This window comes from Ochotona princeps, chromosome 26, assembly GCF_030435755.1.
Source record: "Ochotona princeps isolate mOchPri1 chromosome 26, mOchPri1.hap1, whole genome shotgun sequence".
NCBI classification, from domain to species: domain Eukaryota; kingdom Metazoa; phylum Chordata; class Mammalia; order Lagomorpha; family Ochotonidae; genus Ochotona; species Ochotona princeps.
In genome coordinates, this window is record NC_080857.1 from 17,405,749 (window position 1) to 17,477,536 (window position 71,788).

Genomic DNA, 71,788 nt, shown 5'->3' on the forward strand with positions numbered 1-71,788 from the left:
GAGTAACAAGCTTGCATATACAAACCTTAAAATGGCAAGTAAGCAATTTACAAAACTGATTCAGAAAGTGCTTAATATGCTATTTTACTCTGGCAACTGATTTCCTTCCCACGTATTACAGGTAGATAGTAAGTATTCAAACTGTAGAGAAATAGCATGCCCGGGAATTTGAAGGTAAACGTCACAGAGAAGGGTTTCAATGACAGACTTAGGTCTATGAGTGAAAACCAAGAGAGGAAAACCAGAACAGAGAAGTTTGAGGCTTAGAGGCTTAGAAAAAGTCCTGACTTAGTTACATGATTTTAAACAAATTACTCACCCCCATGATGGTTTTCATCTCTATATAGAATGGCACGACTAACTGGAGCTGTTTAAAATGCAAGTAAGGGTGTATTCATAAATGTGTTTTAATCATAGGTAGAAAGGACACTATTATGAAGAAAAGATGTTGGCACACCTTTGCCACCTGAACTGCAGAGGCCTCCGTGGGATCCATCTACATGAGCCATGGTGCTTGGCACAAAGGAAAAAAAAAAACTATACCCATAGACCTCACCCACAAACTCATTCGAGTATGTTTTATCATGGAGATGAGGTAAGAAAAAGCATGAAAACAATACAGTAGAGCTGGAGGATGTTCAGCAGACTGAATGTTCCTGTATGTCCCCGGGTGCAGGCCGGGGCGGCGCACTCCTGACAGCCAGGCGAGTTCCGAGGGATGACGGGCCAGCTTTGGCAGGCACTCCATCATCGCAGTCTCCTCTTGTCCCTTCCTCCACAGTATTTATAGACCATGGCCACACCCTCTGTCTTATATAAAGTGCTTTACAAACTTGGTACCAAATGTCCCTTCCCAGCTGGACCCATGCCCACCCCACCTCCCTCCCTACTTTTCTGGTACAGACTGGAGTCTCCACGGACAAGGTGCAGAACTTTTCTAGAAGGAACACTGAAGAGCAGCCAGCCCATCACAACACTGAGTGTGGACAGGAACACCTGCACCAAGAGGACAGGAGGCCCTGTCCCCTCAGCACCTAGGAGAGAGGGTTCCTCTACAGAGTGACCAGAGCAGAGAAAAAACAGCTATGACACATTTCAGAGCCAAACAGTCATTTTGTACAAAAAGTGAGTCCTCTGTCAACCAGGCCCTTGCACGACGGCCACTCTGAGTGATGCTTTTCAGAAAGTGTGGCTTTTCTCCATCGGCCCCAGGCAGTCACTTATTCCTCATTTTGACAAGGCAGCATCCAGCTTCAGGCCTGACTGTGTATATAACTCCGCACGCAGCTAAGCAGTCATAAACACGCCAAGTGTAACGGTATGTTACCAAGACATGTTTCCTCTCCAAAGCATGGCCTCAAGAAACCGTTACGATAATAGAGGATGAATTTCGGCTGTGGGCTGTCGACCTGTAACACTAACAATGAGGTTCCGCTCAGGACAAGAAAGGCTGACACTGGGGCATGAAGTAGTTTAAGACACACTCCACTGGCTGCTTTAAGTCGGCCATACACCCAAGCCATCACCTTCACTGCGCTCCTCTATGCGGACGGGGACAGCAAGGCCGTCTGGGTACAGCAGGAACTTTGGAGATGAGGGAGAGCACAGCGCCACTGCTGGCGACCCCACCAGACCACGCGCGGTCAGATGGAACAGGTTCCCAAGACACAAGCTGCTTGTGTGTCTGCTGAGGTTCCAGACTGAGAACTCAACAGGTTTATCTTACTGGCACTCAGTGAACCAGGGCCAGGCTCAATGGAGAGCCTCCTCCTGCAAACACAATTCCACACAGACCTCAGTTCAATATGTAAATCTGTTTGGAAATGGCTACATATTTGGGACTTGCTTAATGATATTTAAAAAAAAAAACTAAATAAAACATATGCAAAAGCAGTTACTAGACACAACTACAAAAAAAGCAACAGTTCCTATATGCAGCTGCAGGTAAACACTGGAATTGCAATAATAACAACAGCTTAGGATGACTTTTTTTTAAAAGAACTGCTGCCTTAACACTCTGCTCATTAAAAAAAAAAACAAGGATTCCCATAACATGATTTCTAAGAGAAGAGTCCACGGCTGGGGTGTCAGTCCTAGTGGTGAAAGGAAGGACAGGAACTGCTGGGTAAGACGTGCACACAAAGCAAAGACCAGCACTGGCTTCCACACGCCCGGTCAGCACCCCGCGGGCGGACAGCGCTCTCCAGCCGCATCAGGGCTGTTGTCCTGTGGGGTTTTAAAAGACGGAGCTGGAGGGGAGTCGGCGGCCTTCTCTGCTGCGGGGGTCCTGCCCAGCCACTCCGAAGCGACCAATTTCTGGGCTTGCGGTACTGGTGTGCTTGACTCCATGGCATCTACCTGAACTGGTAATCAAAGGAGGCGAAGACCAAGTTAGAGTGGCAGTTGAGAATGACAGATACTTGTAAACATTTTCTTAGTCCTGTGTTTCATGTTCTATTAACCCAAGTGGCTACAGAGGGTTTCTACATATAGTAAGATTTAAGTAAAATAACTATTTCTCAATTTGAGAGAATGGGCTGAAAATGGGTTTCAGAGAACAGATAAATACATTTGGTAAGACAGATTTGCAATGCTATCAAAAGCACTCACTAAGCACCAAGTGCTGGGCACCATACTGCTCCAACACTACAAACACAGAGTCTTATTTCTTTTCTTAAGAATTATTTATTTTCATCTGAAAGGCAGATTTTAAAGATAGAGAGGTCTTCATCCGCTGGTTCACCAGAGAGCTGGATTAGAACCAGTGCCAGAACACAAGCCAGTGTTCATATGGGATACCAGTACTACAAGATGGAAGATGAGCCAGTTGCGCCACCACGCTGACCTCCAGTCTCATTTCTTAACATAAAGCCTAAGAAGCAGACACTGTCACCTTTGTATTTTATCAGGAAACTGAAAGATGAGGAGGTAAGATAAATTGTTCAGGGACACAACAAAATTAATCGCGTAATAAGATCCAAATGCAGACACCGGACCCCATGCCCTATGTTCTTTCCACCACAGTACTACCCCTCTAATATGACAGTGTCAACAATAAATATCATACAAAGAAAATGACCCAACAATATCATCTTCAGGCTTGGTGTTTTCTAGCCAGGTCACCACTAACCACATTCTTCCTGGACAGGACAGCCGGCCTGCACAGGGCCATCCTATTTACTTTACAACAGTTTCTAGTCCAGATGCTGTCCACTGAATGCTAATAACAACTCCCCCGTTGCTGTGAAAACTACACATGTTCTCCACAGTCCAAACTCCCATCACCACCAACCACCTTCTTTCCCTTAGCAAGAGACAACCACAAGAGCATGCCCAGGAGTCACTTCAGATGTGTGTGTGTGCCTGCACACCTAGAGCCACACCCCAACTCTGACCTCTCACTGTGGCGTAATAGAAAAGCATCTATAGCACATGCAAGGAGTCTTCCAACAGTCTGTGGGGAAAGAGGACAAGGAGACCTGCTGGCACGTTTCTGCTCAGCTGCATCAGCCTTAGCAGCAGGTTTGCCCAGTGACCCGGTGACGGCCTAGGATGCAGGGAGCGGCTCTGGGTGCTCCACACCTGTCTGCTCCAACACCACAAGGGAGTGGAAGACTGAGAGAAAAAGATGAAAAATGCCCCACCATCAGGAGGATCTGTGAAAGGGCCCTTTTGGGGGGGGGAGCTCTTATTACAAAAAGACATGGAAGACTGTTCTTTGCTCCTCTTCCCCTCTCCAGCCTCATCCATACCTTTAAATTTAGTCAATTTCAACTCACAACTTCCTGCCAGCGGGGGAGGGGGAAAGGCACAAGATTTGTGGCCGCATGTTTAAGGAAGTAGCTGAATTCATCACAGTGACAGGGGAGAGTGTTGGCAGAGATCTGAGCTATTTATTCTTTTAGGAAAATCCTATAAAGAATGACACAAGGAAGCCTCTATCTGCAGTTGTGTTCATCACACTGCTGAAGAGGCCGATAACAGATGTACGCAGCACCGTGATTTAGTGCCGAGAGCTGGCCCCTGATGTGGATTAATCCAGCGGCAAAGTGGGACGCACCTCTCCTCATCACTCATTTCTATAAAAGAGGTGGAATCCGAGATGGCCCGATGGTAGGCAGAGCAAGCCCATTTGTTCTGCTGACTGATGGCGCGGGCTCCGGCTATGTCCTTCACCTCCACGGGGCACTCGGGGTGTGGGCAGAAAAAAAGGGAAATTCTCAGTGAGGCAGGGCTTCATCAACAAGTGAGAAGGCAGGCCATGGGCTTGAGAGGGGCCCCGTCTGGCGCTCGGGGCATGCTGAACGCCTTAAGGCTCATTGCCTCGCGTGAACACTCTTCCTAGTGGGTCTTCTCCTACAAAGGATTAAAAGCTAAACATGGAGATTGATACTAAGGAGACACAACAAAAAGTATAAGAGAGGAGATGCTGTTTTCCTGCTTCAATTACCATAGACAGGATGAGGATGGGTGCTCTGATGCAAGGCTACAATTTGGAATCTCTCCTGTTGTGTACACAGAGAGGGTACCAGGACCGGTACTGTGGTTTAATCAGCAAAGCTGCTGCCTGTGGTGCTAGTAACCCATCCAGGCGCGAATCCCGGCTGCTCTACTTCTAATCCAGCTCTCTGCTAATGTGCCTGAGAAAGCAGCAGAGGATGGCCCAAGTCCACACATGCAGGAGACTTGGAAGAAGCTCCTGGCTCCTGGCTTCAGACTGACACTACTCTAGTCACTGCGGTCTTTTGGAAAGTTGACCAGTGCATGGAAGATGTCTCTCTCCCTCTCTCTGAACTTTGCCTTCCGAATAAATAAGAAATCTTTTTTAAACGTAAAGAGAAAGAAGGCTGGCGCAGTTGCATTTGACTTTTAGTCCTTTGACTACAGTATCAGCATCCCACATGGGCACTAGTTCGAGTCCTGCTGCCTGCTCTATTTCTGACCTGGCTCTCGTCTTCAGACTAGTGCAGCTCCAGTTGTCCCTTGGAGAATGAACCAGGGATAGAAGATCTCTGTCTCTCCTTCTCCTTCTGCAACTCTGCCTTTCCAATAAAAATAGAATCTTAAAAGACAGAGGCATGGAGAGAGAACCTGTTGTAATCAAGAAAACAGATCTAGATTCACAGGGAAACTTGGTTGATCCTGACTTTGCAGTTGATCATTCTGTGACACTGGAAAAGTGACGTTAAGACTGGGTTTCCTCGGGTATAAACTAAGAACAGAAACAGCATCTGCCTTATAAGGCAGCAACTTCAAAGATTAAATGACATAACACATGCGTGTACCACTGAGAACCGGGCCACATGGATATCACTAAAATCAAAAATAACCAACACATAGACTTTAATCGTCAGTGCTAGGGTTAAGACTGTCCGTGGTGACCCATGAAGCACCGCCCTGAAGGGAAGCCCAGTGAGATCAGCTTTGGAGCACGTGTCCATGCGCTGGGGAGAGGCAGGGCTGGGCTCCTCCACCTGTCTGAGCTTTACTCTGTATTCATCAGTTGCCCAGCTCTAAGCAGTATACAGTACTTTTCTAAGGAAAAGAAAATAAACTAGCACATATCCTGTCCCCAATATTGTCACTGATTTAAATGTAACCATTCCTTTTGTTATTCCAAGAATGCTCACATGCACTCAAGCAAATAAACCTTGAGTGTGAACCTCTAGGATATTGCATGAGTAAACAGCCAGGTCACCCCACCTTGTTCATATGCAGCCCTTCCAGCGCCCCAGCTGTCCTTGTTATCTTCCTTGGTCACCACTCCCATCAAAGATTAACTACTATTTTAAAAAAAATTTTTTATTTGAAAAGCGGAGATAGAAACTGATCTGTCATCTATTGGTTCACTCCACAAGCATCTACAAGAGCTGGGGCTGGGCCAGGTCAAAACCAGGAGCCTGGAATTCCAGGTGCCTCACATGGGTGCCTAGGACCCAGGTACATGAGCCGTGATCTGCTGCCTCCTAAGGAGTGCATTAGAAAGGAGCTGGATAGGGCGTGGACGAGCCGGGACTTGAACTCAGACACTCTGATCGGGTACACAGGTGTCCCAAGTAGCAACTTAACCGCTGTGCCAGATTCCTGTCCCTCACGAGGACTATTCTGGCTTCTACCAAGCAGAACTGCTATTACCCCAAAAACTAAAGTTTAAAGCTGAAAAATTGTTTTCAATGAGAAATTCCACAACTAGCAAAACACCAGCACTCTACATAAGGCCAGGAATGCACTGTGTGTTCCAAGGAAAAAGCAAATGAACCTAGACAATTCCTTAACGACTGACTCCAGAGCCAGCCCAGGTGGACCTGGATCACCATGGACCCGACTTCCTGCCAGCAATGGACCACCACTGCTCAGATGAGATGGAGAGTTTCGAATTCTAGAAAGTCATGTGATGAGGTGAAAGAGCAGCCAGGAAATGGTGTGAATTACTTCTCATTGCCTCAGCCTTCCCATGTGACATGGGGACTATCCTATCACAAAGGTTAGATGAAAAGGGACATAGTCTCAGCACACAGTAGGTACCCAGTGGATGTTAACTGCACATCATCTCACCTGCAGTGGGGCTGGACAGAGATGCTGTGGCCACAGGCTTCCGCTTCCTCTTGATGTCGCGTGAACATGGCGGTGCCCAGTGAACACTGGCCTGTCTACAGAGAAAGAGAACAAAAGTGGTTTTAACTTTGTGATTCTTCATGTAAGACATCATGGCCAGCCCAGATCACATCACTGGCCCATTACAGGTGTATACCAACAAAACAGGCACCATTTTGCCATTAAGCACTAGCACAGCGTTACACAGAATTAATCAGAACTCATTGTTTATCCACCACATAACTTCTTATCTTATTCCAGAGTAGTAGGCATTCAGGATTAATTTCCATTAAACTGCATCTCATTACATGCTGATTTTTATACTTTTTTTCCATAAAAACTGTAATTGCTCTAAATTTACTAATGAAATACCTACACCCAAGTGGTAATATATTGAAAAGTTCAATACTGCATGAACACAGAGATTTGCATAGAATTTTAATAGGAACCCTTAATAGGAACCCTTCCACCCACATAAAACTGGACTGCTATCCCTCTTTTGTGTATGAGCTTGGCTTTTGTGACTTTTAAAAGTATTAATAATGTGCTAACAATTTTGTTCTCTTCCCTGAATATTCAGTTTATTCTGCAAACGAACTACTGAGTGCTTCAAAGCCAGAAATGCAGAGGACGCCACGGAAGATGGCAGAGGCAGCACTGACCGCGCCGGAGTGCTGCTTCTGCTCCCCATTTCTCCCTCACCGACAAGCGGCTGAGCTGCGGCTGCACTTTGCTGAGAGCTTTCCCTCGGCTTCCGAGGCTGCATCTGCCCTCACTGTGTAGCTGGTGCAGAGGCTTGCGCTCCTGGGCACAGCCTCAATGTATACTCTTTCTTTCCCAACTTTCCAGTGCCCTGTCACCCTCAGCAGAAGGCACACCGCTGGTCCTCACTAAATACCTGTGAACTAGAACACACGGTAGGAATTAAACACTTATAAGTAGGATTTTAGAATTTTATCTATTTATCCGAAAGGCAGAGAGAGACTGACATCACCCATCCACTGGTCACTCTCCAATACCCCTAACCGCTGGGGCGAAGCCAGGCTCAAGCCAGGAGCCAAGAACCCAATGCAAGTGTCCTGCACGGTGGCCCAAGCACAGGAGCCATCACCTGCTGCCTTCCCAGGGTGCGCATTAGCAGGCAGCTAGAATCTGCACCGGGACTCCACCCTACGCACTCTGATTGCACTACATCATGGCACTCTGATGCAAGCATGCCAGGTAGTATCTTAACTGCTCTGCCAATGCAGATCCCTTCAAAACAGATAAGGTGCTATGTCTATTTTATCACAATTTTAAGAAAGCAGCCAAGGTACATAATAGATAAGAAGGAATCTAGTAAAACTATGCCAAATAAATTCTTAATTGAAAGTCTTAGTTGCAGATCAAGTCTGATGGCTTAATAGCCTTAAACCTGGAACTTGAGACAAATCAAAGAGTTCTAGTGTGCAAGGCAACAAGACAACTGCGAAGTGGACCAAGCTCCTCAGGCAGATGGCTCCCTAATCTCACAGTTCCACAGTCTCACAGCTCTCATGCTCACTCTCTCATTCCTCTAAATGGCAAATACTTAAGAATTAGAAACAGAAAAATATAAAAATGTAACCCAAATCCTCAGACATTTGCTTAGAATTTAGAGAAAGCTGCAGGCTGAGATTTATGGTACAAAGCCACTGGCTGGGGCCCACCCAGATCTCCTTACTGATGATCACTCTTCTGCATGGACAAAGGGGGAACTTGGAATTACAGCCCCATGGGACTAGTCGATTTCTGAACACTTCAACAGTTTATCCACACAAATATGTCAGTAGGGAAAACAAAACAATTTCCACACCTCATGGCAGCCCAGGGACTGGATCTGACCAAGTCTGCTGCTGTCCCAAGAGATGCACAGAGACTCCGAATGCTGGCGTGATTGGAGCAGCAACCCGTGGACACTGGGGCACGGGGAGGAAGCTGCCATGAGCCCAGGTTCCTTGGTGCCAGGGGCAATGAGGGACTACGGACGGAGCCACCATGCTCTACAAAAACAAGGCTGGCCAGCACACACAGGACTCAAACTGCTCCAGTCTGCATGACACAGCTGACCCCAGGCGCTTCCAGAAGAGAAGCAAGGTCAACAGAGGCCAGTGGTTTTAATGCTGCTCTCTCCTCTGCCCCAAGCTCAATCAAAGAGGCTCCCAACCCCGTAGGAACACAGGCTAAAGCCCTGCTCCAGACTGAAGAGTGCTTCTGGCTGTCAGGAGGTGGCACTCTCAGCAGCCCTGGTCAAGGCCATGGAGGGACAGTGACCAGAAGAGGCACAGGGGCTCAGGCTGCCTCCTGGTAACAGGTATGCCCTTGATCCTGACACTGCTGACTTGGTGGTGACTTTGTGACAATGCCTAGCATGTCTGTTTCTTTGTACATCTCTGTGCATTATCCTCCCAGAAAAGGTTCAATTAAGAAACACTGCTTCTTCAAGATCAATGTTTACAATATGCTGTTTTATGACACAGCTGCAAAATGGGATGCACATGGAAAGTACTCAAAAGGGTATTAAGATGTTAATTCTCAGTATCAACTTGGGCTAAATTAAATAATTACTGCCTTTCAATCACAACTCATCCATCATTTTCACAGCTTCGCATATCTGATATATGCCAGCAACATGGCCAAGAGCCCATGTAATCAACTCCTTTATTATGGAGAAAGTCACTAACTCTTTTTCTCTAATTTACTTACTTGAGAGACAGAGACAAAGAGGGAGGAAGAACACAGCGGAAGCCAAACAATGGGCTCTCAACACAGGAACTGCCAGAACCAGCCCCTGACCTGCCCTCACTGCCTCCCAAGGTCTGTGTTAGCAGGCTCCTGTCGGCAGCCAGGGCTGGGAAGCAAATGCCAGTGTGGCAGCTCACTGGCATCTTAACCACTGCGCCGAATATCCATCCAGAGTCAGCAATTCTTATCTCACACTTTCAAAGAATGACATGGTGTAGTAAAACCTGAAACCATTCACGTACCAATGTGTTAACATTTTTAACCATTTTACTGGAAATACAGTGGTTGTAAATGTTTATCTTACAAAATGAGAGAGTGTTCTGCATTTACTATTCTGCATCCAGGTTATTATGTGGACTGTATTCTGCAGCATCCTTAGGGGGCTAGGTGGCCTCACTGGCTCAGGTGTCCCTCCAGGCAATGGCTCACCCCTCCTCTCTCTGTTGAGGATTGTTACGCACTTCAGGGTTAACTGTCCTGTAAAATGGTCCAATAGTCAACCTTCCAGCCATTCCTTCCCCTACTGCATGCAGTTAATGATCTACTGCCCCACTTCCCCTTAAGATTGCTGCCTCAAACATTCTAAAATCTGACAAATAATGTAAATCGCTCTGGTTATGATGCTGAAAAGAACTCTAAGTTTTCTAAGGAAACCAAGCTGAGAAGACCAGAACTCCATCCAGGTCTCCCAGGAGGGTGGCAGGGGCCCCAGGACTTGAGCTGACATCTATGACTTTTCTAGGCACATGAGCAGGGAGCTGGATTGGAAGCAGAGCGGCTGAGACTCAAAACAGAACTCGAATGTGGAATGCCACATCACAGGCAACAGCTCTATGTGTGTGTGTGTGTGTGCACTGTCTCCACTCAGCAGCCTCTGAGCTTCTTCCTTGATTCACTAAGTACACTGAGCACCTGTTCCATGTCAGACTTGCATCAGGACCCTGAGGACACAGCGAAAACAAGACAATCTCTGCCTTGGAGGCTCTTGTAACATTTACAATAGCCCAGTGTTTCTGTTTACAGAGTATAAATAACAGAGAAACTGAGGTAGCAAGAAAAGCAAGGCACATCTGTTCCTACAAGTCGGTTTAAATATGCCTTCCCTCTGACAACACTTCTGCTATGGTCCACTCCCAGGGTAGAAAGGTATTTCACAAGCAACAGAGTAACACTGTATCTTAGGCACTGAGGACATAAGGGATAAAATTCTCTCTGACCCTTCCTAGTTCAAATAGAAGACAAACAACCAAACTGTTGCAAAAGGGCATTAGGACACTTTTCCTCTTTTTAAAGTTAGGTGAGCATTAGTACTGCAGTAGAATTTAAAGTGGGAAAAAGCAATTTTTCCAGGGAATAGGAGAAGGCTCCATCTGCTTGGGAAGAAGCAGATGGGAAACAGAAGTCACCATGCTCGACAACATATCCTACCAGTGAAGAAAGAACATGTCGGTGGCTACATGCAGCCTTGTGGTATTTGGAGTGACAGGGACTCAGGGACAGGTGAACGTAGCAGCCTCTGCTTCCTATTCAAGGGGCAATTCCTGGTTTTTGTTTATAAAATAATTCCACATCATCTGCACAGATCTAAAAATGAGGAAGGGAAGGAAAAAGCTGGCTGCCCCTCCATCCTGTTCCATGGGGGTGGTGACTGCTGGCTCCTTTTCTTTAGAAAGTGATCTTAATCTCTCCCACGTCATTTTACCTTGACACTGTCAACTCTCACCAAATGCAAAGTGCAAAGGACAGGACACAAACGTGTGACAGACAGGACAAGGACAAGACTCCAGCCCTCAGTACACACAGCAAGAGGACTGACCCAGATTGTAAAGACTTCTCTGAAAGAGATATATACAGTCATTATACTCCAAGCTACGCACCACACGCTGTGGGGATTCATTTATTCTGTGTGCCAAGGAGCCTAAGAAGTGAAGCTGAAGTCTTGACCGAGTTAAAACTTCATTTTCAGCTGAAGTAGCAAATGGCTATCAGAATCTCATGAAGAACTATCACAGATACTCGTTCAGTAGGCAAGGCTGTGGTGGAAGCAGAACCATAATGTGTTTATTTTGAAATCTGTCTCAAGGTAATTCTGGTCACTACCTACATAGCATGAAAAGCAAAAGGTTACAAAAATCGACCAATGGGGTGGGTATCTGGCACCGAGGTTAAGAAACCACTTGGGATGCCCACATCCCATATAAAATCCCTGATGCAAGTCCCAGATCGACTTCTGGTGTCAGCTTATGTGTATCTGGGAGGCAGTGGGTGATGGATCAAGTACTTGGGTCCTGCCACGCTCATGACAAAGCCCTGGACTGAACTTCCAGCTCCTAGCTTAGGTCTGGCCCAGCAGCTGGCATTTGAGAGTGAACCAGCAGATGGGAAGTCTTCCTCTCCATGTGTATCTCTTTCTTTCTACATTGCAGATACATTAAAAAAAAATGATGTTTTTTAAAAATCTACCAAAGTCTCAGGGTTATCTGATTAAAAAAAGAGAGAGAGAGAGAGAGAGAGAGAGAGAGAGAGAGAGATGCAAATATTTAACTTAAAGAACAGAATGACAAAGTTGAATGTAAATTTTTATAAAAATGCCATTCTTTGCTTGACAGGCAATCAACTTGGGGAACAGACAGGCCATACATGCTGCGTCCGGCTGGAACCCCAGAAGTGGACTTCGCTGGGGCAGTGGGCACTTGGGACACGGGCTTCTCTGGCAGCCCATGTGTTGTGTCAGTCCTTCCCCTTGCAGGGTCACACTTTCCCCTTGTAGGAGGGCATTTGTCAACAAAGAATGTGCTGGGGGTAGAGGGGCGGAAGTGGGCATGGGCATTAAAAGCAAATCATGCTTCTGCAACGATTCTTACTTGAGAAAAAGTCACCACATTCCTATCATAGGCGTGAAGGTGAATGCTGAAGATTAGCAATTAATTGAAAGCGCATTCTGTATATCCAGGCACAAACACGCCGTGTCTACTTTATGTTTTACTGCAGGAAACTGAGAGATCAGGTGAGCTGTTGCAGCTGCGGTGTTACTTAGGAAACTGGGCAGATCACCATGTCCCTGGGGCAGGAATGTACTTTTAGGGGAAAAAAATTACTTTGAGAAATACATGCATGTTTAATAGAATGAATGTTGGCATAGAAAAAAAAATAGCTCAAGCGAGTGCTTTGGATTTAGAACAAAGATGTTTACAGTCAGTGGTAAGAAGGGAAGAGAGCCTCCCTCTGCCGGTGGCAAGCTCATTTAAGGAAGAGTTCACCTTCAAAACTCTTATTTTTGAAAGCCATTGAGAAGTTCATCTTTTTTTTTTCTTTGGATGAAATAAAATTTAAGGTGAAAAACAGATCTGCTGTACTTTTTCTTAAGCACATACAAAGAAGTAACATCACGAGGGGGAATGGATGTTTCTAAGGACCAAAGGTCATGTCTGTCATATATCCCAATTATTCTCCTTAACTACTAATCTAGTCACCTGAATGATTCTTAATGGAAACTGATGGAGGCCTCTGCTGTGTAAAGCACTGTGCTGGATGTGGCTGAAGGTAGACACCAGGTGACAGCCGAGGCCCTGTCCCCAGGAGCTCACGCACAGTGGGAAGGTGGCTTTGTAAATAAAGAACCAATAACCTGAGACGCTGAGCTGTAATCAAAGAAGCCGAGCGCTGGGCTACAATGGGAGCAAGGAAGACATCCAGGGAGGCAGAGACCTCTCGCTCGCTCGCTCGCATGAGACTCTGTCTTCAGGGCTAACTGACATTTATTAAACTGCCAGTAGGGGAAACATTCTCATACACTTGCACACGGGCACAGATCCAGGCCTGTGACACTAGCAGCAGGGAGGGAGAGCAAACCACCTCACAATTATCACAGGACACAGAGGAGGCTGTCTACCAGGAAGAGATCCTGGTGGTTAGACTTGCGGCCTTCAGATCCAACCTGCAGCAGTCTGTGATGGACCGCTCACTGTCCCCCGGAAACTCCTTAATCTACTGCCCCAGGCCAGGCCAATGCAGCCTATCACGAAGCTGCCCTGGCCAGCCACAGGGGCAGGATCGTTTCACATCTGTTGGAAAGATGGGCATATTACAATGGAAAACCAGAGAGAGAAAGAGAATGCTTTCATCATGCCACGTAGGCCAAAGATGCCTACAGCTGAGGGCTGCTGTCAACAAGACCCTCCAACAGAGCACAAAAGATTCAAGTACTGTGTACTGTACAGTGGGCAGCTCCACCAGGCCCGGGCAGCCCCAGGGGGCACGGGCAGCCCTGTGGACAGGGCCAATTCCCTACACACGGCAGCAACCAAGACACTGAAGGGCTGAGCAGGAGCTCCTGCACTTCACAGCACTCCCAACAGACAGAGCACTAACAAAGGTTCTCTCCCCCAAGCCCTGGGGTAAAACCTGAGGCTGTTTATTATGGCTCCAAAGGTCAAAATTAATAGCATGAATTGAGTCTTCTTCTTGCTCTTTGAAACTCCTTGTCAAGTGGCACAGCCAGCTGGGCACATAACTCTGATATGCAGATCACCATGCTTGTGAACAGATAAAATGAATTACAATGAGCCCGGCCCACCACTTCTCAACTCTCTAACGGGCAGAAAGGTCTCTCTCTCTCTCACCCACATGCTGTCCAAATGCCTCCTTACAATCCATTTAAGGCCCTCAAGAATCTGTATGACATCTCTTTCGACGACTCAGAGAACCAACACCAAGTTTGTAAACCTGAAACTATCCTAACGACAAGTATGCTAGCTACTGTATGAAACATTTACATATCCTGTTTCGTTGTGGTCCCCATTAGTCCAGTAAGGAAAGTACAGACGGTTACATGCTAAGCACAAGCAAAGCAGAGCGCAGCAGTGAAGCTGCTGCCTGGAGGCACATATCCCACATCAGAGTGCTGGTTCAAATCCGAGTTCCACCTCCGACTCCAGCTTCCTGCTCAAGCCCATTCTGGAAGGCTGCCCATTCTGGAAGGCTGCCCGGGGCACTTCCAGACACAGGGGTGGCCCCATTCTGTTCTCAGCTCCTGGCTTCAGCAGGGTGCAGCTCTAACTGGGGAGATCTACGCGAGAACTCAAAACTTCCAGGAGATACCAAAAACTAAAACTGGTGCAGCTAGTGCATCACAGAAGATGCAGCACCCGGTAAGCTACACTGCTACAGGGAACAAACTTCCCTTTGCAATCAATGGCTCTCACTTTGGGAAAAACTACCTATAGCACTTCCTCCTTACAAACCTGTGGCTGTCACCACAACACCACCACTGCTGCTGACTAAGCACCAATCACACCATCTGCTGTTTGAACAGCAGCAATTTTTAAAACCAGCACCAAGTAGTACTCTGTTAGCAGCAAATCTCAGAATCAGCTATCGAAACAACCAGTACCCACTGACTCGACCTTCATTTGCACCACATTACACACTAACACTCTTCTTCACTTGTGGAAGGCTCTCCAACACTAAGTCCAGAGTTCTAGCATCTGAAAAGCATCACACACACAATACCAGGACACAGAGCTCATGTCAGTTATTGGGTGGGAGTCCCTGTTAAGCAAATTACAAAGTACCAGTCATAAAACCATAGAGTTGGGACAATAGTTCTTAACCCTGGCTGCATATTAGCCACGTAGGTAGCTCTAAAATCATGCCAATGCCTAGGTCTCATCCCAGTCCAATTAAGCCAGCATCTCTGGAGGTGAGTCCCGCATGGATATATTTTTTAAAGCCTCTTAAGTGATTCCAAAGTATAGTCAAGGTTGAAAATCCCAACACTTATATCTAGGAGTGATATTTCTAAATTCCTCCTTCCGTTCCCATTGTACCTGCCATCTGGGCTGTATTACAATAATACTTCAATACAGCATTACCTTAAAATGACGATTTATTTATAGCAATGAAAATAGTAAACAGCATCCTAACGTCTTGAGGTCATCATTACCCCCAGGGGTCCCAGGGCCTGTCCTGGAAGCCCAGAGGTTGTCCAAGGGCTGTTGGGAGGCAGTTGGGTGCTTGGGAGGCAGTAATTGGCAGTGTCCAGGCAAGCAGCGGCTCAGCCCTGGAAGCTAAGAGGAGGGAACCTTCAGAGTGCAGCATGATTATCAAACTCTTTGTGCTCTTAAAGGAGAGTAATTATAGGCATGTGAAAAAAGGGAAGCACTCCCCAAGGACCTCTTCCTCACATGCTTCCCAAGAGGCACCAGGGCCATTAAAAATTCCATGATGAAGAGGAAAAACAGCCTGGGAACAGCCAGGAGGCAATACAGCAAATTAATACACCAGCCCTCCTCGGGGAAAGCTGTGATAAAACAGGAAACACTTCTCTCTTCGCAAAATAAAATTATACCACTAATGATAACATTGTCACCACACACACACACACACACATACACACAAATCGTTCTAATGATGGGTGTGAAATTCCCAATGCTATCCGGATGCTTTGAAAGAAATCTTTTCCTACTACAAATAAAATGGGACAAGAAAAAGATAAAATTTCCATTCGAAACAGTTTTAATGCAGCCAGGCACCTGTCTCTGCCCTTCTACCACTGCCACCTTATCCGCTCTTCTGCAGACCGGGCTTTGATTAAATGGTCCACTTGTGGCCATGCCCAATGCCAGGTCTGGGAACCACCTGGTCTGTCTGCTGCAAGGGAGCAGGACGGTGCCCTCTCCACAGCTTCGGCTGGGCAGGGATTGCACAATTTCCAAGGAGTGCGAGGTGGCCCTGGGACCGTGTTTCACTATTTGCATTTTCTAAAACCCTCACTGATATTCTCCCAAGGAACAGTGGCGGCCAAACTATGGAATGTGCACCCTCCCAAGCAGCAACAGGTGAGGACACACCCTTGATCTACGTAACACATATAAAAGATAGAAATTTATACTTCAAGGTTAATATGTATAAAACTGAAAACAATTTTAAAATTCAATGGTTAAGAAAATCAATCAATGTTAGTCTAAATGTGCTTCCCCTGCCGCACGGACCAAGCTCACACACACACACTCTGTTGTCCACCACTCTGGGAATGCCATCTAGCAAGGACAAAGGTGACATCTAATGGTCCATGTTCCCTTTTCTCTGCTGTCCCAGCAAGGGCCTCAACAACAAGCGAGGCCTGCATACAGCCGAGAGCACCAGAGCACGGCTGAGACTTCCCTACATTTCTGAGTCCAGCACTGGCACCACCAGGTCAGATTGGAGACATGATGTGGAAAACGAGACACACAAAGAGACAAGGAGCTGCCAGTCAGGCCTGCCACAGGATGAAGCTTTACAAAGAAATGGAAAACCCGATGAAAGCCTGGGCACTGATCTCCCCACAGCACAGCTCTAGGTGGCAAAGGGAAAGGGCAGAGGGCAAGGAAATCCACTTTGAGCACCTCTCACGGTACTGTGCTACCCGTGGGCTCTCCAGGGAGTATCCACAGTCATTTTCGTATGTAGAAAGACAAAAAGCCAGAGAACAGCTTTCCTGTAGACCGAAAGCTTGTGTCTGCCAAAAAAGCCTGCGACTGTCTCGCTGAGCCTCTGCCAGGCACTCCTGCTTCCTAACACTGAATCCAACTGGCAGTTTGTGCCGATTACCCCGGCAGAACGGAAGCTTGTTTAGGGTCTAAACAGAGCATGATTCAGGGCAGGAGTCGTGTGCACATAGCACGCTATGAGGAAAAGAGTAGTTAGTCTGTTTTTCCAGTTCCTGCATAATACTATTTATGGTGGTCTCTCTTTTCACAACATGTTCCCATTGAAATATACCTCTCCAGTAGGAAGAGCAGGGCTCTGTGGAAGTTCTAACTGTATCCATAAAGGAAAAACTTCTGTTTGAAGCCTGTATGCCAAATCTATAAACACAGTCGTTTTATTAGAAAAAAAAAAAAAAAAAAAAAGATTATCACTGGCATCCTGGAAATAAATTCCTTGGGCTACCAGAATCAGATGACCTGGACTGAATCCCAAGCTCCTGGCTTTGCCCTGACCCAGCCCTGGCCACTACAGCATCTGCGGAGTGAAGCAGCAAATAGAAGACACGTCTTTCTTTTCTCTCTCTTCCCCTTTCAATTAAGTAAAATTAATTAATTACTTCATTTTTAAAAGCTCTATGGTCCAGTCTATTGGCTGCTGGAAAAAAATTTTCAAATAAACCACAAGTAAATCCATTACAGCCTGCGATGCGATGCATGCTGTAAAGGAGGCAAATGGCTAATGAGCATGGCGTGCGGAAGTGGCGCCTTCCAGCAGGATGGCTCCAGAGTCCTCCCTGAGGGGCTGCCCCCCCCAGCTGAGCCAAGCAGGAGCTCAAAGATGGCTTTCCAGGCAAAGGGAAGGAGAGCAAAGGTCCAGAGGCAGGGAAGGGCTGCCGTTTTTGAAGAAGAAAATGGGGCTCCCTGGTGCAGCTGGACCTCTCCCCCAGAGAGGGAGAAGCATCGTATAAAAGGAGGCTGGGCATGTAGGCAGAAGTCAGATTATGCAGGGTTCTGCAGGTCATGGAGAGGAACATTAATAATGTTCTTTGAAGCTGGAGCTTTGAGCCGCAGAAATAATATGAAATATGAGCCAGAAGAGTTAGGTCAGTCATATTAGCCATGGGAAAGACACTTTACTACTTGGCCTCGGTTTCTGCATCTACAAAACACCTTAAAAAGCTGCTGTAAGGAGCTTTATAACTTGAGGTATTATTCAAAAGGAACATAGTATTATTGTTCAAGAAAATAGCAGCTACTTGGGGAAGGCATCTGATATGGGGATTAAGACACCTGGTATACCCACATCCCATATCAAAGTTCTAGAGACATTCCAGATTCTGGATTCCTGCTAATGGGCACCGCATGAAGAGCAGTGGGTGCTAACTCCAGCAGAGGAGTCTGCTCTCTCGCTTAGTCTCTCTCTTTGGAATAAAAAAAAAAAATTTTTTTTAGGAAAGAAAGTAACAATCTCCAGAAGACAGTTACCTGGCCGAGCAGTGTGCTGGTGAGCATCTTCGGTGAGAAGCATCAGCAAGAACATCCAGGGAGTAGAGGGGAGAGAGAGGGTTGCACTGTAGGAGTAAACAGGACAACGGTAGTGAGGTGCTTCTGCAACCTGCTCTCCTACCTGACTACATCCGACGGCCAGACTCCTGCCACACCAGACACCACTGGACCAAGGCGCCCCGGAATGTACCATATCAGATCTAGCACACCTTGGGGGAAAAAAGAAAGACTGCCCCTTGTCAAAGAATAATTTTCAAAAACTTCTGATATAGAGCAATCCCTTAACCCTAAGCGACCGAGTAGGAACTTAAGTCTGCTAGTTACCAAGTTAGCCCCTGTACCCCTAAGCACAGTGAAAGATAACTAAGAAGCAGAATAACTAACTCAGAGTTGCAGTCTATCACTGAGTTGCCACCTGTATTAAAAATTAGATAAACTCATTGAGCTTTACTGGAAAGTCTAAGTATTGCTGTTGAACTTGCTTTACAGGCTGCTGTAAAGGCTAACTGAAATCACTGCTTTAAAGCAACTTCAGTATCTCATTTGTAAAACATCTACTGACCTCAAAAGGTGGCTGTGAGGATCAAATGCGAGCCTGCAGATGAAAGCCTCTCACTTCATGTTTGTGAGCTGTCTTTGGACTTTAAGTCCGTAAGTTAATACGGACTTAAAGAGTTCTGAATGGTAGCTTCAAAAGCACTTTAAAAGAATACAAACTAAGTAACTCTTTTATCTGCCACAAGAGGTTCCAGACCCAGGTCTACCAGCTGCATGGCTCTGGGCAAGCAGTTTCAGTCTTGTGGCTCCCCAGTTCCTCGTTTCTAAGGAGCAGTTCTGGACCAAGCAGTCCACAGGTGCCAACACGGGCAGTGCTCTGGCTTTCGAGATCAGACGAGATCGGGCGCGTTCAGGGTGGTATGGCCGTAGATGCTCTGGCTTTCAGTTCCCCAAACTGCAGACGCTCACACACCACCTTCAGGGTGTTTTCCTACCTATCACTTCCTGGTTACTTAGTATTTTCCTTGAGATCAATTATTTTTATTCAGCTTTATCTTTACCATGCTTCCATAAAATGTGTTTTATATATTTAAAAAAAAAATCTATGTCATTGTATAAAGCTTAAAATCCAAGTTGTAAACATTCAGACCACTCAGAATCATCCCATCAATCCACCCCATTGTATCTTCCATGGCTCTCATTGATTTTGAATCAGTAACTTCGCAATGAAAGCGCCAAGCCCAAATGAGTTACCAACTCGGTAAGAAAAGTTTCAAAATAAAATTGCTAAGTAAAAGGAAGGCTCAGAATTTTCACCTACCAGTCTTCCTCAACATGACAAAGACAAAGAACCCTCAGGTCAAATATGAAAAAGTTCAACTACAATCCCTCCACGTAGGCCTAAGTATGCTGAGGGCTCCGCTCAGGGAAGTCAGGGAGAAGGCGGGGCTCTAGGGCTCACTCAAACCCACCTCACCACCCCAACGGGCAGACCTCCCCAGCACTCTCATCAGCTCAGGTCTCTGGAGCTGAACTGATTTCCAAAGCAGACGAGAGCCATCCTGCTTTCTAATGGCAAGACGCAAGGCTTAAACAAGGGTTCTGTGTTCATTTAGAAACTGACCACAGCTGAACCACAAAAGAGGGCATGAAATACCATTCTGATTTATCAGTGACACCTCCAAGACGTGAGAACAGGGGAGGGAACAGAGAACCTTACCTCTTGGGCACAAGCAGAAATGTGAGGGAAATCAGAAGCCAAGGCTTTGTTCTTTCTGAAGAAAAGGAAACCAAGTGATAAAAATAAAGATAACAAAGAAAGGCCAGCTTACCTGGTTGCGTTCTCTTTTCCCAGCTGATGGCAGCCAGAAACTAAAGAGAGGGGAAGAATAACAGTAAAGGAAACAGTGAAAGAAGTGGCAGGAAAACTAGACAGGGGCCAAAGAAATAAAATCTAAGTGAGGACAAAAAAAAAAAAAAAGGAAAAAAGATTCAACTGGGAAAGAAAAGAATAATCAGGTGAGTGTTTTTGCGAAAAATAACTTTTCAAAGGAAAAGCTTTGCACAGAATACGAGAGCCCAAGCACAGGGTCAGCACTGTAGACACCAGCATCAAGTCTCAGCTGCTCCGCTTCCAATCAGCCCCCTGCTAACGGCCTGGGAAAGCAGCAGAGGATGGCCCAAGTCCTTGGGCCCCTGCACAATGTGGGAGACCTGGAAGAAGCTCTTGGCTCCCAATTTTGGACCAGCCCAATTCTACCCAGATAGAGCACAAACTACTAGATGGAAGATCTCTCTCCCTCCATCTTCCTCGCTCCCTGTAGCCCTTTCAACTAAAAACCAATAAATCTTCAAAAGATTTTTTAAAAAACAAAAACGCACTCACTTGCTTATTAAAAAAGAGAGAAAAGAGAGTTTAAAATACAACAACCATGTTGGAAACTGAACAAATCCAAAATTAATGAATCAACTAACCGATGAATAAGGTAGAGCTAGTCTAGAAAGGAAAGCCTAATCCCTGACTGACTCACTGTCCCGTCTGAGTGTGTTAACCACGTGAACTGTTAGATACTACAGCACTGAAGCCTGATTTCTAAGCTGTTTCCTGACCCTCCATCTCTTCTCTACCCCAGAACGGCACAGGCTGGGAGAGCTCCCACCCACACCCACCACACACACTTACTCTTTCTGCCGGGGGTCTCTAATAATACGGCTTATCCTCTCCGTACCCAAAGGGCTCATGCTGGTCTCCTACAAAGACAAGCAGAGGCTGAGCCAGCCACAGACACACACACACACACTACATCATCAAGCTCACACTTGCCCTCACCTGTACCTGCCACAACACCCTAAGGGCACAGGTCAAACACCAATCTTCAAGTCCAGCAGAAGCTACATTTTTTAAAATGAGAATCTATATTTAGAATGCTACATGTTATTTTGTCTTTGGGGATCCAAAAACATCATTATAAACCCTGTTACTATATATGACATTTTAATTTAGTAGTACCTCCTGGAGTACTGAAGTATATAGGAGAAAAACTTTTTTCAGAAAACCCCACAGCAGCCTACTTTTCACAGGCCTGCATACCGAGCTCCCCATTGCCAAAGACCATAGCTATGGAGTCTTCATTACTGGGACATCCAGACATTCTCACTGGTAAAGCCAAATCACCTGCTAAATAAACTAAGACAAATCAAAAGATGTTTATGATTTACAGAAATTGTTACTTTGCATTCTGTTCCTTCAACACCATCTCTCAACGTGAAAATTAATTTGTATTAATTGACTGTTAAATTTGGGATTTTAATGTGAAAATTAATTCATAAGAATAACAGCAAGAATTCAGACACTGTTTCTCGTCCCCTCTCAAAATTGGAAAATGACAGAATGCACTCATCCTTCATCTAACTTGAGAGTATTTATCTACGAATCTGTCACAGACCTTGGAACGCACAGCACGACACACATAGGGGAGAGTTACTCTCACACAAGTCAGTGTGCAGATGAAGGAATCTAAGTCACAGGTACCAATGTCAAGAACATCAGGGCTGTAATTCAGGAGTGGACAGATGCTATTATCTGCATTCATCTACACATACTGACTAAACATCAGGACACATGCTTTAGCAGGACAATTAGCTGCAGACAAAATTAATCTGAGGTCAGATTTTGGGTAGGAGTGGAGCTAGATGAGAAGGTGGCACAGACTGTGTTCTTCATCCCTTATGGCTGTGCCTCCTGGTCACAGATGCAGGCTGGCGAAGGGGGCCAAGGGAAAAGATGGGTGAAAAATGAGCTATTTGTTACAGCTGGAAAATTATTAACTTAAAGTGCCGTAATGTGTAAATTTACAGTTTATTACTGTGTAAATTACAAGCAGTACTTTGTGTAATTAGCAGTTCGCTGGCAGGGAGCTGTGAATGAAACTCATTATTTATGATTACAATTTAGAGAAAGGGACGAGAGATTGGGGGGGATTTAGAGGGGGAATCAACAGTGACCTCTGCTAGAAATGACAAATATCCCTTTAAGGTGATGAAGATGAATTAAACAAGTAAATATTATCCTATTCATTTGAAATCATTAGAGGCGCGTCCAGTGGGTCTTAGCTCCCTTCCAGGCTAGCTAAGATGAAATCACTCACTTCCATGGAAATGGGAGGCTCTTGTTGCTGGAAGGGAATGGGGCATGTGGAAGGAAAGCCTTTTTTTCCTGCCTAACCAGGAAGAGAAAAAGTGAAACTATCTCTGATTCCTCTTCCAACCTCCTTCCTCCCTCCGCCTCAGGGACGCCAAGCCTGCTGGCTGGCCCATGAAGAGCAGGCCCCCGAGAACGGTCAAAGCCGCATTTTACTGGCTAGGAAGAAAAAAATAAGTAAAAGACTGATTCAAGGAATCATTCTTCTGATAACCAAATGTTTTTCCAACTAAAAATTGCATTTGAATTTAATGACAAAAAGAAGAATCTAAGTTCAACCGGAAATAAATATCCTCGTTTCTTTCACACCTAAAACTTCAGAAAATGATGTCCGGCACAGACACTAAACAGCAGCACCTTGCGCAAAGCCAGGTCCAAGATGAGCCAGAATGTTAGACACCTGGCTTAGCATGGAGCAGGCACCCTAAGGACTCGCGAGCAAACACAGCCGTGCCTGTCAATGCCTCCCCCTTCCTTCCTCTTTGCCCACCACCTTCTCAGTGTGCATACATCCCTGGCCTACTCCATTTCTCAATCACAAAGCTATAGTCAAAAGTTAAAAAAAAAAAAAAAACTAACAGAAAAACGTTGATGGGTTCAAATCTCTGCCACTTCTACCCGGTAACAGTGGACAGAACTTCTTTGAACTTAGTTTTTCTTATCTGTCAAAGGGGAACCGGCCCTTTGCTTTAGAGGTGTCAGAGGATTAACCAAGTTGAGCCACCCGCTCAGTTCCAGCCAAAGGCAGAACTGAATCAACAGCAGACAATCCTCCTTCAGAGTCACAGAGCAGTGAGAAGTATTTCAAGTATATAGTAAGACTGACCCAAAAGGAAGAGTCAGAGATCAGACCCACAGACACACAGACAGCAGACACAGTGATGCGCCTGTTCTCTCGGAGCCTCTGAGGAAGGCTCATCTCTTAGAGCTGTTTTCACTCACAGCCTCCACAACGTCCCAACTGGCCTCATTCACTGCGGGGAGCCCCACGGCACCTCTGACTGTCCTCGGAGGGGCATGCTTCCTCCCTACACAGCCTGGTAAATCATGAACACCATCACCTTGCCCAGCCGTCTTCGCCCCTTTCTGAGGCAGCGTGCTGCAGCTCCAGGCAGACGATTCAAGCGAGCATGGTACCCTAAAAGACAAGAGAGGTTCAGCTCGCAGCTGCAGGAAATCCGTAAGTAACCATGTCGCCTTTGGTCCCCCTAAACTGATTTCTAAACCAGCACCATGAGGCTGGCTGCCGCAGATGTAACATCTCCTGTCTGTCACCAGCAGTGCAGTCTCAGGCATGCCACTCACCTTGACCTCAGCCTCCCTGCCTAGGAAAGACGGATAACCACTTTGTCAGTGCTATCTTACAGAGCTGTTTTGAAGGCCTAATAATGTAGGCACTAGTTAAGTGAAAACAACTGCGCAATGTGAACAACTACTAAGTTTTAAATTAAATACTAGTTACTATGTCAAAACTATTCCAATTCATAAAGCCATGGTGAAAATAGCCAGTTAAGAGGGTATCAGACGAGACCGGTGTGGAGGCACAGTAGGTTAAGCATCCACCTGTGGTGCTGGCATCGCATATGGCCACCAGTTCAAGTCCTGGCTGCTCCACCTCCCATTTAGCTCCCTGCCTGTGGCCTGGGAAGGCAGAGGAGGATGGATGGCCCAAGTGCTTGGGCCCCTGCACCCATGTGGGAGACTCAAAAGTTTCTGGACCCTGGCTTTGGACTGGCTCAGCTCCAGCCTTTGCGGCTACTTGAGGAGTGAACCAGCAGACCAAAGAACCTTCTGCTTGTCTCTCCTTCTCTTTGTGTCTCTGCTTTTCCAATAAAAAATAAATAAATAAATATTTAACAGAAAACAGAGTTACAGGGAGGAGACAGAGAGATCTGACTTTCCAATAAAAAATAAATGATCTTTAAAAAAAAATAAAGATGGTAACTGAAAAAGTCAGTGGAAAGATGAAATGAAAATATCAGCTGCTTTCTGCTTACAAAAAATTTAAATAATGCAGCGTCTTCACAGTACAAATTCTCCATTCACTTTTTTTTTTAAAGATTTATTTATTTTTATTGCAAAGTCAGATATTTAGAGAGACGAGGAGAGACAGAGAGGAAGATCTTCCGTCCGATGATTCACTCCCCAAGTGAGCCGCAATGAGCCGGTGCGCGCCGATCCGAAGCCAGGAACCAGGAACCTCTTCCAGGTCTCCCACACGGGTGCCGGGTCCCAAAGCTTTGGGCCGTCCTCGACTGCTTTCCCAGGCCACAAGCAGGGAGCTGGATGGGAAGTGGAGCTGCCGGGATTAGAACCGGCGCCCATATGGGATCCCAGGGCGTTCAAGGCGAGGACTTAAGCCGCTAGGCCATGCCACCGGGCCCTCCATTAACTTTTTTAAACTTAATTAATTTGTTTTTATTGGAAAGGCAGCTTTACAGGGAGGAGAGACAAAGAGAAGATCTGTCCTCTGATTCACATCCCAAGTGGCTGCAATGGCTAGAGCTAGACCGATCTGAAACCAGGAGCCAGGAGCTTCTGAGACTTCCACACAGGTTCAGGGTCCCAAGGCTTTGGGCCGTTCTCAACTGTTTTCCCAGGCCACAGGCAGGGAGCTGGATGAGAAGCAGCGCCACCGGGATTAGAACCAAGGCCATATGGGATCCCAGTGCATGCAAGATGAGGACTTCAGACACTAGGCTATTGCACTGGGCCCCTCCATTAACTTTTGTGAGATCCCTTACAACCTCTTTTCCAGCAGCTACATGTGCTCAACATGTGGGAAGAACAATGGGAAGAATCCACACAAAATCCTGTCAGTGATGTCGTCTCCAGAGTCTGAACTGCAGACTCTTCTGTTTCTTGCTGTTCTTGCTCACTTGTGTATACTATCAGTGGTCCATACAGAACTTTCAGAAATGTTCACTGCAATGTTCAAACAAAGTTACTAAGTAAGCAATATGCTTCGGTCAAGCAATAGCTTTACCTAAAAAACAACTGCTTTGAGAAGGCCTAGCAACACCTCCAACCCTGAGAACTCAAACACCACTCTACAGGGCAGGAGTTCACAGCTCCTAAGGTAATTGCGATCACCGAATGCTCAACAGATACCTGCCAACGACTAACTCGCTGGCCCACAGCCACTGGGAATCCTAGAATCTGAAGTGTACAGCATGAAAAGAAGCCTCGCAGACAATCCTGATGAATGCCACAGGGCTTCGGTGATGGTTCTGACAGCCAGGAAAGCGTGGACAGTACCAGAGAGCATCCCCCCCTCCGTGCCCCTGGCCCAGGCTCCCTCCATCTCGCTTTGCTGCATCACAGTGGGAGCGAAAGGATCTGTACCTGTGCTAAAGTCTGCAGTAACAGAATCATGTACACAGAATGGGTTAAAGAAGTAGTTTGAGATCATCCATTTAAAACATGCCGCTGTATCTTATATGTGAATGTTTTTGCTGAAATCTGTTCTTTTCCAAAACCTAGGGCTTCAGGCTGCCAGTGAGTGTAGAATAGCCAGCCCAGGGGCCTCGGAGCAGAATGACCTGCCAGGACGTGACAGCAGGCCTCCAATCTCCTACGGATGGCAGCTGCGAGCTGAGGGAATGCCCTGCCAACTTTCATCCCAAGAGTCTCCATGGCTTGATCCAGGTAGGAATGTCTGATCCTCAAGCTGTGAGACACTCCTCTGAATTTCCTCAACAAACTTCCCAGACCAGCTCCCCAGTTCTGAGTTAGTGTGTGTGTAGACACATCAAGGCACCTGCTACAGGCGGATTCTGCTTCCCCCAGGGAGCGGGGGAAGCCTGAAGCACGTCTCGTCCCAGCACTCACCTCTCTGAGTTGGCCGGAAGGGCAAGAGGAATGTGGAATCTGAAAGCTTATCCAATCCAGAATCCATTCTTTCCACTTCAGAACAATGATCAGGAGTCCACTTCGGCAGCAGGTTGGGGACAGTGAATCCTGGGACACATTCTCCTTCATAGAACCAGTCGCTCTGCTCATCGTCCCCTACGGCAGCAAAGAAATGACATTATATGTTGAGATTTTCACATCTCCACAAAAACCAGACAAAAGCAGAACTCCTTGGCACTTTAAAATCCATCAAAGTACAAAAAATACTGTTTCGGCACTTTTTCTTGATCGACATGATGATAAAAATCAGGACATCAAACTAGCTTCACAGGAAAATCATACTGTGTTAGACGGGACTGCTTTAATGTAAAAACTAATAAAGCTGTCATTTACTAAGCCCTTCCAACTTAACAGGATTCATGTAAAAACCGGCTATCTTTTACTATAATAATTCTTACTTATTTTTTTAAAGATGTATTTATTTGAAAGAGTTACAGAGAGACAAAGAGAGAGAATTTCCCTTCCATGAAAACACACCCTGGGTGGCTGATAGCCAGCAGCGAGCCACACGCCAGCCGGGATCTAGGAGCCGGAAGTGGAGCAGGCAGAACTTGAACTGGCACCTGTAGAACATGCCAGTGCACAGACAGCAGCTGTATCTGCTGTACCGCACGCCAGTTGCAAACTCCTACTTAGAAGGAGGCAGCTGAAGCCTTGGGAAGTCAAGATCAAGCTGGTAAATGACGAAGCCAGGATGTGAGCCCAAGCTCTGACCAACTCCAAAGCGGGGGTCTTTACACAAAAACAGAGTGCCCCCCGTGACTTTCTGTGGTCTCAATAAACTCTTGGGTTCAAAGCGTCTGTCAATTCAGAATTAGCTCTTCCCGCAAAATGTCTTGCTATATTCACATTTCTCCTAATAGCTGAACAAAGACATACACTCATATTTCATTTCTACCTTGGTATCTTATTAATGAAGTAAAAAAAATCATCTTAACATCAGGAACTCAAGCAACCATGAAAAACCTAATCACAGAAATAAAATATAATTCTCCAAGGGTTTCCAAAAGGTATACAATTTGCCCAAGGTCAAATTGTTCATTAATACAAAAGTCACAACTAATCCAATATATCCAGACCCTTGGTTCAAGTTTTTTCTATCCACTACAAATGATGACATTCTAGTTTCTACCAGAGTTTATTTCTGCCAACAAGGAATGAGAAACACAGCTTCCAGTCTGCCGCCCTCCTTTCAGAATGGCAAAGTAACAGAAATTGCTCCCATGACACCCACAGAGTTTGTATGAGTTCTTTCTCTAAACTTTAGGACTCCAAGAAGCTGCTCAAGACCTGCCTCAACCACAGGCTTCAGCAACGGTCAGTCAGAACCCCCAGGAATATAACGAAAGGGCTCACTGGACCAGAGGAGACCTTGGGAGATCACTCACACAGAGCACGGGCTCTTAAGAATGTTGCCAGGAGGTTGGCATTGTGGCACAAGGGGTAAGCCACTTGTTACAACACTGGCATCTTTATCAGAGAGCTGGTTTGGGCCCTGGCTGTCCCACTTCTGATCCAGCTTCCTGCCAATGCCTTGGGAAGGCAGCAGCAGGTGGTTAAATTACATAGGCAAGCGCCACCCAAATGGAAGACCCAGAAGCAACTTCTGGCTCCTGGCTTCAGTTTGGCTCCAGCTTTTAGCCATTTGGGGAATAAATCAATATCTCAATCTTTCTCTAATATCCTGCCTTTCAAATATAAAATCTTTAAGAAAAAAATAAAAGAAGAAGACTGCTGCCAGGGAAGAGGAAGATGCATGCATCAGGCTCCTGACATCGGGTCCCCCAAGCATATGGCGTTAACCAAAATATGTTCCATTGTTTTATAATTTGAGATACTGTACATAAATCTAGGAAGAAAAGCAAGTGTTTTCTCCTTATCTGAGTTCCTCATTTAGTATTTATGAAGAAACCACTGTATGCCAAGAGATGTCTTAAGTGGTTACAAATAAAGTAGTAATTTCTACATTTGGAAAGCACTACTGGAAAAGACAGGTGCCTACACACAATAACACAGGATGAACACAGTACAGGGAGGCCCGAGACATGAGAGCAAGCGATCTCTTGGACTTCCTTTAGGAAAGACAACGTTCAATGTGATACTTGAGGACATCTTAATGAAGTGGCTATTCACAAAAGCATACAACAATCTCCTTGGGGAAATGTCTGACACAATGGTTGAGACATGGCCTGGGACACCCAGGCCCCCATCAGTGTCCAAGTTCAAGTCCTTCTCACCACCCTGACAAGCAGCAGACAATACCTCAGGTACTTCTCTGTCACCCTGGTGGGAGACCCAGATCAAACTCCTCGAACCCGACTCAGCCTGGCCCCGCCCCAGCTATCACAACACTAAAGGAGTGAACCGAGAGACAGAAGACCCTTCTCTATCTCTCTGCCTTCTAAAAATATGAAAATAGCTAATAAACCATTAAAAAAAAGTTTTGAGTTTTGTTCCCCAGGAAAAGATTTAGGAAAAAAAAGGTCCATGAAATTGGGAAGCTCAACAACTCTTTGGGGGTAAAAGGTTCTCCATGCCAACAACATGAACTTAAAAGGGCAGGGGGTTAGCCTGGGCGTCCAGGCCCTGGGTCAGATGCCTCGCTCCCGCACTGGAGCACACGGCATGATACCCAGCTCAGGCTCCTGCCTCTAGCCTTCTGCTGACGCACATCCTAAGAGGCAGTGGTGACATTCAAGTAATTGGCTTTCTGCCACTCACGTGGTAACTTCGGATGGTAGTTTCAGCTTCAGCCCCAGCTGAAGGCCACATAGGCATTTGGGGAGTGAACACATCAGGTTTAGGGTGCTTCCAGAATCAACCTAGACAGCCAGCCACTGCGCTTCTTTCTGTCTGCTCAACACTGAACACTAGAGACCAGTTACTGGATTTCAGAGTTAGAATGAACTTCGGAGATCCACAAATCTAGATTAAGAAAACTACATTCCAAAGAGACTACCTGAAATTTACTGGCACACAAGTAACATGTTTTCAATTAAGCAAGAATAGAGGCCAGGAATCTTGCTCTTAAACCGAGTCCAAGGCTCTAAATATTGCTGAGGGAGACAACTGAAGATTTAGCAACCAGCAGTTGCTAGACTTATTCCCAGTGCTCTATACTCGACTTCAGACCTCTAACTTGAAACAAAAGATTTCTCTGGAACATTATAATCATTTGAAAATAAGGCTGTAAAAATAATTGTTTACCTTATATTAAAAGCAAGAATGTCTTAACATCCCAAAGAGAACAAAATATAAAGTTACTTCTTGGTTGTGATAAATAGGAATCTCCCAGGTACCGGCCTCAAATACCCTAACCTCTGAGACCAGTGGTTCTCAAAGTCTGATGTTCACAGAGCGGCTTCTTGTGCGAGCTAATCCTCTGCCTGCAGCACCAGCATCCCATATAGGCACTGCTTCTAGTCCCAGCTGCTCTACTTTGGATCCTGTTCCCTGCTAACTGCCTGGCAAAGCAGTAGAAGATGACCTAACGTCTTGGGCTCCCATGCAAAAACTTGGAAAAAGTTCCTGGCTTCAAGACAAATCTATTTGATTTCTAGGAGTTCAAGAATGTGCAGTTTTCCTTTTCCAGGTGGACCTTGCATATCCTCAGGTTTGGGAACCGCTGCTACGGACAACCGCCAGGTTCGTGGTGTCGCTGCAACCTCCCCCAGACCTGCAGCCGTGACCGACGCTGGGCCAGCATTACCTTGTCGTCCTTCATCGTTGGTAAACAGCCCGGTGTCGCTGCTGCTACACACACTGCTGGTTTCACTGCAAAAAGAGGACAACACAGGAGAGCTCATCAGCTCCAGACAGACACAGAGCACTGCACATGTATTTGGCTTCCTAATGGGAAAATCACAAGCTTCTTTAATCTCACTTCTTCCCATTAGCCAATCAGAGTGAAACCACTCTCAACACCAAACAAAACAAAATACAGAAGTTAGGAGAATTCTAAAACTTTTACTTACACTTCAAAGTATTTTATTTTTATTTATATGTATTTTGTATGTGAGAAGCAAAATACAAAGAGGCAGTAAATTCCCACTCCTCAGATGCCTGCCCTGACACAGTGCCAGGCTGGAGCTAGGAGACAGGAACTCAGTCGAGGTCTCCTACGCAAGTGGCAGGGAGTAATACTTGAGCCAGTACCTGCTATCCTCGAGGGTGCACATTAGCAGGAAGCAGGAGTGGAGAGTGGAGGAGCCAGGACTCGAACCCAGACATTCAGGTGTCTTACCTGCAAGGTTGAAAGCCCACTCCCAAAGTACTTTTAAAATATTTCTGTGCTAGTTCAGCATTAGAACATAATTTATGAAACATAACCTCAATCTGGTTTAGTATATTAAAGAACACAAATTTACAAGATTACCAATCAACTTAATTTCTATACGCTGCTATCAGTTTCAGATGAAACTTTCCAGCTTTAAAACATCCAACATCCTCAAGATTTTCCTCTTGCAAAACAAAAAATCCATAATCTAGGGTCCTTGTTTGTATGGGACACCCACGTGCCATAGTCCGGGGCCTGGCTGGAGTCGCCACTCTCCACTGCCATCCAACTTCCTTCTGATGCCCTCTCTAGGAGACAGCATATGGACGCTCAAGCACTTGTGTCCCTGTCCCCCACACAGGAGATATGTGAGATCCGGACGAAGTTCCAGGCTCCTGGTTTCAACCTGGCTTGGATACGGTCACTACTGGAACCATTAGTTCACGTTCTGGCTGCTCCACTTTTGATCCAATTCCCTGCTAATTCATTGCAAATGAAAGTGACAAAGCAGAGCCCAGCCAGACAGCAGAGAGGGACACCTTGCCAGAAGGCACCAAGGCCTCCCACCTGTGCCTCCAGAGGCGCCCTGGACCACCTGCCCCTGTACACTCTGCCAATGTTTAGTCCAGAAAGAGCCTGTACATACACATCATCTGGGAATACTCCTACAGATGTTTCGGAGGAGAAAAAATATAGTAATCTTACAAATAATTATGCATGATTCTCCCCCAAAACCAATCTCAACATTGTGAAAATCATCCCATTTTAGAAGCGAGAAAATATTCCTATGAGAGTAATAATATTTTCAATACATCATACTTCTCTCTCACCATCTTTCACTAAAAAATAATTCACACTTAATTCAGCAGCATAACCACCATTTTAAACAAGGCACAAACAAAATGAAATCCTGGATTTGGGATCACCAATTGAATTATCTAATTATCCTAATAATGTGAGAAAAGCCAGTGAGTACATTCCACTGAAATCACTGTGTGAAGTCAGCTGAAATGGTGGTTCTAAATGCTGACCCTCAAATACTTTATCTTGAAAATTTTCAAATGCACAAAAAGCGGAAATTTGACATTACAGTTAACACACTACGTCACTTGGATTCTACAACTTATATTTTTGCTTTCTTTATTTTCTTGTGCAGCCATCCATTCTACCTTCCCACCACAGCTTTCAGGTGAACCTGAGACTGCTGGATGCTATCACTGGGCGTGGCACCTGCTTTCACAGATGGACATCACCAAGGGAACCAAGCTCAGCAAGGCACAATAGAGCTCTCTTCTCTACTGACACAGTTCCAAGACACCCACTGGCAGCTGCATCTGGTAAACCTTAGTCCTGACTTGAAAGTGCTTTCATCTGAAATCTCTGTGCAGGTTCTAGGAATGCACCGTTTGCCCTTGTGAGGAGTCATCACAGGTTATCATTTTGATTTTAACAAAAACGGCGCTTTAACACTACAGTACTTTCATTCTATTGAAAAGACTGTTTTGGTCACATTAAGTTCTCTAAATTTGAATCCCATCCTTTTTGGAAAAGGCAAATGAAGTTAAAACCCAGTTTCACTACCAGACATATCAACAGCAGTATTTTCAACTGGGGCAATTCTGAATCCCCCATCCTGAGTCATTTGGAAGTATTTGGAGACTTTTTTTTTTTTTTTAAAGATTTATGTTTGGGCCCAGCACAGTAGCCTAGCAGCTAAAGTTCTCGCCTTGCATGCGTTGGGATCCCATATGGTCACCGGTTCTAATCCCAGCAGCCCTGCTTCCCATCCAGCTCCCTGCTTTTGGCCTGGGAAAGCAGGCAAGGACAGCCCAAAGCCGCGTCGGAGACCCTGAAGAGACTCCTGGTTCCTGGCTTCAGATCAGCATAGCTGTGGCTGTTGTGGCTGCTTGGGAAGTGAATCAGCGGATGGAAGATCTTATTCTCTGTCTCTTCTCTCTGTATATCTGACTTTGCAATAAATAAATAAATCTTAAAAAAAATTAACTTATTTTTATTGGAAAAGCAGATGTGCAGAGAGGAGGCAAGACAGAAAGATCTTCCATTAACTGGCTCACTCCCCATATGGCCACAATAGCCAGAGCTGAGCTGATCTAAAGCCAGAAGTCAAGCGGAAATAAGGAGCTCCCTCCAGGTCTCCCACGTGCGTGCAGAGTCCCAAGGTTTTAGGCTGTCCTCCACTGCCATCCCAGGCCTTAAGTAGGAAATTGGATGGGAAGTAGAGCAGCTGGGACATGAACCAGCACCAATAGGGGATTCCGGTGCTAGCAGTGGGGAGGATTAACCAACTAAGTCATGGCGTCCATCCCTAGGGACACTTTGGCAGTGAAACTTACAGAACGAAGACCAAGGAGGCTGGTGAAGCACTGGCGTCTAGTGTGTACAGGCTAGGGATGTCTCCATGCCCTGCAATACACAGGACGGGTCCAAAATGCCAGCAGGGCACAAGGTAAGAACCACAATCTACAGAGATGAACAAACCCAAAAGCTAGAGAGCACAGGGCATGTACTTTACCTGATTGAGCCAATCTTTGAGATCAGAGGTCAACATCTCATAGAACCAATAATAGTACGACTAGCTTACCAGTACTGGGCCAGGGTCCCCATCCCAGGAACCACCAGAGGTAACTTGTGCTTCAAAACTGGCAAAAGTGTAACTATGCAAGAGTATTAGAACTCACCTTTCCCTGCCTATTCCAAGTGAAACAGAACACCCGGGGGTCTGGTGAAGTGACTCAACAGGCTAATCCTCTACCTATAAGCACCAACATCCCATAGGAGTGCTGGCTCATGTCCTAGCCACTCCATTTCCCATCCAACTCTCCGCTTATAACCTGGGAAGGCAGCGGAGAACGTCTCAAATCCTTGGGCTTCTGCACCCATGTGGGAGACCCCAAGGGGGCTCCTGGCTCCTGGTTTCACTCAGCTCCAGGTACTGCAGCCATTTACATGGAAGATACTTGTCTCTCCTTCTCTCTGTAATTCTGCCTTTCCAATAAAAATAAATTAGTCAAAAAAAGAAAAAAGAACACCCTGTAGTTATGCAAAACAGCAAGTCATGCTGGGAAAAGAAATATCATGTTCATCAACATTCTCAATGCCAAACATAACACATGGCACGCAACAGATGCTCATTAAATGTTACGTAAAAGGAACGAGCTCACTACAAACTCCTTTCCGCTGTTGGTACTTGTGTGGCCTCTCCGCCATGTCACCTCAGCTCTGTAGTTGGATCTCTATAGGTACTGGCTGGAGTATCATGAGGCTGCGATGGTTATGAGGCCTGTGAGCTCACTGTGCACACTCTGATGCTACAGAGATCCAGAAAGATGCTCTCCCGTGCCAGGTACTGCTCTAGAGGTTAACAGCAGTGGTCGCTTACTGACTTCCTCCTGTCATTAAAAAAAAAGTCATCTATATTCTATATTCTATACCACAAAAACCTCTTTGCTTTTTAAGTAGAATACCAAAATGTGGCCCATGAAATCTAGTAACTGTTTTCTTTCCAAAGCGAATGGGAAGGCACTGTTCTCTCCCAAGAATCCCAGCAAAGGGGCTGGCACTCGGACTGAGCTTATTAGGAAAACTATTCATATATACAGCTACTATTCATGAATGGTATCCTGTATTCTCCCCTATGGCCAGCCAGGAAGTGTATTAAGTACTTCATACCCATTACCACCTTTCATCTACTCCAAAACTCTATGAGGTAAATACATAAACCTCACGTTAGAGATGAGAGAGCACGGCTTGGGGAGGTTATACAACTTGCCCAGCAAGTGAGAATTAGAGTCAGAGTATGGTTATGTCCAAATGACCACTCAAACTGGGATGGTATGCATGGATCTGCCTTGTTAACTGCAAGTCAATTGCACGTTTCTGTTCATCAAATACCTTTGGATTTCAGATCCTCTCATTCCCACTCTCTGAGGACACAAGCAGATCAACAGAGCCAGGGAAGGGAGCTCCTCTGCTCTCCTACTAAAAGCTTTCAAACAGAACTCAAATCTTAGCTGTGCTCTGACTACTGTCACTTAGTAGCCATTTATACACTATACACATCAAATCCAGAGAAAATTAACTGCAAACTCACTTTAGAAAGAAGTTTCCACCTTTAATGTCACATCATGAATTTTAAAAGTAAACATCTGGGGCAGGTGTATGGCCTAGTGGTCATCACTGGGGATACTCACAGCCCATACTGGAGTGTTTAGTTAAAGTCCAGTCCCATTCCCAATAACAGCTTCCTGCTGAAGCACATTCTAGAAAGTGACAGTGATGGATGGCTCAAGTGTCGGGTTCCTGCCACAACAACACATGACCCACGTGACCCACGTGACCCACGCAGCATCTCTGGCTCCAGATTCGACGCTGGGAGCCAGGAGACTAAAACCACTGCTGCTCGGTACTGCTAAACCTGGGGGCAATTTTTTCTTAGCTATAAGAAATGCAGAATCCTTATGATGTCTTCATTGGGAATTATTCCCTTCTTTCTATTCCTAAATAGTAGATTCTAGTTTCTATAAATTCCTCCAAATTCTCACGAGGGGTCAGGGAAGAAAGAAGAGATACAGTTCAGCTTCTGACCTAAGAGTCTGCTACTTCAGATTGCTAACCCAGACGGCTAGACACTTAAAATACAAAAAGGAGTCGTTTACACCTGTCCTGATGACAACAGGAGACACAGAATGGATCGAGCACCTGTAGTCCACAGTTGGTGTTAACAGTTACCTCTAAGGCTTGCTTTTCCCCATGTAAGTGTCTTTTATAGCCACACTTGATCTTAGCCAAACAGCCAGAAAACAGTCAGATGGTGTCTTTCATGTCTAACTTTTATACACTCAGAAATAAATGACACTTTGTAGCTTACATCATCCTCCCAAATGCAACTGTAATTTCTTCATTAATAATACATTTAACAAAACTGCTTCAAAAACCACAGGCCCATTACCCCCCGACTCACGACCTAAAGACACCTTCACCCTTACTATTTTTGCTGCATCTTTCCTAGCAGAGGTGGTACTTCTGTAACCGGCTTTTCCTATTTCTGAGGGACAGGTTTTTTCAGGGACTACTTCCCATCAATTCCAGAATTATAACCACAACTTATGGGAATGTACAATGAGAGAGTCCATGTTTCAGGACCATTCAGAGGGTGCAATGGGGGAGGACCACGCCCTCTCCAGCTCTACAGGGCTTCAGACAGCACAGGGGCAACGCGGTGCAGCAGACACAGGGACTGACTCCACCTGCCAGGGAAGGAAGTCTGCAGACAGCTGAGAAGTCTTTGCAGAGTGCTTGCCTCAAACAGCACGTATACCGAGGCCTGTATATCTTTCTACTGCTTTCCTCTAGGAAATACATCTTCACTACAAACAACGATGGTTCAACAAGTTGTATAAAATGGAATCAAAAGTTTTGGGGTTAAAATATTTTGAATTCTGGGCCCAGTGACATAGCCTAGCAGCTAAAGTCCTCATCTTGAATGCGCCGGGATTCCATAAAGGTGCCAGTTCTAATCTCGCCAGTCCCATTTCCCATCCAGCTCCCTTCCTGTGGCCTGGGAACACAGTCGAGAATGGCCCAAAGCCTTGGGACCCTGCACCCGTGTGGGAGACCCGGAAGAGCTCCTGGCTCCTGGCTCCAGATGGGCTCAGCTCCAGCTGTTGCAGTCACTTGGGCAGTGAAGATCTTCTGTCTCTCCTCCTCTGTATATCTGACTTTGCAATAAAAATAAATAAATTTTTAATAAATAAATAAATAAATAAATAAACCTTTTTAAAAAATCAGAATGGGGGGGAGAGGACTATATGAAAAGAGAGATCTTTCATCCATTGATTCACTGCCCAATGGGCTATGATGGTCTCATCTACACCAGGTCAGGAACTCCATCTGGCCTTCCCAGTGGGTGGCAGGGATCCAAGCACTTGGGCCATGTTCCACTGCTTTTCCAGGTGCACTAGCTGGGAGCTGGATCTGGTGCCCATTTGGGATGCCAGTGTCACAGCTGGAAGATTTCCTGACTGAGTCAAAACATCGGCTCCTAACTCCCTGCATTCTCCATACTCCTTCCTCTGGAGCCACAGAGAACAGTCCCGACAGTTCTTTCAAGGAACACGAAAGTATCCAGCCACTTCTCAAACGGTCTTATCTGGCCATTTCTCCTAAGAGCACACTAGCAGAACTTTGAATAAACCTGGGTACAGCAAGCAAGCTGGTCAATACGGTCCAGGGCAAGCCCACCAACTGCAACACTGGCAGACACTTGCTGGGTCAGGATCCCCACCACATATATTTTCTCCATAGCTCCAGTTACCCCTGATTAATGACCTCCACTTGCAAAGGAGGCTACTTACCTTAACCATGAAATAATGAAGGCTATTGATCCAACAAGCTACTGCTAGGAAGGGTTATTGATCACCCAATCTTTGGTTAAAATGGTCCTCATTTAGCAATTTCATTGTCGCAAATACCTGGAGCAAAGCACACTCATAGTGAAGGAGTCTGGGGGAGTTCAAGCGAGAGGTGATGGACAGAGATCTCAGCTTGCCACCACTTATTCTTGCTCCTGAGCTATTGTCTGTGTCAGAAGGGATATTGATTTTCTATAAAAATAAGAAAACAAGAGCACCACAGGGCCGCAGAAGGTCAGCATGGGCAGGGGGGTGGGGGTGGGCCTTAGCACTCTATCTCTGTCACTTGCTTTCCAAGAGAAGGGAATGTGTTCTTTCCTGTGAGATCAGCTGCTAATACATCACTTGAGGAAGGCTCCTGAATGTGACTTCAGGCCCTCATCCAACCAATTCACTTAGGAAAGAAAAAAAGCCAAAACCACACATTCAAGGGGACAAATGATATGCTAGCAAAATTAGGCTTATGGTCAGCTCATTCACAGCTGCCATACAATCTGAATAAAAATCAACAGAAAGCCATTTTACCGAGAGCTGTTCCATTTTAGGATATCCACAAGCACACACACACGGGGAACAAAATAACAACTTGATTTTTATACAGACATTTAAAAACTCTTGTATCATAGCCACTTTCAGTCCCTCATAATTCAGGGAGAATTGCTGGTGTAGAGCTGAAGGAAGAATAGAAAAAGAAATTCCGGTGAACTTTAAGCAACTGCATGCTTTCTCAAGCAAGAGATAAATTTAAGAAAATTAGTAATAAAGCTGACATGCATATTTTTCAACCTAGAACACCTAATATTGCTTTAGAAAAAATAAAAATGTATCCACTGACTAGGCTGAGTTCAGCTTTATGATTAATTTCATCTTAATAATTTTACAGGATGGATCCCTGCTCCAACACCTCTTGCTAACACTGTATTTCACTTAAGGCAGAAAAAAGAACCAACTGAGCAATCCAGTACAACACCCAAATCACAAACCAAGATCAACTTACATTCTGATGTCAGTCCTGTTTATAAGGAATGTTTAACAAGCCGACATCAACTTACAAACTAACAGACTAGGGTTTGGCCTTTGGTACAGCAGTTAAAATGCCTCTTGGGGGCCTGCCACTGTGGCCTAGCAGCTAAAGTCCTCGCCTTGAATGTGGCAGGATCTCATATGGGCACTGGTTCTAATCCCGGCAGCTCCACTTCCCATCCAGTTCACTGCTTGTGGCCTGGGAAGGCACTGGAGGACAGCCCAAAGCCTTGGGGCCCTGTACCCAAGTGGGAGACCTGAGGAACTTCCTGGCTCCTGGCTGCAGATAGGTGCAGTACCAGCCATTGTGGTCACTCGGGGACTGAATCAGATCTTCCTCCTGCCTCTCCTCCTCTCTGTACATCTGACTTTTTCAAATAAAATAAATATTAAAAAAAAAAAAGGATGCCTCTTGGGATGCCCCTATCCCATGTCAGAGCGCCTCAGTTCAAGTGCTTGCTCCTCTTCCTATGTGCCTTCCTGTTAAGGTGCACTCTGCCAGGTGGCACTTGACGGCTCAGGTGGGGCCACCGGATTGAGTCCCTCCTCCTCGGCATCTGGGGAACAAACAGCCAATGGGAGCGCTCTCTTGCTCTCTCTCTTCCCCTTCTCCCTCCTCCTCTGCCCCTCAAATAATATGCAAACAGCAAGTAAGAATCATCCTGTGCACCCCCATAACAGAATTGACTTAAGAAGGAAAAACAAAGCACTTGTTCCTAAGTAGTGAAGAATGAAGGCAAGGCAAGAACTTAGGACTCCCCAAAATTAGAAGATTTTAGAGGTGTCTCCTACTCCACCCACCACTCCCTCATGGCTACAAGAACTTTGAAACCATGAACTAAGGAGATAGTCTACACAGAGAATAAGACCTCTTTAAAGACAAAAAGACTAGGAACTTCCAGAGGATTCCTGCCTACTCTGAGTCATCCAGGTTCTCGGATAACTAGGATGTCTGTTACCAGAGTCTGTGATGGATCTAAGCCACAGGGAACAGGAGAGAGCTTCCTGCTGGCCTGCAGGTCCTGCATGTGGGGCTCCAGTCAGCTACTACCTGGCTACACAGACCATCTTTCACACACAGTAACGTCACAGTTCAACAAGAAATCCTGGGAAAGAAACATAAACAAACTACCATCCCAAACAAAAGGTTATTTTTAAAGGTACCATTCTCAACAGTAAGAAGATTGTTATGTGGTGTGTGTGTGTATATAAACTTGAATGTGTCAAGAAAGGGTTTCAGTATTGGGGAAAAGGGAAGGACTGATATTTTGGTACAATCATTAAGACAGCCACTTGGGACACCCATGGCCCACCTCAGAGTGTCTGGGTGCCAACCCCAGCTCCACTTATAACCCAGCTTCCAATTAACATGCACCCCAAGAGGTAGCAGTGATGGTTCAAGTACCTGAGTCCCTGCCCCCAACACAGGAGACCAGACTGAATTCCAGGGCTCCTGGCTTTGGCCTAGCCAAGCTCCGGCTGATGTGGGCATTTGGGAGATTCCCATTTGCCTTTCAAAGAAATAAAAAATACTTTTTAAAAAGACTTATTTATTTATTTGAAAAAGCTACAGAGAAGGAGAGACAGCAACAGAATGATCTTCCACCCGCTGGTTCATTCCCGAGATGGCAACAAACGCCAGGGCTGGCCTAGGCCACAACCAGGAGCTTCCTGGTTGTGTTCCTCTCCCACATGGGTGGCTGGTGCGGAAATACTTGGACCATCTCCTGTTGCCTCCCCAGGTCACTGAGCAAGTTGGAAAGGAACTAGACAGAGAAGCACAGACAGGAACTGGCCCCATAAGGGTTGCCAGCATGACTTTACCTTCTATGCCACAACACCAGCCCCCAAAGCAAGCAATTTAAACAATTTTTCAAACATCCTGTGAATGCCTACATACTGATTACACATTTCTTTCATGATGACTGAAAAACAGCTTTAAACCCAAAAAGATAAGTGCATATATGCGGGGAGGGGTTACACGATGGCTCAGTGGCTAATTCTCCACACACAATCGTCAGGATCCCATATGGGCACCAGTTCTAATCCCGGCAGCTCCACTTCCCATCCACCTCTCTGCTTGCGGCCTGGGAAAGCAGTCAAGGATGGCCCAAAGCCTTGGGACCCTGCACCAGTGTGGGAGATCCAAAAGAGGATCCTGGCTTGGGTCAGCTCAGCTCTGAACATTGCAGCCATTTGGGGAACAGATTAGCCGATGTAAGATCTTTCTCTCTGTATCTTCTTATCTCTGCAAATCTGCCTTTCCAACAATAAATCTTAAAAAATATATATATACACATACATAAATTGGGTAGATAAGCCTTGAGTCAGTAAGTACACATTAAAGAAAAGACAAGCCTATGCCAATATGGTAGCAAATACAGTTAGTAAAAAAAAGTGAAAAATTAAAAATGAAGCTGGTTTAAAAGCCATGTGCAAAGGGTATAAGGCAAAGAGAACTAAACAGCTTTTCCTCCGACACAGCCTAACTTCAGAGTACCTAAGATTTATGTATTTGTTTTTAAGTCAAACTTCAGAAGGAGTAAAGTCCTAAGAAATGTCATATGCTTTACAGTCACATAAGTTAGAGAAAAGGGCACAGCGGGGTAAGGCCCAAGGGCAACAGACGTGTGCGTCAAGGCTCTGGGCTGCAGTCAGGCCTGACTCACACTTTCGGCACTGAGTGACCACAGGCAGACTGTAACAGTTCTCTGCACCTTGGTCTCCTATCAAACACAAGAACAGCACCTACTAAATGGTGGAACTGTGAGCGCTGCATTAGAACTTCCAGTAAGTATTCAGCATGTGCCTGCCACACGGTTAGCACTTCATCAAGGCAAAACAACATGAATAATGACAGCATCCAGGGCTTCCAGGCAGGAGGCGGCAACCCCTGGAGGCCTGGGGGTGACAGCAAAGGAGAGGGCTGGGAAGGACGTCCCCATGAGGACTGTGAGGGAGTGCCCCTACAGCAGCAGCACCCTCCTTGAAACACAGACACAATGATCAAGAGTGCCAGTCCTAAAGCATCAAGTGTGGGGTACCCAAATCTGAGGGGTAAAAAAACAAAGCAAAGCAAAACCAAAAAACAGAGAGCAAAAACTACACTGACATTTTAAACACATCCTCAAAGGTGACAGACGTTTCTGGCTTGATCTTATTCGGCTGGAGACCAGCCACAGTCAGTAGTGTTATTGTCAAAGTCCATCATATGTGCAGAAAATGTTTACTGTCAGTCGTTAGAAACACAGACTCAGTAGGCTCAAAGCAGGAGCAGAAGTGAACAGAAGCACAATTCCAGGGGATCTCTGGCAGCTCACGGAGCACACTAACACACACCTGCCATCTCTCGCTCTCACACACACACACACACACACACGTGCTCAGCTACACACCAGTGTTTGCTGAGACCCCACTTATCAAGCCAACAACACGCATGTGTGAACTCCATGCATGAACAGCAGCAAGCCGCTTTTCCAAATCAAACTCTTGGCTATGCACTGGAAGTACATATTTTAAATTATTCTTAGAAACTGTGTTTTTGTTCATCTGTTTGCTTCTATTCTATGTAGCCTTCTTAACATAAGGAAATCAGACTCCCAAACAGTACTTTAAAATGCTATAGATGGGGCCTGGCGGCGTGGCCTAGCGGCTAAAGTCCTCGCCTTGAAAGCCCCGGGATCCCATATGGGCGCCGGTTCTAATCCCGGCAGCTCCACTTCCCATCCAGCTCCCTGCTTGTGGCCTGGGAAAGCAGTTGAGGACGGCCCAATGCATTGGGACCCTGCACCCGCGTGGGAGACCAGGAAGAGGTTCCTGGTTCCCGGCTTCGGATCGGCGCGCACCGGCCCGTTGCGGCTCACTTGGGGAGTGAATCATCGGACGGAAGATCTTCCTCTCTGTCTCTCCTCCTCTCTGTATATCTGGCTGTAATAAAATGAATAAAATCTTTAAAAAAAAAAAAAAAAAAAAAAAAATGCTATAGATAAACTACCGACTGACTGAAGGGAAAGCCTGACTGGCTTCAAAGCAAATGGACTTCATCCTGAGACCATGGTCTTGCACTCTGGGTAGAATTAACCAGGAAACCCTTCCCCTTAATAAGGGAGATCTCACCATTCTGACATGTTCTCGTCAGAGCCCTGTTTCTGCTCATCTGCTTCGCACTCCATCCTTTCTTTCCTTCCTGATTTGCTCAGAAAAGTCCTATTTTCTGCTGATTCACACAGCCCGTGGCCTGCCGAGGCCCAGGGGGTATTCTCCTTCCAGCGGGACAGCCGCTGCTTCTTCGCAGACTTGAACCTGCAGCCTCTCTCGTAGCTCCAATCCGACACCTTCAGCTTCTGCTGCAGACTGGCGGCCACCTCCGATGTCACCCGCTTCACCTTGCGCCGGCGCCTGAGTGGCCGACAGGGCGCGTTTTCCGTGAAGGAGTCGGACTCCGGCCAAGAGTGCTGCTTACTCTTCACAATGGCACTGAGAGCTGCCGGGTGCCGTCTGGCCACCACGGTGTCGTCAGAGTCGCTGAAATTGGTGAGCGGGGCCACGTCTCGACAGTCCTTGAGGGCCTCGTCCAGGCTCGACTCTGAAGCCTCACTGTAGCAGCAGGTGTGCTCCGCCAGGTGACTGAAGTCAGAGCGGCGCTTCCGGCCGCGGCGCTTGCGAAGCTGCCGCCTCTGCGGCCGAGGGCTCAGAGCCATCTCCTCCCACAGCTCCCCCAGCTTGTTCTGCTCCGAGGTCTGCTCCAAGGCGGACGCTAGGTCATGCACCAGCTCATCCATGAGGGCCACATCTGTAAGTTCAGGAAAAAAAAAAAAAACAGTCTGCATCAGGTATGCTATTCTCAAACCGACTTCCAACGCAGAGGACAGCACTGCAGAATTCTGCCTAACAAAAATAAAGTCCCCTCTCCTCTGGCTGCACGTAACATTATTCAAACCAGCCAGGTTCCCTTAAGTCACTAAAAATAGGTATTCCCAGTCTTTGCCTAAATGCTTATGCTTAGCCCCCGTTAAATGCCGTAAGTCACAAGTTTTTACACACAAAAACTCAACTGCTCAGCAAATGACAACTGAGCTATTACCAAAACCAGGCAAGCATGGGAGAATGGGTCTTGCCTGTATTTCCCTAGTTAAACTTGTCACTGAATTACCCAATAATACTTCATCAGAGAGAGAAAATCACTGCACAGCTGAGCTGGGCAAACATGGGGCAGGACGCAGCCTCACCTTGGCACCGGGAAAGGAGGAAGAAATCATCCGTTGGTCGGGGTCACCGCTTGCAGGCCTGGTGGCGACCCAGCTTTATACTCAGAAAGGAAACCAAATTTTGCCAATTCTGGCAGCCAGCACCCCCTGGGGAGGTCCTCGGTCCAGAACTTCACAGAACTTGTCCTCCGCTATCTTAATCTCCTCTCCTCCTGGGCCTTAGTGCCACAGTCACACAAGACCAGGATCTAACTAGGCTGAAGTGAGTCAGGGAAGGATCACCCGGATGGCTAGATAACTCCTTTCCAAAGTTTCTGTTTTTCTACTCACTCTCACCAAGCTCTCACACCCGAGATCCTGACCTGTGGGTAAAAGCTCCAGGAACAATTTTCAAAACTCTCTTTTAAAGGGAAATGTCCACTATCTTAAGTCCAACATCATATTAAGTATTTACTAAATCAGCACTTTTTCCCTAACCCCTGTCAAGCCCAAAGTATTCCAAAGGCCATAATTAGACCTTAACTCTGGGGCACCATTACACAAAGTGTCCCAAAGCCACACACAGGTCCCCTCGAGCTGTAACAAGCGCTGTCCAAACACCAAAACACAGCTGGGGCAAAAGCGACAACTGTCCCTACGACCCAAAGAAAACAAGAGGGGACAGAATGCACAAGTCATCGGCTTCCCTATTAAACGACTGCCTTAAAAACCCAGACAGACCGACCTGCACAGATCTGCAGGTTGAATCAACAACTTGCAGTAGTCCCAGGCCTGTGCGGAACTACTTTCCTGCCTGCCACCACAGATGCGATCCGAACAAAAACAAAAAACAACCCTGAACCTTCCGCACCTCCGGGCTCGGGGGGCCACACTCCTCCGGGAAGACCCGCGGGTGCAGGCCAGCAGCCCGACAGGGAGTCAGGTTGTGGGAGTCAGGCACTGGAAGCAAGCGTAAGCGGGTGGCGGGTGCAGGGCCAGGGCGGGGCGGCCAGATCACTTCTCCTGAGGGCTCACCAGCAACAGGGAGTCGGCTGGCAAAACAAAACAAGTCCTGGCGGCCGAGCGCCCTCCGGGATCGGGGGAGCAACGTGGCCACACAGATGAGGAAGCCACCACGCCCCGGCCAGCCCCGCAGGGCGAGGGCCATCACGCCAGTCGCTGAGAGACGCAGCCAGAAAAGGGGGGAAAGGAGGGACCTGCTGCCCCTGGGATGGCCCGACCCTCAGCCTGCGGCACGGGGAGCCCTCAAGAGCAAGGCCCCGCCACCCTCGCCCCTGCCGCCCGTCCAGGCAGCCCCGTGACGCCCTGGGCCGCTCGGCCAGCGGACTGCAACCCGGATCCCTTCTGACGGTGGGAGGCCCAAACTCCGACCCTCTCCCACCATTCCCCGCCGCCGCTCACCAGCTGCCGTCGCCTCCGCCTCCTGGAGCCACCGCTTCTCCGGCTGAGTCTCCCCGCCAGGGCTTCCCTCTCTAACCTCATTTCCGGTCCGGGCCGGAGGGGTGGGGCAGCGGTAGAGAGGGAAGGGCTGACTGCTCGGGGAGGCCCATCCGACCTGGCGCTTCCGCCCTGACTCTGCGCCCACTTCCGCCCCATAGTGGGTGGGGCCTCCGGGTAACTGGTAGATATCGACGAGAGGGCGGCGCAGGTGGGAGGGTCGTCTTCCCCAGCTGAGGTGCCCCACCGGGGTAAACGCTAATGCGGTACTCGTCAGAAAGTTGGGCGCTGAAAAATCTCTAACCTTGAGGGATGCTGCTCCCCAAAAGGAATAGTTGTGCACTAAGTTACTCGGAACGTTAAAAATACACCTGCCTTGAGCAATAAAGCAAAGTATTATTACTATTAGATTATTACTCAAGGAGTAAAGAGGTAGCCATGGGCTCATATGTGATGTGGTATCCTGGGTGGGATCCTTGATTTTGAATCAAGGCTGGACTTGATCAGTTAATAATTATACATTATTGTCGGTTAATTCAGCATGACAAGAGTGCTGTACTAAAGATGTTGACATTAAGGGAAATTATCTAGTGTATTCATAATGTTTTTGCAGTTGCCAACTCTATTCTAAAATAAAGCTTTACTTTCAGAAATGTACATGCCTTTTGATTCAGAAATTCTGCTAAGAAGTTTATGTTGAGGCAAAATTAGAAATGGGCACCAAAGTGTGAAGTAGATGAATTCATCTCCATAGTGCTGCAGTGGGAGGGGAAGGAAACCAGAAACAGGCCAGGAGTCCCACAACAGGAGTCAGTTACCTCAATCGTGATACCTAGGAAACGGTGCACCTGGAAGCCTTTACAGACTGACGCTGTGCAGAATATTGGCTCCTGGCTCCTGGCTCCTGGCCCCTGGCTCCTGGCCCCTGGCTCCTGGCCCCTGGCCCCTGGCTTCTGACTGTGGCACAGTCCTGGCCATTGCAACCATCTGGGGGAGTGAACCAGTGATGGAAGATACTCTCTGTCTCTCTCCCTCTCTTGTCTCTCTGTGAGTACATGTGTGTGTGTCTCTGCCTTTCAAATAAATATCTTTTTTAAAAAGCACAGGTCATTCTAAAAATGAACAGGGAAGGGCTTTGGCCCAGCAGTGAAGACAGCTGTATCCCACAATGGAGTGCCCGAGTTTGATGCCCTCCTCCAGCTTCCGATGCCAGCCTCCTGCTAATGTAGACTTTCAGGTAGCAGTGACGACTCAGGCAGTTGCATTCCCAGCAGATCTGGACTGTGATCCCAGCAATTGTGTTACAGAGGGACACTGCTCACTGTCCTGCTCTCTCTTTTTGTGTGTGTCTCTCTGCCTCCCAAAGAAATAAATACATTATTTTTAAAAATTCTATTCATGGGCCCGGCCTGGTGGCCTAGTGGCTAAAATTCTCACCTTGAATGTGCTGGGAATCTCATATGAGCGCCGGTTCTAATCCCGGCTGCTCCACTTCCCATCCAGCTCCCTGCTTGTGGCCTGGGAAAGCAGTCGAGGACGGCCCAAGGCCTTGGGACCCTGCATCCGCATGGGAGACCTGGAAGAGGATCCTGGCTCCTGACTTTGGATTAGCACAGCTCTGGCCATTGCAGCCACTTGGGGAGTGAATCATCGGACGGAAGATCTTCCTCTCTGTCTCTCCTCCTCTCTGTATATCTGACTTTGCAATAAAAATAAATAAATCTTTTTTAAAAAAGACTTCCTAACTCCTTTTCTTGTCTTTCTCTCCCTCTCTCTCTGTCTCTTTCTCTCTTTCTCTCTCTCATCTCAGCATATCCCAGTGTCTTTATTACAACACTTTTTTCATTCGGCTCTCACTCAAGCATAACTTTGTCACTCCAACTAAATCATTCAGCCAACAGATACTGACACATAACTAAAATATACTTAGCCCTATGCTAAGCCCTGCAGATAAGACTGTGTGATCAGAACCAGCCTATTCCATCACCCTGGAGATCTCTGGTCATCCTGGGCCTATCAGGGCCTAGCACAGTGCTTTTCCAGGCCAGGTGCTCAGTGCATTACATCAGGTCGTTACAACTTAATAAATGCGTGTTTGGTAAAGGCTGCATCTGGATTTTAAACCCCTTGGTTGAATCTTAAGAGAACTAAAAATAAATAAAGATACATCTGTTTGAAAGTCAGAGTTACAAAGAAACAGACAGACAGACACACAGAGATCTTCCATCCACTGATTCATTCCTAGAGGACTGCAAGAGCCAGAGCTCAGCTCAAGCCGAAGCCAGGAGCTTCTTTCACATCTCCCATGTGGGTGCAGAGGCCCAAGCATTTGGGCCATCTTCCACCGCTTTCCCAGGTGCATCAGCAGGGAGCTATATCAGAAGTGGAGCAGCTGAGACACGAACCAGTACTCATAGGGCATACCAGCATTGCAGGCAGCAACTTTACCTGCTACACCACAAGGCCAACCCCAAGAGAAAATTTTAGTGAAAGCTCCACCTTTATGGGCTGGTGTAAGCCATCCATGGGTAGACTCACGAGTTGAAAGAGAGTGACAAGAGAGGAGATGTAATGGGGAACAAGGGGGTAGCTCAAAGGGGGCAGAGGACATTTGGGGAGCACTGATACCCAAAAGCCAGAGATGGGGAGAGAGGTAAGGAAAGATAAACAATGGTCCTAAGGATAGACCATACTTGGTGACTGAGGAAGTTGCAATGATAATGAGGTTTGAGCAGACTCTAAACACTAACAGGAGGTCAGAGAGAAGGAGGTGAAAGGAACGGTTCCAGAATGAACTAGCTGAACCTTGGGCTAGCTGCCTAGCTTCTCCCTGCCTCTACTTACTCATCTGCAAAATGGAGCCAATAGCCATACGTAGCTGTCTCTGGGTTGGAGACAAAAAGGAGCAACAAACGTGCAGCTTTCAGCAGAGTCCAGCAGAGAGGAGCAACTCCAAAAGGATTCTCTCTTGTCAAGGAGAGTCATCGAGTTTCCCTGTGTTCAGCTGAGAGTGAAACTTTCACTTGAACACAGACACCCTCAGCTGAAAAACATCCACATATGGGAGGAGACAGTGGGCTTCTCCCTCCTCTTTCCATCCCCACCAAAAGTTGTAATTAATTATTAATAAATAACAAATCTTCAGGGGTCAAGTATCACCATAAAGCAGGCTTAGTCACCGCTTGGGAAGCCTGCATCCCACATCGTGGTGCCTTAGGCTGGCTCTCGCCTCCAGCTCCAGCTTCCTGTTCGTTTGTTTGATTGATTGATTTGAAAGTCAGAATTAAAGAGAGAGAAGAAGAGACAGAGAGACATATCCTCCACCTGCTAATTAACTCCCCAGATGGTCACAACAGCCAGAGCTAGGCTAGGCTGAAGCCAGGAGCCAAGAGGTTCTTTCAGGTCTCACATGTGGGTGGCAGTGCCCAAGCACTGGGGCCATCTCCCACTGTCTGTTCCAGGCCACCTGCAGGGAGCTAGCTTGGAAGTGAAGCGCTAGGAACACAGACAGCCAGATGGGATCCCAGCATCGCAGGTGGTGGCTTCACCGACTATGCCACAATGTTGGGCATTTAAACGGAACAGAAATTTATGTTCTCACAGTTCTGGGAAGTCCCAAGATCAGGTTGCAATTATCACCAATTTAATAGCTTAGCCCAAGACCCCCATATTCTTATCTTATAATTGCATGAGATGCCTGACGCTGGCCTTGCCGAGCTAAAACCAAGGTGTCAGCAGCGCTGAGCTCCTGTCAAGCTACCCTGGGGAAGACCCCACCTCCTTCCCTGTTCTAGTTTGTTGAAGTCACCCACATTCATTGGCTTGTGGCTCCTCCCTCCAGCTTCAAAGCCAACAGGGGTTAAATCCCACTGACCTTTCTGTCCTCACATCTTTCTCTGTGATGACAGCCAGGACAGCTTCTCTGTGGTCAGGAGCCTGAGTACTTAGAGTGGACCCGCCTGTACAATCCAAGACCCCATCTCCGGCTCCTGAACCTTCATCTTATTAGCAAGGTCGTTTAGCCATGTATGCTAACACATAGGAAGGTTCTATGGGGGTTATTCCTCTGCCTACTGTAGGTAGTAAAGCATGTCCGTTACACAGGTGATAAAAACTGAATCTTTAGAGAGGCTAAAACCCATGTGGCTGGAACATGACAGCTCAGGACTTCTACTGAACTCTTTCTGACTCCTAAGCTTGTCCATTGGATCTCTAAGTTGGATTTAGTTATTCTAACTCTTTCTTCCCTGTCACACCTGCTGCAGTAGGCAGTCAATTGCCTATTAGAAAACCAATCTTCCTGGGGCCATCACCATAGCATAGCAGGCTAAGCCTCTGCCTGTGGCATCAGTATCGCATATAGGTGCTGGTTCAAATCCCAACTGCTCTATTTCTGATCAAGTTCCCTGCAAATTTCCTGGGAAAGCTGTTATGGGGTGCAGCCAATGATAGCCAGCACCATTGACAGTGGGCAAATGGAATGTGGCTGTGTCCCCTACTCTCTGTCCTGAAGGTAGGTCCTAACAGCAATGGAATGTTGATTCCATCCTCAGCCACTCCCCCTACCACCTAGGTATTCTCTCCTGCCCACCTGTGACTCACCTATCATCTGAGAGAGGACAGTGTTGTATTGTTGTGTAACCACACCTCTCATAAGCCCCTCTAAAAGGCTCATGAAGCAAGGGCTCGCTCTCTTTCTGGTGAGGTGCTTCTGTTGCTCTGGCACCTTGACTCTTGGCTGACCCAGGACAGGTAATCCCCTGAGCATGGTCGCTGTGTACTGCTTAGATGGGACAATGGACATAGCAATGTTATTTCTGGTTTGTGTACTATCAGGAGTCCCAAGAGAGATGAGACCTAGCAGTGATGGAATGTGGGCAGAGAAGCCAGGGAGGGGTGAATGACTGCAGCTTTGTGTGTCCAGGTTATTTGTTGCATGTCTCTTAGGATAACTTAAATTCTTGGGGAAGCTGGGACATAGGTCTTCAGCTTAACAGATGGACTTAAGGGTAATGACCATTTGTTCCTTTTGGGGCTATGTTTGGTTGAATTATGTTTGGTTGGATTGCCATATAGACTTGTGATTTGCTATTTCTAGTGTGCTCTATTATCACCAAGTTTGGTTAATATAGACTCCTTAATAAACCCTAGACATGTATGGTGTGTTCTCACTCCCACCCCGTAACAAAGCAGCAGAAGTTGGGACCCTGCCCTCATGCAGAAGACCTAGAAGAAGTTGCTGACTTCGAACTGCTCTTGCTCTCTCTGTTTCTTTCCTCTCTCTAAATTGTCTTCCTTTTTTTAAAAAAGATTTAGTTATTTTTATTGGAAAGGCAGATATACATAGAGGAGGAGAAACAGAGAGGAAGATCTTCCATCTGAGGGTTCACTCTCCAAGTAACTGCAATGGCTGGAACTGAGCCAATCTGAAGCCAGGAGCCAGGAGCTTTTCCAGGTCTCCCACGCGGGTGCAGGGTCCCAAGTCCTTGAGCCGTCCTCGACTGCTTTCCCCGGCCACAAGCAGGGAGCTGAATGGGAAGCAGGGCCGCCAAGATCAGAATCGGCGACCAAATGGGACCCCGGCACGTGCAAGGCGAGGACTTTAACCACTATACTATTGTGCCAGGCCTTAAATTGTCTTCCAAATGAAAATAAAATGACCCTTTAAAAAATAAATTAAACCACTCTCACTGTTGACAGAGCCTTCCCCGTAGATGAGCTTGCAAGTGCTGCCACCCCACAGACTGCCCTCTCTTGTGGCCTCTCCACACTATACACGTTACATCCCTTACACCCCTACTGTGCATGTCCAAATTCCATCCACTTCAAGTTGCACTAGGGTCCACCTCACAGCCTCATGTTCACTCAGTTATCTCTGTCAAAGTCTTGTCTCCAAATAGAATCACATTCTAAGGTACTGAAAGCTCGATGCTTTGACATGTGGTTCTCTGAGAGGTGCATGATTCTGCCTGCGACAAAGCTCAACAGTCCTATGCTCAGAGAACACCGGCCCCACCCAGCTAAAGGAGGACAGCAACCCCATGCCCCTGCAGACTGTCTCAGGAGTGGACCTGTGACCCAATGAAGGCAGTGAAGCATACAGGGAGAGTTTATTTGAAAGGCAAAGAGAAAAGAGAGAGAGGAAGGGATATATAGAGAGCTCACTAAATTGTCACAATGGCCAGGGTTTGTAGAAGAACATTGTGACCCTAGTAGGTCAATGAGCACAGGATTATAATTGATAGGATAATATTCATGTGAAAACAACTGGATGGATGCCATTTGTGTGACTGATTGAATACTATTTGTAAGAGAACAACTGAATGGATACCTTTTGTATAACTGATTGGACATCATTTGTATGAGAACTGAGTCGGTACCATTCATATAACTAAATGGATATCATTTGTATGAGAACAGTTGAGTGGACAGCTTGTGAATGAGGACACCTGGTAGAAAACAAAAAGTTCCAAAAAAGAGAATAGACACAATTGATGGGTTCTGTTGATAAGCTCAATACCTCCTCCCTTATCCCATATGACCCTCTATGGAATCTGATGCCACTAATAAACTTTGACTTTCGACCATCAGTCAGCGTCCACACATGATATTATAGGCTCTATGCACCAAGTCCATTGCTGCAGGACAGCAACAAGGATTAGTCCAAACCCAGGAGCCCACAGTTCCATTTGGGTTTCCTATAAGGCAGGGGCCAAAGCATTTGAGCCATCATCCACTGCTTCCCAGGTTCATTAACAGGAAGCTGGATCTGAAGTGGAGGAGCAGAGACTCAGGCCTACAGTCTATTATGGATGCAAGTGTCACTGGCTACTGGCTTAACCCAGTATGCCATAATAGGTGTAGGTGTGCTTAGTCTCACATCACCACAAACAGGCAAGCAATATATTGTGCTACAATGCCATCATGGCCACGACATTGCTTAGTTATAAGATTTTTCAGATCCATTGTCATCTTATGAGACCACTATTGCAAAAGCCATCCATCACTGAACAGAATGCTGGCATGTGGCACAAGATTGTAACCATCAGTGAACATCTATTGAGAACTCAGTGCTCCCAGACAGTAAGTATTAAAGTGGATCAACAATCCTCATCAAAATCCCAACATATAGGGACTATGATCATTTCAGTTTCACAAGTGAAGAAAAGAAGAAGCAGAGAGCTTACCCAAGGCTACACAACCGTGTCACCAGGCAGAGTGATTCCAGTGTCCCTGACATGACACCAGCATGATGGCTAGGAGACAGAAGGTGGCTGTACACTATTACAAGCCTCACTAGACCTGAGTAGCTATGCTATTACTTGAAGGTGCACTACATCCAATAGTTTAATATGGATAATGCAAATCCTAAAGCAACCACTGAAAAATACAGAATAGAAGAATGCCTAGCAAGCTAACAAAGGAGACAAATGAAATCGTAAAAGCGATCCAGGAGAACAGAGAAATAAAGGACCAATCAACAAACAGAAAATACACAGCATGAATGTAACTTCACAAAAATGTTATTGATTTGAAAGACAGAGAGGGGGAGAGAGGAGATCTTTCAGTGGGAGCCAAGAACTCCATTCTAATTTCCCACATGGGTGGCAGAGGCCAAGCAAGGTTCCTGGCTGTGGCCAGTGCAGTGAACAACAGATTAACAAGAGAAAAACACACAGATTTATTTTAAAGGAATTTTGTGTGACATGGGAGCTTTCAGATGTGAAGATCCAAAGAAATAGGAAAATTTGTATTTTTTATGAACAGTCATACTGAAATGTTATTGGAGGACAAAAAGGTATGAATTAGTGGTAATAAACCAGGAAGACTTAGCAAGGCTCGTTTATATAAATCCTTCTTGAATTTTTTAAAATTTTTCTATTATTTTTATGTATTTGAAAAGTACAGAGGCAAAGAGAGAGACAGAGAGAGATCTTCCTTTCACTGGTGTACTTCCAAAATGCCCCCAACAGGCAAGGTTAAGCCAGGCAGAAGCCAGGAAGCCAAACTATTCTGAGTCTTCCACGTGGATAACAGAACATATATAGTTAACCTATCATTACTGCCTCCCCACTCCTCCCACCACCCATCCCAAAGTGTATATTAGGATGCAGAACTGGGACTCAAACTCAGGACCCTAATATGGAATGTGGGTGTCCTTGCACCAAAGGTCTACCCCCTGTACTATCTTCTTGGCATCCTCTGGTCTTTGAGGCTAAGAACATTCTTTTCCTCTGGGTAAAGGGAGGCTTCCTCTGGATGCGCGTCATGGAACTGCTGACGCGGTTGTCTGCACCATCTCCAGGTCTGTTGCAAGGACAGGTTTTTCTTTCCACTGCAGTTGAATTTTGCTGCTTCTCTGTCTCCTAGTTTTGTTGTTGTTTTTACTGTTTTCCAAGCATTGCTTATTTTACCTTGTTGCACGCAGGGTGTGTCTGCACTTTTATCCTCATTTACAGCATATGTAAGTGCAGTCCCTGTTGTTGAGTGCCCACAGTAGAAATCTCAACCTTGCACAACACCAAGAACTTTTCTTGACAGGAGCAGCCAGCAGGAAATAAAGAAACAGAATCCTTTGCTTCAGTCCAGCAGGTTCTGGGCCTTCATGTTTTCTCTAAATGTTGTTATGGGATTCCGGTGCTTGCAAGGTGAGTATTTAGCCGCTGAGCTATTGCTCCAGGCCCAGACATTTCCTCCTTTGGTTCCTCACAGTTTCTTCTTAGATTGAGTTCACAGGAGCCATATGACCTGCTAACATCTCCGTTACTCAAATCCGTAAATTCACGAAGTATTTCTGCCTTCTCAATGACTTCAGACAGGTTTTCCCTATCATTTCACTGGAAAGCTTTCCGCTCCCAACTGCCTCTGGTGGTTCTTGTTTTTCCAATCTCAAAGCCAATGCTATCTACACGGGGACTTCAAAAAGTTAATGACACACCCAAGACCGAAGAGTGATTACAGAAAGACCCTACCAGGAAGGCCTGAAAAACTGGGCGGAGGTGGGTGGGATGGGGTGGGTGGGGGCAGGGGAAGGAGCGAGGAGCGGGAGCAGGAGGGAAGAAATGGGTCACACCCACCTGTGAGGTAGAAATTAGCATTTTAGAGGGGAAACTGATGCAGTGCTTTGCCCACATCTCAATTAATTGTGATGTAGACCGGGTCTGAATCTGACTCCTTTTGCCCTGGCACAAGGCTGTACTGCCCGCTGGGGATGGACCCTGAGCTGCCTGGGAGCCCCCAGTGCATCGGGATTAGGGGTCTCCAGTGTCACCCGGAACCCTCCAGGGCCAGCCAGGCAGTTCATCACCTTCCTGGCTCAGCCACTGCCCTCCGAGATCCAACAGCGGATCTCCAAGGAACACACCGCTGCCAGCCAGCCCCTGTCCGCAGGAATGCCCTCCAGTCCCTTCTTGCCCACTGCCAGGGCGCCCAGCGAGGCCCATCAGGGGTTAAAGGCAAGGAAGAGAGAAACAAAAGAAGGAATAAAGTCAAGAAATGTGCCATGAAGCTTCTCGTGCAAAGCAGAGAAAGTCATTTCCAACTTCTTTCATCTCCTAGATGAAGCCACTAAATAAAGGGGCAGAGCGGCGAGCACAAGGGCTTTTAATCTGTCTCATCTCCTTCATAATAACTGCAAATTTTCCCAGGGCCCCTGGGAGCGCCCCTCTTCCCCGCGCGCGGCCTTATCTCCCCCTCCACCTTTAGCGGACGCCGCGCCGCCCCCCGTGCGCAGCTGCCCGGGCCGTCCCGGCGAGGCCTGGGGGAACCAGCGCTCCCCGCCTCATTGTTGCGGCCGGCCCGGGGCGCGGCGGAGCGGGCGAGGGCCGGTCAAAGGCAGACGGGCTCGCGGCAGCCTCATTAACGGCGGCCTTTCAGCGGCGCGCCTATCGGAGCGGGGCCTTTTCACTGGTGCTAATTAGCAATTTGGAGCCTTGCCCCCTCTGGAGAGGAGCCTCCAATCTAACAAGTGGGAACCGCGCCACGCTCGCCTGTCCCTGGCGCTATTTATTGTTTTCCATCATCTCCCACGTCTTCCCATTCCTCTCCCTTCCTCTCCCCCCACCCTCCCCTGCAGCCGCTGCATTGTCCGGCTCCCCGCCACCAGATAAGGCGGGGTGGGGAGGGGGACAAGGGTGCATCATTAATCACTCATAATTCTCAGCTAATGATAACTTCCTCTTGCGCACTGAGAGAAGTTAATCTTTCTTGGGTACTCAGGGAGAAGGAGAGCAGAGGGCGCAGAGGGCGCAGAGGGGGTGGGGATAGGGGGAAAATAGACCACCCTTAGTCCTCCCTCTTCTCCGGTCTCAGCCTCCCACCGCCAACCACACCTGTTAACGTGGACACCGTCTGTCTACCTACCTACCCCTTGGCAACCTACTTGATTACCACTCACCAAATCAGCTCCGTGGGAATGCTGAACCTGAAGGCTTGAGGAATCAATCGACAAGTATTGGGTAGTCTCAGAAGCACTGGATTTAAAATTGTTTTCTTTGAACTTTTTGTCCAACATTTAAATGGCAATGACTACAAGACCAGGTAGTATTATAAATATTTACTAGTCAACATTTACTTAATTCTCATTAACAAGCCTGTATCACAGATGTAATTCCCAACACAGAGATGTTAAGTAACTTGCCTGCAGTCGCACAGCTATTGAGCAGGTAGGACCAGGAGTCTGTGTTCTGAAACCTGTGCTGTGAGGACCTCAGACCTGGCTACCATGCAGACTCCTGCCTCTCTGCCTGGTCACAGGAACGGACTGGGATGGAGGCCCTCTTCACAAGTTCAGACAGGTGTGCCAGGAGTTGTAAAGGGCACAGCTATGCCAAGCTCTCCCTCAGCTGGAGAGCCCACATGACGTCACACCTGGAGTTTGGTGCTTGGCCACAAAGAAACATGATCAAGAAGTGGCCTAAGCCCAGGGCCCCTGGTCCTTGGCTGTGACACTACCCACCTCCTACCCGTGGTCATCTGATTGCCATTCTCACCCCAGGCCTACCCGCAATGCATTGGGTCAGCAGGTGCAACATTCCCAACCAATACTGTCTTCAACTCTTCCCCAGTGAGTGCCATGGCATGCCCTGGAGAAGGAGGGAGAGCCTGGAGAACCCCTGAAAGTCCCTTCCGAATTATAAACATATCCTCTTTAAGTACATTTCTAAGGATAACATTTGTATTACCCTGTCCTGCGCCTGCCGATAGAGCCCAGCCTATCTCCTCCATCTCCCCTCCTTTCTCTGTGCTCTGCTGGGAGCGGCCCCTATCTGAAGCCACGCTGGCAATCCGTTTCCCTGCAATTGTTTCGATCGAGGGGAAAAATTAATTTCTGCCTATCGTTAATTGAGAGAATTGTGTGCCGGGTGAGGGAAGGGGAGGAGGGAGGAGAGGAAGGAAGGAGGCGGAGGGGCGCAATCGTGTTATTAACCGTGTCCCTTTCATAAGCAAATATTCTGATTGCCATCAGGAAGATGAGAGGCTCATTAATGCAGGAAGCAGAGAAGTGATTAGAGAACTTTGAAGAGCTATTGAGCTGAGCTGGAGGGAGACTGGCGGGGAGCTGGAGGCCCAGGGAATTTGGGCAGGACTGGGAATTTGGGGTGGGGGAGAGCTGCTGGTTTTTAATTTTCATTTATTTTCAAAGACAGACGGACAGAGCTCTTAGAGTTGCTGGCTAACTCCCCAAATGCCTGCAACTAGGAAGGGGGAAGTCAATTCAGGTCTCCTGCAAGGGAGGCAGGAACCCAACTATTTGAGCCATCACCTGCTGCCTCCCAGGGTGCAACTTAGCGTGAAACTGGAATTGGTCCTGGACGTGGACTTGAACTTGGGTACTTGTATATGGGATGCAGGTGTTCCAAAAAGTAGCTGTTTAACTGCTGTGCCAAATGTCTGCCCCGACACTAGCTTTTTCAATGGGCATTCCAGTTCTCCATTCCTCAGTCCCTCTTCCTCATCTCCAAGCCACAGAGTTAGGAAAAATGCAAAAATAAACAACAACAAAAAACTTCACTCCTCCTTTGAAATGGTAGATTCTGTGGTCACATCTGCTTGCTCTCCAGCACATCCATTCATCGGTCTGTGGTTTTTTAATCCTGCTCCTCCATGTTGTCCCATCCTGCATCACTTGCTGCTGTGCCTTCCTCATCTGAGATGACACCATTTCTGGGGCCTTAGAGCTGAGAGCTGTTGGAGGGCATGGGTGCTTGGGACCAAGAGGGAGGGGGACAGGGAAAGGAGGTGGGCATGTGGGATGCCCACGGCAGTGGGTACCCCTGGTGTTCAACATATCCTCCCAGCTGTTCGGTCTGCACCAGTTGGTGCCCTATGGACTCCCCACCCACCCAGTGGGCCTCAGACACAAGTCCCCTACTTCCCTCCAGTTTCGCCTGAGCCAAGACTTTCTCCAAGTACAGGGTGCTTGGAGGCAACTTGCTTTTCCTACATACAGACACTGTGGAGAACTCTGAGAGAGTGTTTGCCTGTAGATAAATATCCCAAACTTACCGGGAGCTGGGAGGTGGAGGCATCATGTGCCCAGCTCCAAAGGCCTGGGAGAGTCATCCCTCCTGTTGGCCTGGACCTTTCATTGGTTTTTCCTCCTTACCAGCTCACTTTGTGCACCCCTCGCTCTTGCTTCCTTGTACCTTGCCTACAAATAACATACCCACGTGCACTGTGGCTCAACTTTCAAAGGCAGAACCCAGTCTAAGGCCGTGGTCACCTGCTGTCCTTGTACAAAGGATAGAAGAGGGCCGCTGGCCTGAGTGGCAAATACTGCATTCAAGAATGACTCCATCTGGCCATGGGCATTAGCAGGTGCTGGAGACAAGGTCAGGTGCAAGGGCAGAAGACCTCAAACTAGAAGCCAGGGAGGGCGTGGAGGCTGCAGGTTGAGCTCAGGGGTTGAGATGAAGCCTAGAGATTGTCAGTATGTGCCAAGGGTCAGAGAGAACTATGTGTCACCTGTAATGGCACAGCGAGTGGCCTGCTTCCCAGGCTGTGGCTGAACACAGCACCAGCTCTTAGGGCACTGCCGGCCCTGCATGGTCACCTCTAGCTGCTTTCATCATGCCCCCTCCCCGCCCCCCGGAACAACTATGCAAGTGGAAAATTCTCCAGGATTCATGGGAGTCTGTCCAGGTCTTTCTCAGCCACAGCTCCTGTCGTGCCCAGGATCCTTCCCAATGGCTGCCCTCAAGGTAAGATGCTTCCAGCCAGGGGCACAGAGGGGCCGGGTGCAGAGGAGTCTAAGGAACTCAGAGGACAGGGACTCTGGGGAGCCCATGCTCCCCAAACCCATTCCCAAAGGACACCTCATTTCTCTCCCAGAAGCCAAATGTTCTTGCCCCAGAATTCTGAGTCTAAACACAGGAGCGCAATGAGACAAAAAAGAGACCAAGGAATTATAGGAAAAGATGAGAAGAGACAGACAGAGAGAGACAGGAAGGAAGGAGAGGCATGAATGCTTGGAGGTTTTCAGAACAATCTCCATTCTCTACGATGCTTTCTGTTTAAAAAAAAAAATGAAAAAGAAATGATGGAGAAGGGGGAGAGTCAGACAAGTTTAATGATGTGTGTTCAAAGCTCAGATTGGAAAAATGACAGAGAAAAGCGGCCTGTTTCGGCACTAATAAATTGTTCTCTGCTGTAAGAGGCGCCTGTCGCGGCATTAATACAGGCCCCTAATACACGGGTCAGGGTTAAGTAATTCTCTCCGGCAACTTAAGCGAATAATGAAGCTGGCGGAGGCTGGTGGTGCGGAGGGAGAGATGGTCTCTGCCGCCGGCACTCTGTCTTCATTTATTATGCCAGCGGCGGCCCGGACGGGAAGCCTCCGCCGAGGAGATATCGCTTCATTTCGGCAAGGTAATGAAAGCCGGGTTGGGGGGAGGATAAACCAATTTGCCGGCTGACACTGGAAGGAGTGATTTGCGGACTCAAGAAGGGGAGAGAAGGGCCCAGGCATTGGGAAGCACAAGGCTGAACCCAAGTGGGCAGAGGCCCTTCCTGGTGGTAGAGGTCTGCCAAGATATGGAGAAGGGCAAGAGAGTGGGAACACGTACAGACGTCAGAGGGGCGAGGTGAGTGGGAAAGGGAGAAGAACAGAGGTCAAGGCAAGGGACATAGAGGTCACAGACACACACTGGCCAGGAGTCAGTGAAGCCTGCAGAGGGGGAAGAAGGAGTGCTCTGGAAAAGAAAAGAAATTAGACTGGAGCTGGAGGGACAAGCATAGGCCAAGCCCAGAAGGGCAGAGCAGGTGGGATGGGGATTGCAGGGGGAGGATGCATGGCTGAGTGAATGCCTGAAGCATCTGCAGCCAGACTGCATTTAAAGTTGCTCCCTCCCTCCCAACCACCAACGGCCTGGTGGTCACACAGGGTGCTGTGCATTCGCTCAGTGGTCCATTCAGCCCAGTGGCCATCAGCGATTTCTTTCTTCCAGGGATGGCCTTTGTGGCCTCCTGAATGTGGGGACTGATCATCTGAGGTTGTGCTCCTGGCAGAGAAAGTGAGATGTGCTGTTGAAAACCTCAGCATGTCTCCTGGAGGAGCAGGTGAACATTTAGCCTAGCAGTTAAGACACCCGCATCCCCTGTCATCAGAGTACCTGGGTTTGAGTCTCAGCTCTGGCTTCTGCCTCCAGCTTTCTGCTAATGCAGACCTTGGGAGGCAGCAGGTAATGTGTCTTCTCACTGGACTCCTGTTGTCCCCGTGGGGGGGGCCTAAATTTAGCTCCAAGCTCTCAGCTTTAACCAGTCCAGCCCTGGCCATTGCAGACATTTGGGGAATGAGCCATTAGGTGGTAGGTCTGTCTGACCGACTATTCCTCTGCTTCTTTCTCTCTGTCTTCCTTTCCCTATCAAACAAATAAATCATTTTAAAAGTAGGAAGGAACCCTCTTCTGGGTTAAGTGCTTAGGGGAGTCTCCTTTGCAGTCAAGGGCCTGTGCCTATTGCAAGTTGTGCTTTTTTGTCTCATGGAGGAGGTGGCAAAAAAAGAGGGAGGGGTAGAGATGGTGAAGGTAGAAAAGGAAACCATCTCACAACGTTGGCAACTGTGTCCAGAGTGTCTGTCAAGGTCATATCTGAGCTAGGGGCACATGCATTGGGCAGGGAGGGACCTAGGCAGGATTGCATAGCTGCCCATACCCTTCCCCATCTCCTTCCCCTCTTCCTTTCAGCACTGAGACCTCTGGACAGCTCCAAGCAGAGGTCTTGGCAAACTAAATGGACTCCCCCAGCACTCCACCTCCTTTATTAGTTTTAAAGTTCCCTAGGACCTGGGAGCCATTCCTACAACCCCTCCCCACCACCAAGTTTAAGATGAGAAACTCTTCAGCCATCAATCAATGGGGAAGATTTCAACTTTTCTACATTGCTGCTGTCTCACACCCTGCCTGCACTCTTACGTACCTGTGTATACACCTACAGGAGCACATGCACGTTTTTTGCGTGCAAGTGCGCGTTCACACACACACACACACACACACACACATACACACTCCCTCACTTCCAAGTAACACTGCCACTTTTCTCCTCTGATGTGGGTTAAGGATTTCCAATAAGGACCAAGTATTTGAAGCTTAACACTGCAGTCTCCAGAGGAGCCAGGCCAATTTCACACTAATCTAACTCATGAAGGGAGAGAGCATCGGAAGCAAAAATTACATCAAAGAGGAGTTAATGCCAAGAAGCAGGCGACATAAAAAGGAGCTGCTTTCAGTGTCAAATGACTACACCAATCTGGATTAAGAGATCAGCCTGCCGAATGCCTGGATCACCGTCTCTATGCCCGGGCACCTGGCAGAATGAAGCCTTGTCCTCAGGGGCCACTTGGGGTGGGGGTCGGATTCCACGTTCACTGACACAGGATATGCCCTGGGATAGATCTGAAAGCGGAAAACAAAAAAGGGTTGGGTAGGAAAGGGAAGTAGCAAGAAGCACATCAGACTGCGGGGTGTGCACGGAGATGAGTCCAAATGTTCTATAATGAAGTTTTATCATGCTTCATGGTGACAAAAATAAAATCAATGTTCTGACCACAATGGAATCTTAATTTGGTTTCTCCCTTGGGAATTTGTATCTTCTTGTATTTTTCTTGGCATGACAAGCTGTGCTTCCAAGGTGACAAACACCTTTACAGAGTCTCACTGCTGAGGACGTGGGGTACTGGGGTCAGTGATGGACAGCAAGGCCATTGGCTCATCTGATTCCCAGACAGAAGTAGACAAAAGCCTGAGATGTTCTCACTGTAATTTGTCCTCAGCCCCTTGCTCAGGATCTGAGTACTCTAAACCCCCTGGGGACCACATGGCAACTTCACCCCACTGAATACCGTGTGTTGAAGCAGCCGAGAAATTAATAAAAGGGAAAACAAAGAGCCTCCCCATTTCCTTTGATTCCAGACACATTTGCTCCAAAAGTAGTTGCTTCACTTTTTTTTTTTTTTTTTACTTTGAATTTTTTCCTACAAGGTCCCACCACTCTTCCCTCCCAAACATGGGACCTGGAATCCAGGACAGAAACTCCATGGTCTTCCCAAGCAACTAGCGTGACAAGGGTGGCTTGGGCAGTCAATAGCCCTGCCCTGAGATTGCCCTCTGTCCCATCTATCTGCTGAGAGACTTCGTGCCTGCTGAAGATGCAATTCACTGGCCCCTGGGAAGGACCCATAAGATGGAGAAGTGAACTGTTGGCAGGAGCAACTGGACACAGCCCGGGGTCCCTGGGGAAGAGCCGCCAGTCATCCCGTCTTAACTGGAGCTGAAGGGAGACCGGCCTCCTGCCCACCCCCAGGCGCAGCCTGACAAGTGTAAATCCCAGAATGAATGAAGGCCGGGCCTCCTGGAGCCCGTGTCTCCGCGCGCATCTCCGCACCGATTGACTTGTCGCCTCTGCGAGGCTGACTCTATCAGCTCCTCCGTGCCTCCAATTCCAGGTGTGATTTAGTTTGGAGATGAGAGGTGACAGTTAACATTGGTACTCGTCACTGTAGATCAGACGCAGTCACGCTGTCTTCCCTCTCCCCTGCGCCTCCTCCCGGCACCACGGTCCTGGCTCTGGCGGCCGCTGTGCGTAGCTTCTGCCCAGTCTGCAAGCAGGCTTGTTTGGCGCGCACCATTGCAGCGTGCTCCTTAGTCCCCGAGTTTTCTCATGCTGCCCCGTGCCTTCCTCTAGCCTCCTGGAAGCCTGGGAAGCCTTCCAGAGTTTGGGGTTCTCCATCTCCCCGTCCCCTTTCTCTCCTAGGTCCCTAGTATTTCCTTGGGAGGGGTACTCACTGGATCAGCACCTTGGAGGTGGGAGGGGCTTTGTATGGGTTTCTTTTACTTTTTCCTGGAGGAACAACTCACACACGTTGCGCAATCTGTAGGAGAACAGCTCAGTAGTATTTTCCCATGTAGATACCCTCTGTGGCTACCACTCTGTCCCACTACATCTACTCCCACTCCCGTTCTGTGTGCTTCGCTCCTCCCCTCCCTTGTGCAGAGATGTTGGGTAATAAAACTTGCCCTGAGAGGAAACCTGGCTCTTTCTAAGCAAAATCCCCAAGGCCTGGAGGATCTAGCAGATTCTCAGAGGTTGTGTATGGGCAAGGCTGTGACTCTGAGCATGAGCCTAGGAAGTTGACTTCACCACAAGTCAGCATAGCAGGTGGCTTCTAACCTAGTACTCAGGGACCAGAGCCAGACCCTCTGACGCAGGGATGGAGGGGAACTTGAAAGCCTATAGTGGTCAGCTCCCATCAGAGCGGGTGCACATCCAAATCTCACTGGCCTTTCCTGTTTCTGAAAAAGCACTCCTGTTTCTGTGAGGATCAGCTTAATCTTCTAAACCTGCTGTCACTTGATGCTCTTTTAAAAATTGTTTTTCTTTATTTTTTTAAAATGTATTTGAATAATAGAGCTCCCATCCCATTGCATTACTCTCCAAATGCCTGCAATTGCCAGGGCTGGGCCAAAGCGGAGGGACGGAAGCCCAACGCAGATCTGTCATGTGGGTGGTAGGAACCCGATTTCTTGAGCTATCACCACTGCCTCCTAGGATCTGCATTAGGGAATTGAAATCAGGAGCTAGAGCCTGGTACCCAACTCAGGCACTCCTACGTAGGACCTGCGTGTCTTAACTGTTAAGACCAAACGGCTGATCCTTTCTTGCTACTCCTGGAGGCCAGTTTACCCAGTCAACTGTCCTGTGCTTCGAATGGGCGTACAACTCAGACTGTGCTAGATACCAGACATCTATGCAGGATTGCACCTGAAGAACAATCTCTTGGAACAGGCATTCGACACAGTAGTTAAGACACTGTTTGGGATCCCACATCCCACACTAGAGAGTCTGAATTCGAGTTGCAGCTCTGCTTCTGATCCTGACTTCCAACTTCAGGCAAAACCATTCCACAGGAGATGAATCAAGAACATTTTAAGATCACTGTCATTGGGCTTGACACAATAGCCTAGTGGCTAAAGTCCTCACCTTGCACAAGCCAGAATCCCATACAGGCGCCAGTTGTGTCCCAGCAGCCCCGCTTCCCATCCAGCTCCCTGCTTGTGGCCTGACAAAGCAGTCACGGATTGCCCAAGGCCGTGGGACCTGTACCTGTGTGGGAAACCTAGAAGCTCCTGGCTCCTGGCTTCAGATAGGCTCAGTTGCAGCTGTTGCAACACTTGGAAGACGAATCAGCAGATGGAAGATCTTCCTCTCTGTCTCTCCTCCTCTCTGTGTATCTGACTTTCCAATAAAAATAAACAAATCTTTTTAAAAAAAAATCAATGTCATTTGTCCAAAGCACAATATGACCTAGTGTCCCCCTCTCCTGGCTAACAGAATGACTGCTATAGCCTCCCTGTTTACAACTTCAACTTCACTCTATTCTTTTAAGTAAGATTCATTTACAAATTCAATCTCCAAACTACCCTCCATCCCTGTTACCTTCCCACCAAATAGTCCAAATCTACTTCCATGAATTCTGCCCCACATCACCTTAAAAGCTCAAATCCTGTAATAATTCATTTTTAACACCCTCTTTCCTAACACCCCTCAGCTCTCCGATGGCACGTGCTGTGTTTTATTGCGACAGGCCAGTGAGCCCCAACTCAACTGGAGGTGCGCTGCTAAGGCTTCCCCTGTCACAGACACTAATGCAGGGTCTCAGGGGCAGGAGGTCACAGGCATGAGGTGAGGAAGGCCGAGTGTTAGGTGGGGATGCTGGTCCACCAGGGAAACAGGTGGCAGGGCTTGAGTTGCTGGGGAAAATGGGACTCAAGTTTATAGGTCTGTTAAAAGCTCACCACAATCCTATAAAGCCAGAGAGGTGCACTTGTTTTCAAAGTTGAGTAAACACAGTTTGAGAGAGAGCAATAATTCACCCAAGTCACACCTTAAATGGTTGGGGTTTTAACTCTGGTGTGATGGACTGAGTGCTTATGTTCCTTCCAAGTTCATGTGTTGAAATCCTGATTCTCAAAAAGTGGTGTGTGGGCAGCGACGGGGGTTCTCTTGAGGGCAGATAGGGTTAGATAAGATTCAGAAGTGTGAAGCCCCCATAACAATATTGGTGACCACCTAAGAAGACAGCAGGGCTCACTCCCTTTTAAATTTTACTTACTTAATTTTATTCTTAACCAATTTACAAAATTGCACATATTTATGTGTGAAATACTGCATCAATGGTATTGTGATGATTCAATACAGGTAATGTTAGAATCAAGGTAATTATATCTATCTTCCCAAACATTTATCATTTCTTCAAGGTGAAATCACTTAAAATCCTCTCTTGTGGCTTTGTAGAAACACACAATGCAGTATTGCTATCTGCAGTCACCCTGCAGTGGGTGACCGGAGTGTCTTTGTATCTGAAACCCAGTACTTATTCATCTGTCTTTCCCCACATTTCCTACTACTACTTTAAAAAATATATTTATTTATTTTTATTGGAAAGGCATATCAGATTTATGGAGAGAAGGAGAGACAGAAATAAAGATCTTCTATCTGTGCCGATCCAGAGCCAGGAGCCAGGAACTTCCTCCAGGTCTTCCACACAGGTGCAGGATCCCAAAGCTTTGGGCCATTCTTGACTTTCCAGGCCACAAGCAGGGAGTCGGATGAGAAACAGGGCTGTTGGGACATGAATCGGTGCTGGTATGGAATTCTGGCTTGTGCAAGGCTAGGACTTTAGCCATTAGGCTAACCATTAATCTCAATGTCATAAATATTATTGCTATCCTTTTTTTTACAGAAAAAGAAACTGGGCAAGGGAGAGTTTGAGAGATTTATCCAAAGAGCCATGACAGGCATACATGGGATCTGAATGCAGGCTGTCCAGTCCCTTTAACCACTACAGTGTAAATCAGTATCTTGAGAGGCAGGGATGGAGCATCCAGCTTCACTTGTGGGGGGAGCTGTGACAAGTGGGTAAGGACTCTGAGCTGCCGGTCTCAGGAGGATATCTGGGATGGAAGAGGCTGCCTCAGCCTCAGTCAGCAACTCCTCCTGGCTTTATCCAAGGAGGCACGGCCTTTGGAGCCAGGGACCGCTCTTTCCTTCATTCTCACTAGGCCTGGAGTCCAGGGTCCCAAAACCTTGTGTGCGCACCCCAGCGCCACGACATCCTTACACTTTGGACGCAGGTAAACTCTCTTGGTGGCACAGCCTTCCTTCCTTCTGTCGGAATGCAGGCATAGCACCAGATCCAGGATGCAGAGCAGTTAAGCGGTTGCTTTGAGCGTGACATCCCATATCTGAGTGCCCTGATTCCACCTTCCTGCTAATGTGCAGCCTAGGAGACAGGAGGTGATGGTTCAAGTGGTTGGATTCTTGCCACCCACATGGGAGACACAGATGACATTACTAGTTCCCAAATTTCATCTGGCCCATGGTTCCTTTGAGCATTTAGAAAGTGACTTAAAGATGGGAATTCTTGGTCTATTTCTCTCTCTTCCTGTGTGTGCATATGTAGGTGACTCTGCCTTTTAAATCATAAATAATTTTAAAACATACACAACAATTTCTAAATGAAAGCAAGATCCCCGGAGATTAAAAGCAGTTAGGGCCAGTGTTATAACACAATGGGTTAAGCCACCACCTGCAACACCAAAATTCCGTAGGAGCACCTATTTGTGTCCCAGCTGCTCTACTTCTGATTCAGCTCCCTGCTGACATGTCTGGGAAAGCAGCAGAAAATGGCCCAAGTGCTTGGGACTCTGTACCCACATGGAAAACCTGGATGGCATTTCAGATTTCCAGTGCAGACATCTGAACCAGCAAATTGAGGATGTGTGTGTGTGTGTGTGTGTGTGTGTGTGTGTGTGTGTGGTGTGTGCAATTCTGCCTTTCAAATAAATAATTCAATAATATCTTAAAAAATCCCTGTGTATCACTCTTACTTCCCTCCATTCATTAGACCATATTCAGATTTGTTCTCTTCCCTAGTCTCTCTTCTGGCAGCATCTACCATCACAAGAACAATTAGGAACAGCTGTGTGCCAAGGGTGGGCAGTGAACACAGTTTGCTCTACATACAAGCCGCAGGGGTGCACTGTCTTAAAGAATGCAAAAAGCAATGAGACTCTATCTGCTTTTTACAATCACCGTGAACTAGGAGTTCTAAACCAAGCCAGCAATAAAACGTCTCTCCCTCAAAAAACTTTTCATTGACCTTCGTTATAACTATCTGCACTCAGGTGGACTGTTTCCGTTCCCTTATCCCACTCTTGGTGCACCCCTGGGTAGGAAGCCTACTTGTCACAGGTACATCAGTCCCAATATGGGGTCCCGCTTGGGTCTGGATGTTAGCAGGAAGTAGCTCCAGGGTAGCCGGCTCCTACAGATCCAACCATTCTAGAACAACACGGTTGAAAGCCACCACGACACTGTTCCCAGTTCTGGGTGATGGGGTGACCAGGGCTCAGCTGTGAAGGATCATCTCCACTCCACATGGTTGGACTGTTTGGGCTGGGAGCTGCAGAGTGGCCCCTCGGCCAGGGTGGCTGGGAGACTGAGATGCCTCTTTCCTCATTGTCTCTCCCTCTAGGGCATTTTCTCTCTGTGGGACTTCCTAAGTAGGATGACCCAGACTTTTTCACCTGGGATGCTGTGGAAGCTCTGAGGCCTCTTGAGACCTAGCCTAGCCCTTGCCCAACTTCACCTTGGTTGCAAGTCATAAGCAGATTCAGGGTGAGAGAAACCACTCAGAGTGTGGTTTCCGAGGTGTGACTCATGGGGACAGTTGTAACCAACCTGGGCCAATTAGTAACCTCCTGAGCTCCGTGTATCTTCCCCAGCTAACAACAGTAATGTCAGAGGCTGGGCCTTCCTTGGCTGCAGGCTTTGGGGAGCATCGCCATGCATGCTCCCCCCCACCCCCGCTCCCACCAGGCCACACCTGCTGTGGACCTCTGGCGTTCTAAGCTCAGCTGAGAAGCCCATCTCATGAAGTCCTTCCAGCAAGTCCTCCTGGCACCTCTTAGCCTCACGGCCCCCCTCCCTTCTCCATGCAGCACCCAAGTGTGTATATCTATTAGGAGAAGGGGGAGAGGAGCGAGGCGGCAGTATGTCACGGGAGTGATAATTACATTCCAAACTCCCATCATGCCAGCTGCAGCTGACCTCTCACCCTTCCTCTCTTTTAATCACCCCCTGGCATCACTCACTCTGACAGAGCAGCAGCCCGGGCCCTGTGACCTGTCAGCCCGGGGACATGACTTATAGGGCTTCGGAGGTGGACAAAGGGAAGGGAGATAGGCCCCATAAATCTCCCAAGTGAATAAAAGAGAGTAATGGAGTGTGCTCCCCAGGCTGGGCTAGCACATTCCCGAGTTCTTGTTATTTGGCGTAGAGTTACAGTGATGAGGAAGTGGCTCCGGCTGACATGCAGGTCCCAATCAACCTTGCCAATACCAGCAGCCTCCACGTGAGTCCCAATGTCATGTCCATCCCTACGTCCCTGGGGAGAGGAGGAATAGGGGAGGCAGCAGGACCATGGATGGGTGGCTCCTTCTCTGGTCTCCCATGTCACCAAGGGGAGCAGACAGGAGGGAGGTGGAGGGGCATTAGTGCAAGTCCAGCCCTGCCTCTGAGGGCAGGAGCGCCGTTCTCCATAGTGGGAGAGTCCAAGGACAGATGGCGCCTCTTGGGGCTACCTTCCCACATGTGTGCAGATTCAGCAGGGCCTTTGAAAGCTTCAGGTGTGGATGTGAGAGGGCCTGTCCCACGAGGGAATCTGAGAGGAAGCAGAAAGGCAATAGATAGCCTGCTACCCTCACCTGGGTAGGCACATGCCCCTTCTATGGGCAGATCATTGAGTCAGGGAAAAACACACCTTTGTGTGAGATAGCTGGCTTCTGAGCCCTTTCCTCACCCACTGAGTCCACCTCTGGAGCTGCACACAGAGGCCTGGATGCCTTTGATTTGGTCTACACAGGTTTTAGCAAATTACACTGTGTAGGTCTTCAGCCAGGACAGACACCTACTCTCAGGTCCTTCCTCTGCTCCAAAGGCAGTGGGGGCTGCTAGCAAGCCCCTGCAGCCCAGGCCCTCAGACCCTCCGTTCTTCTTGTGGCTCTTCTATCTTGTCACCACTCATTGACAGGACAATTAGCTTCCAGGCACCCCTTTACAGCTCTACCTGCTGTTGGCTCTTCTGTTCAATTCAGGATCCACACGGACAGGTTTTGTTCCATGCAAGTTGCTTGCCCTTAAAGCACTGGAAGCTCTGTTGTAGGGCCAGGCAAGCTGCTCGTGGCTGTGTTAATCAGCACCACAAGAGACAAAACCCCAGCTCAAAGGGGAATCTGAAAGCTCAGGCGACTGGAAGAATCCAGTTAGGGACTATGGCATCCACGGGGTCCAACAACACGGTCAGGATCCTGCCGTATTTCTGGGCTCTGCCTTCCTCTCTGCTGTTGCTGTTCTCACTTGCGGGGTGGCAGCCCTCAGCAGAGCTGGCTAAATCCCACCAAAACTCAGCAAGCTCAGACCAAAGACAGCTCTGCTCTCAAAGTCATTCCAGCAGAAGCTATGGGTAGGATGATCTTTGCCAAGGGCCATTTGTTTATTCAAGGACTCGGGCCTGTGGCCAGGAGGATGCAAGGCCTACATGTCCGGAGCTGAGTCCTACACCCACTCCCAAAGGATTAGTCACACCTGGAGGATACGGAAAGGGCAGGGGAGAGGATCCCAGAAGAAAAGTCATGGAGTTATTTCCAGACAAAGGAGGTGGGGGAGATTGAGCCAAAACAAGCACTGTTCATGGCAGTTGCATGGTTCTGAGGTTTTACCATACTGGTCTTTCTGACCACTCTCTGTGGATGCAATTCAGAGAGCAGAACCCAATATCCCATGCCTGATGCCAGCAGTGAAGAGCAGGTCCCAAGTACCCGCTCCAGCCTGCTTTCATCACAGACATCAGAGTCCTTTTTGTTAGTGAGTCGTCTCACTGCAGATCTGACACCTGAGGTTCCAAGTAACTAACAAACTACAGTGAATATACCATGTTCTCTTGACAGAGAAAGGCAATAGCACCCACCAAAATCAAAGGCAAATTCCAAGAACATCCCAGTAAAATAACAGAAGAGAAAATCAATGAACAACCCATTGCTAAAATGACAGAACCGAATTACCAAGCATTCATATTAACCCTTAATGTAAATGGCTTAAACTCATCAATCAAGCGTCATAGATTAGTAGACTGGATTAAAAAATAAAACCCATCTATTTGTTGCCTACAGGAGACACATTTCACCAACAAAGATCAGCGGAAAGTGTATCTCATGGATTTTGATTTTTCTTGTTAGTTTCATCTCTTCAAAGCACTTTCTTCTGATTAAATTCTTCAGTGACTCATAGATCATACAGAAGCATTATTTTCTTCAAGAAGGTTCTTGATTTTCCATTTCTTCAACAACACATAAGTCATTTAGTAGCATGATATTTAATTTCATGGTGTTGTTAATTTCTTTTTTTCTTCCTGTTGTTGATTTTGTTTTGTGGCTTTTCGTTTAAGGGGATGTATACTAGCTGTGTAATGGAGACTATCATATCCAGATGTGAAGATACAATGCAGTATGCATCTCTACTTCCAGACAAAGATGGACTCCCAATAAAACTGTTTACTATATCTGAACAATAGGATGCCGGACTCTGCCATTGTCCATGCCCGCAATGAAGGACATATGACTGTGTATGGAGAACTGTACTTTGGTGATGATATAGGGGAATTCAGTGAGGGGGGAGGGAATTTGGGGAGGGGATAAGGGAAATCCCAGGGTCTATGGAACTGCATCATAAAATGATAATAATAAAAATAAGTTTTAAAAACAAAGAAGCAGAGTATTTATACTGTACAGGAAGTAATGGTGAGAAAGAAGTGGATTAGGAACAGCTGCTGGGAGGCCACCAAGCAGGCTCACCAGACCACTTTCAGCAGGGACGTAGGCCCCTTGATCCAACACTCACACTTAGATGTCAGTGCTGACAGTGACCCTGAACTCCTCCTAACTGCCTGATTTGGTTCTGATAAAAACAAGCCAAAAGCACAGGAGCCTTGCCCAGGGTTACAAAGCTGGCAAGTAGATGAACAGCGTCTTTCATGAATGACAGGACAGAGGTATGTAGTAAGATGAGGATTTTCTGGAGAAACGGAACCAGCAAGAGACAGATTCTACAGTCAGATAGCTATGGAGAGATGATAGGCATCTATAGATTATAGATAGATACATGTAGAAAGAAAGTGGAGATAGAGCTATCTAGATATATGTACATTTATATGCACATGCACACATAGAACATACAAGCAACCACACATATGCATAGAATGAGAAAGCGAAATTGGAGGATTTACAGGAATCGACTGAGAGAGCTCTGGGTCTGGGTGCCTGAAATCTGCAGGACAGGAAGTCTCCTTTGGAGGCTTCAGTGCCAAGGCAACCAAACATCCATCGCATCATCACATCCAAAAAATAACCTTGACAGTAATGTCTAGTCTGCTGCTTGACCCCATGTGGACCCCTAGGCCAGCCCAGATGGTCCGTAAAAGTAACCACACCAGAACAGTGCCCTGCTCATCGGATGAGCTAATACTTACAAAGCTCCCGGAATACGGCCTGGCATAGAGCCAGTCCAACATGAAAATGTTAAATAGGCACGCAAGCAAAAGTGGGACTTGAACCTGTGTCTTCCTCCACTGTGGTTTCCAAACTGTGCCCCAGGACCCTGCAGTGACACTCACAGAAGTACCACAGGACATACGGAATTGTCTAGGCAGTCACAGCAACCCTCACTAGCTACTGGACATCATGGGAACTGCTTAGTACAGGCAGTGCGCGACTTTCTTTATTCTTATTTACTAAAGACAGAGAGACGAACAGGCCATCATCCACCTACTGATCACTCTCCTCAAATGCCAGCAAAGGCTGAGGCTGGGCTGAGCTGAATCAAGAGCTCGAGACTGAGCTTCCCACATGGATGGGGGACAGAGCTACAAACACTAGACCCATCAGCTGCTGCCTCCCAGGGTGCACATCAGCAGGAAGCTGGAGTCCCGAGTGGAGCTGGGACTTGAATCCAGGCACTCCATGGGATTCAGTGCCCCTTGCAGCATCTTCAACACCACACTACTCACTACCTCTAGTTCAAAGCTTTAATGCCCAATCTTGCCACGTTCTTTGAGAAGCTGGGATTTTAGGGGTTGATGTGATCAACATTAATGCAGAAGCAGATATGGGATTGTCAGTGTCCCTTCAGGTTCCTAGCTTCTAGGGGGTGCACGGCAGCCATCTGGCTTATATATCCCATTGGTAGGTAACTGGAATACGAAACAGAATTAAAACATTAAACATATTTTATATGTGTAGGTCTTTTTTTAGATGTTCAATTAGTTGCTATTTAGGTTGTTAAGACTTCATTATTTAAAAATCAGAGTTTTCAATTATTTTCCTTTTTTTTTTAAAGATTGATTTATTGTTATTTCC

The 71,788-nt window shown here is 47.3% G+C and overlaps 1 protein-coding gene across 7 annotated transcripts; it reads right to left on the minus strand.

The window, feature by feature from the left end:
- Window positions 1-242: 242 nt before the first annotated feature.
- On the minus strand, window positions 243-44,914 carry GPATCH2L (G-patch domain containing 2 like). 7 transcript variants are annotated; one of them, XM_058655630.1, is made up of 10 exons: window positions 44,784-44,914; window positions 42,292-42,967; window positions 30,155-30,219; window positions 26,365-26,541; window positions 23,595-23,671; window positions 21,016-21,083; window positions 20,053-20,107; window positions 18,315-18,400; window positions 6,556-6,650; window positions 243-2,363 (listed from the first exon to the last, which is right to left on the minus strand). In XM_058655630.1, the coding sequence occupies exons 2-10, from the start codon at window positions 42,954-42,956 to the stop codon at window positions 2,176-2,178; spliced, it is 1,476 nt and encodes a 491-aa protein (XP_058511613.1). In that variant the 5' UTR covers window positions 42,957-42,967; window positions 44,784-44,914; the 3' UTR covers window positions 243-2,175. The 7 variants fall into 7 exon arrangements, with proteins under 7 accessions (XP_058511613.1, XP_058511609.1, XP_058511610.1 ...); XM_058655626.1 differs by lacking the exon at window positions 44,784-44,914 and adding an exon at window positions 43,922-44,021; XM_058655627.1 differs by lacking the exons at window positions 20,053-20,107; window positions 44,784-44,914 and adding exons at window positions 20,165-20,204; window positions 43,922-44,021.
- Between the last annotated feature and the right edge of the window lie 26,874 nt (window positions 44,915-71,788).

Bases quoted from the DNA above. Each gene is read 5' to 3' on its own strand.
- GPATCH2L (XM_058655630.1), bottom strand. From the start codon at position 42,956: ATGGATGAGCTGGTGCATGACCTAGCGTCCGCCTTGGAGCAGACCTCG. The intron at 30,220-42,291 runs GTGAGATCTCCC...CTCTTTTTGCAG, and splicing joins GACGAGAACATGTCAGAATG to TGAAACCAGCAGTGTGTGTA. The intron at 26,542-30,154 runs GTAATGCTGGCC...TTGCTGCCGTAG, and splicing joins CAACGATGAAGGACGACAAG to GGGACGATGAGCAGAGCGAC.